We start from the raw sequence: 63,817 nt of genomic DNA, 5'->3' as shown, positions 1-63,817 counted from the left end.
TGCCATGTGTGTGTGTGTGTGTGTTAGTACACAGGTTCTGACACACACATGGCAGGTTCTGTTCATGGTCATGGTGTAACAAGTGTGTCTCTTTTATTGTTGCCAGTTTTGCTCCGGAGCTCTGCCCATCATGAGGGTGTTCAAAACCTCCCTGTACAAGAAGGAAGTGGTATGTCCTGGTCCACAGCCCGGCCAATCAGGAGCTCTTCTCAAGGTATCCTTTGCTCCCTGATGATGACCCGGACGCCGTCTGCACTTATAAAGACGGACACTTCATCTGGAGACCAGAGGCCATGTGTAACACATAAGAAAAAGAAGCAACTAAATCAGTTTCACTCTCTCCAATGATTGGCTCCTTTGCTTCACTGTGGCTGTGAGCATCAGTGTGATGGACCTGTCACACTGCAGCAGGCTGAAGTCCTCTGTCAGCTGATTGGTTAAAATGCTGTGTGTGTCTCTGACCTTCCTCTCAGCTATGAGTTGATCCAAAAACCTGATGAAAACCAGATGACCGCTCAGTCCTTGAGTAGGAGGCCTCCTTATTATGTCTGGGATAACGTCGCAATCGCCCTGCACGTGGAGCGCGGACAGGTACTGTCACCTCCTCACTCTGTACAGCAGGTGTCTTTGTGCGATAAAGTTTAGTGCGTATTTGTGAGCGTTTCATTCATAACAAAGTTTTGTAGTTTCTCCTCGTAAACGCTCGTCTTCTCTGCTCTCCGTCAGGTGCTGAAGTTTGACTGTGACCTTCTGAGAGACAACCTCACGTTCTGTGAGAAACACCCTGGGATATCCCTGTCTAACAGCCACTTTGATGCCTTCAAAGCTGCTGAAGCCTTGGTGGAAGATTTGTGGCCTGACTCAGGCTTCCAGCTGGAGGAGGAGCCTTCACTCGAGCATTTCAAAGGTAATAAATCAATACATCTCTTATTTGTGAGCCTGCGCTGGCCCGTCTGACCTCCTCTCTGTTTCTCTTCAACAGAAGAACCAAAGGAGGAACCAATGGAGCATGAGGACTCCCAGCAGTGAGACGACTCCTGTGGTTTACTTTCCTGAAAACCAAACACTTCATATTCGCGTGCTCTCAGCCTGCAGCTCTGAATCTGATGTGGCCCCATGCTGTTAGCGAGGGGGGCGGGGTTTAAATGCACGCTGTCTGTGTTCACGTGGAAGGTGGAGAATTAAGTTGTTTTGAATCTGAATGAATCTGTGCGTCTGTGTGTAACACCGGCTGCATCCACTGACCCTGTAATCGTGGTGTTATAGTGGTACACGTGGTTGTAGAGTCAGCAGCACAGCGTTGGACTCTCCTCTGAAACACACGTTCACCATCGATCAGCATCGTTGATTTAATCCTGAAAGTTACTGAAAGTTTGCAGAGCTGAAAAAGTTTGGACGAGTTTTTTAGTCTGAGACTAAAAGTCTCAGATTTTCAGTTTGTGAAGAAAAAGAAGAAAACAGAAACATTTGATTCGTATAGAGAAGCCTCAGTGTGACTGTGACGTGTGTGTCTGTCTGTGTGTGTGTCTGTGTGTGTGCACAGTGCCTCTCGGTCCTCGCCGTTGTGTAACGGGGTGATGCTTCCACTTTTTCATGTCCAGTTTTGCTCCGGAGCTCCGCCCATCATGAGGGTGTTCGAGACCAATCTGTTCAAACAGGAAGTGGAATACGCTGTGCTGGTCCACAGCCCGGCCAATCAGGAGCTCTTCTCAGAGTATCCTTTGTTTCTTTATGATGACCTGAACGCCGTCTGCACTTAGAGACGGACGCTTCGTCTGGAGGTCACAGGCCATGTGTGAGACACACAGGTAAAAATGTTAATGGACTCTCATGAAGTATGTTCACAGCTGTCCACCTCAGAATCAGCTGACTTTTATCAGTAATGGGGACAGACCACACATTTGATTTTTTGTTGTTATTGTTTTATTTTTCCAGCATTTTTGGTCTCAAACATCCAGCAGATCTCCACATGAAGGTTTCACAGCTGAAAAACACATTTAAATCTAACCAGCTGTGAGCATCCGTACGATGACACATCACAGTCTGAATAATCCTCAGACTCTGAAGAGCAGCAGAGCTCGGCGTCTGATGTGTGATGTCATGAAGTGCATTCTGGGTAAGCCTTGAGGCTCAACATGTGGAACAGCTGGCTGATCAGGTTGAAGCAGTGTGGGGGGGCCCCCTGGTGCCCCGCAGTAATAACAGAAAATAGTTTGAAATGACTCACAAGTTCAGTTTATTTATTTAAGTAAAAGCTGAAGGTGGTTCGTTTCTCATTATCTGGCCTAAATTTACTGCTTTTGTTTTGTGTATTGATTACAGCAAAGATTTAAAGTTGAGCGGGCAGTGTGGGATTGTCTGGATGGATATCTCTACGCGATAGTAGTATAGCCCCGCCTCTTGCCGTATGACAGCTGGGATAGGCTCCAGCGACCCTGATGAGGATAAGTGGACGGAGCACGGGTGGATCTGTAATGCAGTATTAAAAACCAATGATAAAACTAATAACCTCTTAAAACATTCATTTAAATACTTGTTTTGACAAATTAGAAAAATCTGATGAAAATGAACGACTTCATTAACAAACTGTTAATTTTCCGTGTCTGTAATAAACTGAATGACTGTCTCTCTCTGACCTTCCTCTCAGTTATGAGTTGATCCAAAGACCTGACGAAAACCAGATGACCCTCGGTCCTTGAGTAGGAGGCCTCCTTTTTATGTTTGGGATCATGTCGCACTCGCCCTGCATGTGGAAAACGGACAGGTACCCTCACTCCTCCTCTTCCTCACTCTTCACAGACACCTGAAACATTTTAGAAGAGGAACTGAGTTTTATTTTGCTTGTTTCATATCCTATCAGTGCTGTCAGCTCCCCACTGAGAGGCATTATCACCCCATCGAGAGAATCTGCAGCTTGTCTGCTTGATAACAGAAGTTCTTTGGGATTAAAATGATTTTAACAAATTTCACAAGTACAAACATGGTTCCCTTTAATACTTTAAGCAGATGCAGATAAATAAATGTAGTCCCAGGTGTAGAGTGCACTGGTTGCAGAAGAGACAAGGATGCGACACGGAGGATGTGGACAAGTGGGTGAAGACTTTGTCTGACAGACAGCTCACCCAAACAGAGAAAAACATCCTTGCTAAAGGGTTGAATTTTGCCGTCACACCGAGACAAATCCCGCTAGTGGAGCTGATCACAGCCACAGAAACAGCAATTCATAACAACAATATTGCAGAAGTGGAAGCAGAGCAACTACGGACAAAAGTTTCGGCCTGTCTCAGCAATGCAAAGCCCCCAGCATCCAACATCACCATGGAGGAGAGGAAGGCACTCACATCACTTAGTGATGACAACAACATTATCATCCTTCCGGCAGACAAGGGTAGGTGCACAGTATTGCTAAACCAGAAAGACTATCATGAGAAGATTTTGTCACTACTCAGTGATGAAAATACTTATGACCCCCTGAAACGAGACCCAGGAAGTGGCTACAGGAAGAGGGTGATAGACTGTCTGAAGCAGTTAGAACAAGACAAGGCTATTGACCGGACCTCATACCACAGGGTGTACCCAGGGGAGTCTACACCAAGTCTGTGTGGTTTACTGAAAATACATAAGCAGGGTGCACCTTTAAGACCGATTGTCTGCATGATCAACTCTGTCACCTATAACATCTCCAAGTTTCTGGCTTCGATCCTCAACCCGCTGGTGGGCAGCTCTGAACACCACATCCAGAACACCTTGGATTTTGTTGAGAAGGTGAGAGATGTCATTATGGAGGCAGATGAAACCATGGTCTCGTACAACGTTACATCTCTCTTCACTTGCATCCCAGTCACGGAAGCGTTGGAGGTAGTCCGTAAGAGATTACAGGATGACCCCAACCTCAGCAACAGGACCACTCTCAGCATCCACCAAGTGTGTTTGAACTGTGTCTTCATTCCACCTACTTCACATACAAGGGTCAGTTCTACAGGCAGAAACATGGGTGTGCCATGGGCTCCCCAGTTTCACCCATCGTGGCCAATTTGTACATGGAAGAAGTGGAAAAGAGGGCTTTGCTATCCTACCCTGGAACACCACCAAGTCATTGGTTCAGATATGTGGATGACACCTGGGTGAAAATCAAATCTCAGGACGTACTACATTTCACGGATCACATTAACTCGGTGGACCGACACATCAAATTCACCAGGGAGGATATGAAAAGTGGCAGGTTAGCCTTCTTAGACTGTGAGATTTCCATCAGTAATGGGGGACATCTAAAAGCTGACGTGTACCGTAAACCTACACATACGGATCAGTATCTAAGGTTTGACTCTCATCATCCACTGGAGCACAAACTGGGTGTCATCAGGACGCTACAACACAGAGCGAACACCATCCCCACTGACACAGCGGCCAGGGAGGCAGAAGAACATCAAGAAGGCCCTGAGTAAATGTGGTTATCCCAGCTGGACTTTTGTCAAAGTTGGAAAGGCACCTAAAGAAAGCTCCAGCCGATCCAGGAGAGAAGGACAACCGCTGCCCAAGCGAAAACCTGTAGTGATCCCATATGTGTCAGGAGTATTGGAGCAGTTGAGACGCATTTTTTTCTAAACACCGCGTCTCTGTGGCTTTTAAACCCCAAAACACGCTGCGCCAAAAACTGGTCCACCCCAAGGATCGGGTCCCCCGACACAAACAGAGTAACATAGTGTACGCTGTTAAGTGCAGGAGGATTGCCAGGATCTATACATCGGGGAAACCAAACAACCTCTGGATAAGAGGATGGCACAACACAGAAGAGCTACCTCGTCAGGCCAGGACTCTGCAGTCTATTTACACCTACAGGCCAGTGGACACTCTTTCAATGATGAGGATGTACACATCCTGGACAGGGAGGAACGCTGGTTTGAGGGCGGAGTCAAGGAGGTCATTTACGTGAAAAGGGAAAGACCATCTCTGAATGGAGGAGGGGGCCTAAGCGTACATCTGTCACCATCTTACAATGCTGTGATTGCAGCCATTCCCCAACTCTCTGTGAATGGGACTCATGGTTATTGATCAGTGGTTGTTGATCAATGGTCATGAGAATCTGCATATTAATGATCATAAACTGACCTCCCAGCACATTGTGAGTCACCTGATGATGACAAAACGTTTCTCCCACTGAAAATGTCCAGATGAACAGAATCAACTTTTTGAGAATCTGCTATTTAAAAAATAGCACAAACTGAAAACACAACGTCGCATCTTTGGATGAACATACATGATAATAAAAACTGTTTCTCTAAATGAAGTAATAGTTTATATATTTGCAACAACAGTTTACTTTACATGTCTTTCACGTTTTTGTCTTTTCCTGTTTAAGATGCTGAAGTTTGATGCTGATCGACTGAGAGCAAACCTCACACTCTGTGATCCGGACGATGTGAAAATCCCTCTTAAATTCAACTTTGATCATTTCGAGGATGCTAAAAATGTGGTGAGAAATTTGTGGCCCAAATCCAGCCCGCTGAAGGGGAGCCTTCGATCTGGGGTTTCACAGGTAATATAATCTGCAATTAAAACTCACATTTCTTCTGCCTGCTGGGTGGAGTCAGCTTTAAGTGGACATTAGGACAAGTGCAGGTTTTGATAAATGAGTGCTGGCTCCATATTTCAGCTCCAGAGATTGCTGCTTGCTTAAAACATTAACTTAAATGTAGTGATGAATTATCTGACCCTAACGTTAATAATGACTTTGTCCTTTCCACCTGTGATGACTTACACCTCAGAGGGCAACAACCCGAGATCATGGGGCAACTTTTGCTGTGCTTTCAGACAAACATAAAGATCCAAGCACAGAGCAAGACACAGGAAGAGTTCACAGCAGTTATCTGCAGTAGAGAGTTGTCTTGGTGCTCATCAGCAGCTTCGTTTCAGTTTGCCAGTCTTACTATAATAGAGACTCTGTCCTGGAAGGATCCTCCAGCTGGTCTTTACAAGGACCTACAGAAGACGTGACAGAGGTGGTGGACAGAAGAACAAGTGTTATTGGAGGCGAGTAGATTGAATTCGACAGATTGAATTCTAGTTTCATTCACAGGCTTCCACTTGAAGGTGTCTGCAAACCTATAAGCACGAGCTGATCAAAACTTGTAGAGTTGGGGCTCTGAGCATCTCTTCTGGCTCTTATCTTTCCTGCTTCGCTTCTATGTCCTCGTCTAGTCTCGTCTAACTCCAACCCTCAGAGAGCCTCTCTGTCTCGGTCTTGTTCCTAAAACCTAAAGAATTATGGATTTGATCAACTGGTAACGTAATGCAATTGACACTCTCTCCTGGGTTCGGGGGAGCCCGAGTGTCCTGGAGGGACGTTCCCTGCCTGACACATGATGGACGGGTGGCAGAAGTGGTGCATCCTGTCTATCGAGGACATCGATATATAACGGGGTTCCTGCTGATCAGAGCTGGCTCGGCCCTGGCTTATTGGAAAATGAAGAAAGCAGTTACAGCTGTTCAAAACCCCACAAGGCTAGCTGCTATGATCGAAGGGCTGGGACGAGCTGTGAGTAAGACTGTTAGAACGCAAGAAAGATCCTAGAGAAGCTCACGGCTCTTCAACGGGAAACTGATACACCTGCGGACCAGTGATGCACTGAGAACAACTCAATCAATCAATCAATCAATCAATCGATCACCTCTGGTCACCAAAAGCATTTTGCACTGCTCCTCAGGCTGAAGGATTCTTATGATTTCAGAAGCACAAACCTGCAACACAGGAACAATTCAAAGTGTTTATTTCCAGCAGCAGAGCTCAACAACTGCAGTATTTTCACCTGAGCAGGTTTCATGGAGGAGCTCACAGGCAGGACAGTAATGAGAAAGTTTAAGGTCCAAATGCCATCGTATCCAAACTGTGATGATCCCACGAGCAGCAGGAAACGCTGTGGGAATCGTAAAGAAGGAGACCAGAAGGGTCAGAGCCTAGATAGGTGACTCTCAGTCTTCTCCTCTCTGTTTCAGCTGAGCAACCAAGCAACGATCCACTGACAAAGGAAGAGGAGGATCCACTGGAGAAACTCCCAGCAGTGAAGCGGCAGCCTCAGTCTTCACCCCCCGGGTTCATCTGCGATCTTTAGATTAGAATATCTTTTATTGTCACTAACATCTCCTCCTCAGTGCAAACATGTGGGAAAAGAAAGGTGGGTGAGGTGCAGTTCTGCAGCACTACATACATATGAACACTAGTCAAAATTTAAAATGTACAAATATACAAATCCAGTAAAGAAAAATAAATAAATGAATAAATAAATAGTGTTTTGTATTTACAGATTGGGTTATTGCACAGTGGTGATGGGTCTTTGGATTGGGGGGTGTGACTGTGCCGTCAGTGCGTGAGATCAGAGTGGGTCTTTGTGCTGATGCAGCTGTAGCGCCTCCCTGAGGGGAGCAGGCTGAACAGGTCAAAACGGTCTTTACTTTCAAAGAAAGCAAACACTGAGCTTCACAGTGTGAAGACGTGCATATTTGTTTATTTATTGTATTTAGAAAGAGGGGCTATACATATTAATGAACATTTAACAAATGTAAATATGCCAGATTACAGCCTTGGGCTAATTTCCATCCGCAGACGCTCTGGCAGGTTGGTGTTAAACACACGTGAGTAAAAACATACAGAGACACTGTTTACAGGTCATGTGACAGTGATCACATGATACTAGAACAAACACAGAGGACAATAACAGAAACACATCAGTTATATTACACATGCCCTCACTGTCCTGACATTGCACTGACCCGTTACACTAATAGTTGTTTCCCTTTTTGTAACACACTAACTCTTTTTCACGTCCAATATGAAGCATGATTATTAAACATGATCACATGTTTGTGTCCCTCAGCCGCCCTTTTAAGTGGCTCTTACAGACAGGGAGACTTTCCCTCGCTGACAGTGGAAGAATATTCCAGAAGCTCACTCCCTGATATGACCGAGCATCTGTGAAAGCTGCTCCGTCTCAAAGCCAGCTCACAATCAGCTCTCACAGTGGCTCGAGTCAGTCGAGCAGCATTGCTGGACTGTTGTTTAATAAAGTCGCTCACTGGTGGAGACATGCATCCTGATTCAATCACATATTTGAGTTTTTCTTGCACTTTTATATATATTCAGAGAAACAAGCATCACTGTGCTGCACAGGAGAGGCCAGCAGTCTGTTAGTCATTTAATGGATTTGCTGTGGTAACCAGTGCACAGTAAGAGACATATGAGTATAAACATGGATGTGTTAGTGCAGCCTGTGCTGTGTTCATGTGAGAAATGTCTGCCTCTCACATCCACAAAAGTATTTAATAAAGTTGTTTTGAATGTGACTCATGTGGCTATATTATTGTTACAATAATTAATATCATATTATATATTTGTGACATTTGCAATATTCCTGCAGTTTGTGTTGGATATTTCAGAGACTACCACTTCCAGCTGTTTGTGTTATTGCACATCAGTATAAAACCTTCACCTCTCTGCGTGTTTAGGCTTTTTCTTCTTTTTGTTACATTTCAACTTTGTTTGAACCAAGTTCTTATTTTTTTTGGCTTATTTGAAACTAAAAGTTTCAGATTTTCAGTTTGTGGAGAAAAGAAACATTTGGATCGTATAAAGAAACCTCTGTGTGACGGCGACGTCTCCACCAGCTAGCAGAGTGTGTGTCTGTGTGTGTGTGCCTGTGTGTATCTGTGTGTGCCTGTGTGCGTCTGTGTGCGTCTGTGTGTGTGTGCCTGTGTGTATCTGTGTGCCTGTGTGTGCCTGTGTGCGTCTGTGTGTGTGCCTGTGTGCATCTGTGTGTGTGCCTGTGTGTGTGTGCCTGTGTGCATCTGTGTGTGTGCCTGTGTGTGTGTGCCTGTGTGCATCTGTGTGTGTGCCTGTGTGTGTGTGCCTGTGTGTATCTGTGTGTGTGTGTGTGTGTGTGTATCTGTGTGTGTGCCTGTGTGTATCTGTGTGTGTGCCTGTGTGTGTGTGCGCGTCTGTGTGTGTGTGTGTATATCTGTGTGTGTATGTCTGTGTGTGTGCCTGTGTGTGTGTGTGTGTGTCTGTGTGCCTGTGTGTGTGCGCCTGTGTGTGTGTCTGTGTGTGTGCCTGTGTGTGTGTGTGTGTGTGTGTGTGTGTGCCTGTGTGTGTGTGTGTGTATATCTGTGTGTGTATGTCTGTGTGTGTGCCTGTGTGTGTGTGTGTGTGTCTGTGTGCCTGTGTGTGTGCGCCTGTGTGTGTGTCTGTGTGTGTGCCTGTGTGTCTGTGTGTGTGTGTGTGTGCCTGTGTGTGTGTGTGTGTATATCTGTGTGTGTGCCTGTGTGTGTCTGTGTGTGTGTCTCACAGAGACAAAGTCTTTTTGTCCTCTGTGTTTTCTTCAGTTAAAGTCAGTTTTCAGCTTCGACTGTTCTTCGTCAGTCATGACGCCGCCGCCGTTTCTCCTCCATCAGCTCTGACATCACTGTCATGGTCACATGAACACTCTGACACGGCGAGGACAAAGGAAAGCTCACCGTGTGAAACTAACACAGCTTAAAACACTAAACAGAACGTGGAGACCAAATAAAGACAGACGGCTTATGGTGACCAACCCACGGACTACAAAACACACTGATGACATCATCATTCACCTGTGAGGTCATCACTGTGCAAGGAGGAAGAGCGAATCCTGTGCCGTGTGGACGGACGCCTCGCTGTTGCTTCTGAACTTTAATTTACTACAAGTATAAAACTTATTACAGTATAAGTGTACTCTATTACAACTGTACTCTATTACAACTGTACTCTATTACAACTGTACTGTGAACAGTACTGTAGTACATTTCCCAGACTGGTTTCTCTGCAGCGCTGACGATGCACACGTAAACACTGCAGCCATTCACGCTCGCAGACACACAAACACGCTGTGTGTGTAGCTCCGCCCCCGTGACCTCCCCCCAACCTCTATCACAGAGACACACTGTTCAGTGTGGCCGGACAGTCGTCCCTCACACACACTCACACACACTCACACACAGGATGGCTGCTGTCTCTCCTCCAACGCCCCGAACCTTCATCGCCCTCCTCTTCCTCCTGTCAGGTGAGAAGCACGCACTCTGACATCAGCGTGACATCACAGCACAGATCCTGACTCGTGGGCGTGACAGCGGCGCTCAGGTCTGTTTGTATGGCGTGAAAGACGCCTCGTGGCTTCCTGTCTCTTTGTCTGCGTGAGCTCGTCTGTTCTCGTGGTCGTCTCTGTGTCCTGCTGCTCGACTGTTTCTCTTCTATGAAGGATTCAAAGTTTACCCAGCACAGAGCGCCGGTCAGCTACAGGAAGTCAGTTTACTGCGTGTTTGGATTCGATCCTCATCGCTCTGCTTGGTCTTACGTCACATCACAGCATCTCGTGCTGTCACACATGAGGTGTGTTTACATGTGCAAACGTCATGTTTGTGTTTTTGTGCTGCAGGTGGACGGTTTTCGTCTGTTTCCTCTTTTAAAGTAATGGAAGGGGGCGTGGCCTCTCTGTCCTGTCAGTACTCCGTGCAGCGTTTCGGGCTCAGCCGGGTCTGCTGGGGTCGCGGCTGCGGGACCTTCTGGTGCAGCAACATCCTGGTGCAGACCGACGAGAACGGCGTCGTCACACAGGTGTGATTACGTCACAGAGGTCAGATTGCATCACAGAGGTCAGGCATAACGTTGAGACCCTGATTATCTGGGGTTACCTGGCGCTCCTGTAAGCTCCTCCCTGTTTCTTCTTTTGTTGAATTCATGCTCCTCCCCCTGGTTGTATAACCCTGGTCCTGGCTGCAGGTGGAGGACCGCTACCAGCTGACGGGGGACATCATGGACGGGCAGATGGACCTGGACATCCTGAATGTGAGGCGGACAGACAGTGGGCCGTACTGCTGCAGGGTGGACATCAACGGGCTCTTCAACGACCAGAAGATGATCATGAACCTGAGAGTGGTCAAAGGTGAGCGACTACTTCTATTTCTGAGGTTCTCCAAAGTTTGGTGATTAAATGTTTGTCCCTCTCAGCTCCAGTCTCAGTGCTCGTCCCCAGCTCTCCTCCTCCAACAACAACAGCGAGCACAACGACGGAGCTCACGACTGAACGAGTGACGGAGTCACCGACCTCCACAGGTGTGACGACAGGTGAGGTGAACTGTCTCTGTTAACTCTTCTCTGTGATGGACGTCCACTCCAGGTCTCTGGTCTCTGTCTCGTTTAGCCAACTGGAAAACTCTGCTGTCGTCTCAGCTGGACCTTCTGAGGAGAAACTCCACCCTGCTGCACGCTGACACCCTCACTGTGAGTAAGCACCACCCTCGCCATCACCTACCATCTTAGGCCACGACGTGTTCGGGATTGTACTAGCCACTAGCTCATTATCTTAGCTTAGCATGGAGGCTGGAAACAGGGCAAACAGGCGAGACCAAAGCGAAGCACAGAGCAGCACCATGAACTCGTCTGTACACCACAGTGTTCAGAGTCAGGTGAGGACGTCCGTCCCACAGCTACAGCTGGGACCAAACTGGGTCATCAGCAGATCCCAGCTCAGCAGCATGAATGGATGAAACCTCACCGACCTTCTGGTTAGTGGCTGCCCTGCTCTGCTACCTGCCACCCACTTTAAGAGTTCATGTCCTAAATTAATCATTTCAGCCTCGGACCTTTGTTAGCCAGCTCCAAGCTAAACTGTCCGTGCTGCAGTCTGATGAATCCTCTCCACCTGCAGGTGGAGGACGCTCTGCCCTCTCTCTCCCTTCAGATCAACGTTCCCGTCCTCTCTCTCTCCGTCAGCGTGTTGATGGTCCTCGCCGCAGCGTTCCTCTTCCTGGCCTTCAGACGTACGTCCTCCATGTCGCTGCAGCACGTTTGCACACAGAAACAAAGATGAGGTTCATTTTTTGTTTTCTGCTGCAGGTGGAATCTACAGACGAGCCTTAAAGCCCGGCTGGTGAGTTCAGCACAGGAAGCAAACAGCACGCTAACACGCTGATGTCACACAGCGACAGCCAATCGCAGCCAGCCAGCTTACTCTCACACCTGAAACAAAGCACGCAGAGAGAAACACAGACCACCTCCACAAAGTGAATCAGAGTTATTACTGCAGTGCTGAGGCTCGCTCTGACAGTAACTCGGCTGTTTGTAACTCTGCAGCTTCTCCTCTGAAGAACCTCCTCACATCATCTACGAGATCCGCATGAGGAGGCCGGTGCAGGAGAACATCTACACTCTGGACTAACAGAGGAACCAGAGCGGCATTCGTGCTGAGGGAAGAAGCTGGTGACATTTCTGATTACACTGTTATTAGAAATATACAGAAATCCTGTTTGTGATGAGCTCAACACTGAGAGCGTGTTTAATGATTTTTGGTTTCTGGGTAATCTCTGCTCATTGTTCATGTCTGTTCTACTTTCTCTTTACATTTGTCACACAATGTGACAAATGTAATGAATGTGAGATGTTGTGGTTAAATCTCAGTGGCCTCCATGTGTGATCTCAATAATAAAGCTGTATGTATGGAAGCCTGAGAGCCAAATGAAAGTTCTGTTTCAATTCTTAGCTGTTCTTTTTTTATTCATAAAGAGCCAATAAAAAACAATGATCAGGGTGTCCCTACCCTCTAACAAAAAAGAAAAGAAGGCAGCCTCCCCGTCGGGGAATCGAACCCCGGTCTCCCGCGTGACAGGCGGGGATACTCACCACTATACTAACGAGGATTGCTGCACTAAACTGTTGTGCAGTACCCTTTTTTGTCCATGATCAAACCCTTTAGGGCTGGTGGCGCTCTACACCATTGGCACGTATGTTTCTCCACCTTGTGGCCAAAGACGGTATTACACGGTTTTGCCATATCTTGTTGAAATTCCATCTCTTCTATATCTTCATCCTCACATGCTTCTTGCATTGCAGCGAGGTTGTAATCGTGGTCGGGAAGGCTACTTGTTAGCTTAGGGCTAGCCATTTTTATCACTCTAGATTCATCACTGTGTCCATCTGAAGGTCTTTCAAAGTAACTTCCAGGGGGGGTTTCACTTGCCTTCTGCTTCCTTCTGGAGTAACTGTACTCTTAAGGACATGTAAATCACGTTTCCTAATCAGCCCGCAGATTGTACAACCGCTTATTCCGCCATCTTGGATCCCCCACCCCTTTCATGTTGATAATAGACCTGTCGCTACCCGATCCGTAATCCGTATACAGACAAATTCACGCTTTTCTCCTAAACACAGAGCGTCCCCCGACTGAACAACAGCGACGTCAAATAAGAAGAATGGCGCCGAATTACAGAGTTAATAATACAGACTTAGTAATGTGTCACGTGAAGATTCATCAGCCAGATTAAGTGTTTACTGACAGTGATAGCGGACATCATCATCACTATTCCAACAATCCTCTCCACACAGACGAGCATAAACACACTCGGCTATCACTAAATCAAATTTAACGCACTACTTCAGTTTACAATAGGGTTCATTTGCTCGGTCAGCAGGTGGCGCTATCCTCGTACACTGGGGAGTAAACTGCCATTAAACGAACAGAAGAATAAGAAAACATCTGCACATGCGCGGTAAGGATCGGGGAGTCCTGATCTGCAGCTCTTTTTATTTTTCGTTTTTGTCTACATTATATTGAAATGTTTCATTACTGCAAACATTTTAAGAGATACTTATTATTCTTAACATCTTAACAGATACTCTGACCTGTAACTGCCGTAAAACGCTTCGAGTGGATTAGACACCTTTCGCACATGCGTGGTACTGATCAGGTTTCCGGTACGGCTCGGGTAGTGACAAGACACTGGTCATGTCCAAATTCATGGGCTGCATCCTCCTGAGGACCCGGCCTTCGCGGTCTACATGGGCCGGGTCCTCAGAAGGTCGGTAGGCCGGAAGTAAATGGCTGTGAAATTGGACGGTCCAGCCTTCTGATTAGCGTCACCACTGTCTGGGTGGAGTTTAATAAACTCAGCCGTCTGCTCCTTGCTATCTAAAATATAACAGGACACTGGAGTAAACTCTCGAGCGTCTCACACTTCTGTTTGTGAGGGCCCCACACTTTGCTAACCTCTGTCTAAAATGAAGATAACACTGTATATATTGTTTTTTTTTTACCTTTATGCTTTGTGTGAACAACTAAAGTGTGTTGCTTATGAAACCCATGAAGTGCTACAGAGAAAATTACATTTTATTTATGTAATTAACACATTTTGAACTCTTAAAGAAATATAACCAAAGGAAATGTAACACCCGTCCCACGTTCTATTGAGAGGGGCCCTGGGTTCCTGTTGTTACTTTCCTACTGATACTCCCTTTTTAATGCTTATGATATAAACTATGCAATAAAACTAGACTATATGGAAATAAACCACACACAAGCAGGTCAATTATAAAGTTAACTCCACTTTAGTGAATAATTGGTTAACAATAACACAAAAGAAAATAAGTAAAATTAATAAAGTTTGTTAAACAATGGTAAGGTATCTACCTCAACAGAAACAAAATAATCAAATAATATTGTGGGCCCACACACACTCTCACCGACGCACACACACCTCAAGTGCTACAGTCTTTCTGCTAGCAAACCCTTCGTTGCAGGCCTGAGTCGTGGCTCGGGTGCGTTGGGACCTAAAACAATGTGGTCGCTTCACTTATTGCCAAGCAGTAAAATAAAAAGCACGTGCAAACAATACTACTCACACCTGCAGGTAGTTCAAGGGGATAGCAGGGGAAACTGGGTCAAGGCCACCAGCAGGCCGCGGCAGCAGCACTCACAGTCGTCCTCGCCACGTGATCCCACGTGAACACATAACTTCAGCACACCAGCAGAAGGGACCTCTCTGACACGCCAGCAAGACGTCCGTCTCCTCCTACTGAATCACACAACCCAGCTAAATGCCAATTCACATGCGATAACATTCAATTTTAGCATTAGCTTAATAAATAAAAACAGAGCAGAACAAGAGCTTAACGAATATGCTAGGCTACGCTAGCGGCTATGTTAGCAGTTGTGCTAGCGGCTAATCGCGGTTAGCAGTTAGCCCGTTTTACACAATAACATATGGTACAAGGGTCAGACAAAATTCACATTTACCTCACAGTAGGGTACAACAGATCTCCACTCCACTTAACTATCCGTCAACCCGAAAATACGTCGCCCTTCTATAAACTCCGCGTCCACTCGACACTGTTCAGCTCTCGTCTCTCTCGCCTCCTGCAGAGTGCACACGGCTCCCCACTTACTCCCACCCCCTCTACCTGACACTACTTCAGGGTTCACAGGAGCTGTAGTACATATCAATAACATTTCAAAAATAATGACATAAACCTCAAAATACAAATAAAAAGGTTGTGCATTTAACTGACACACATCACATACCTTACAGGAATTTGTATACATTATTGAACACAGTGAACATTTGCATTTAACTATCAATATTAATGAACTATTTAAATAATGACCTACTTATATAGCCAGGGCTACAGAAAGACACCCAGCTGAACTAAAATGATCCATGTAGCAAACAAAAACTGTTGTGAGCCGACACCCTTATATCGCCTTTGGACTTTTGGAGCCTTGACCTGACTTTTAAAAAATAATTGGGAAAAAAAGCACTATACTGCTGAAAAATGAAAAATAGATCTTTGCAAAATTCTGCCTAAATTTTGCAGAATTTAGGCAGAATTCTCCGCTGCAGGGGAGGCGGACGCACCTGAGCGGCACCCGCAATCACGCCTCGCCGCATTAACGTCTGTACTATCTATGCTGTTGTGTTGGTGTGTGTCGGGCTGTGAGCTTTAACACCGGCTGTATGCGTACAGCAACCGTGTGAAAAGTGGTCAATAAAGAGATGCTGAAAAGCATGTTCATGGAAACATCGTCGGGTCTGCCGTGATATGTTTACAATGGGACTTCTGCTCCTGAACCTCTGCGCACAGTGTCTGCAAATCGGGTCTGTACGAAGTCACTTTCATCTTTACGCAGGACTGTAAGCTGTCATCTGTGGGGCGCGAGTGGTGTTTGTTTGTAACATAGTTCACGGTGGAGAATAGCTGCTGACATAATGTGGACCCGAAGATCCATAATTGGCCTACCTGGGGTTGAAAGTCTCGATAAATGCACGGCGTTTCGGCGGGTACACCGGCTTCCGCGAGTGTGACGCTTATTTTGAGCGATGAAAAACTAATACTTCTAATTTATTTTCCCAAACCACGCGGAGCCGCACTATAAGGACTAAAGAGCCTCATGCGGAGCCGCAGGTTGCCGACCCCTGCTGTAGACCATCCAGGAATGTTGCTAGAACTTCGTTGTTGTACGACCCAACAGTAACATGACTGTGGATAGTTACATTTCCACCACGCTGACCAGGCAGTTCAATAATGGCACGTTGACCTATGACATTGCGACCTTTTCTTCTCCTTTTTGCTAGATTCAACATGTAATGCTGTCTTCTATATTCCACTGCTGCATTTCATGCAGATTAAATTTCAATTCTTATAGTCTACCTTTTTACCCTTATCTACAAATAATTCAATAAGGAGAGATCATGAAGAGAAAGGTCGCTCAGACCAGGAGGAGGTGGTGACTGAAGGACAGAAGACCAATACGATGTAAAGTATGCAGAGTGAACGCTTGGAGAAGGAAAGGCAGAAAATTATTGGACCGTGGAAATGATGTCATTATCGACTATATCAGCGCGGAAAAATAAAGTAGTTGTTTCCGCCCGGTTTCGAACCGGGGACCTTTCGCGTGTGAGGCGAACGTGATAACCACTACACTACGGAAACTGTAATACGTACATATCACACAGAGACACCGATATGGCTGATATGGCAGCGATAGGCTGAGACGTAGAGCTGTGACCTGATCACGGCTGCAATAACATAAGCGTGTGCACACACTTTGGCGTTCAGGTTTCCGTAGTGTAGTGGTTATCACGTTCGCCTAACACGCGAAAGGTCCCCGGTTCGAAACCGGGCGGAAACACTAATGATGTGCTTTTTTTTCTTCTTTCTTGAACAAGAAGAAATGCTAGCTAACAGCAGAGCCGTTAGCCGTCTGTGTAGTTTAAACGAGGCCGTGCGATCAACGTGTGCACGCGTAATCATCCAGGTAAGCAAACCCAAAACGTTTCAGTGGGACAGACGTTTCGTCATTATCCAGGTAACCTATGGCCACTGGTGTTTTTACTGCTGCTTTCACTTCAGCCTACGTGAGTCAGTACACGTTAAACAACAACTCACGAGGCAGTGGCCCACGCGGACCAGTTAATGATGCGCAGCGTGTGTAAGGATAAAGCTAACTGCCTATTCCCGCCCGGTTTCGAACCGGGGACCTTCCGCGTGTGAGGCGAACGTGATAACCATGTTATATCCATGTTTTGCTGTAAGCTGATATTACAGTTCTCTCTTTTAATTACAGAAATATGTCAGTATTTGTGCTATAATATATGTTATGTTGCCACCATTATACATTTCTAACTTTCCCCTGCCTTATCCTGTATCAGTTTGTTACAAAATCTGTGCAAAGTGACATGAAAAATGCCACGTACTAGCTTACATTACAGCTAACAGCTAAATAATTAGCACTAAAGACATGCACATAAACATCCAAACAACATGATATAAGTTTGATGAGTTTAACTGTAAAGCATATCCTGCTATCTCTCTGTATGTATGTATATATACAGTATATGTTTATCTGGTTAAATTCAGTGTAGCCCAGTATGTTAATGTGCAATCCTTAATGTGTTTTATGTGTCTGTGTGTTTGGGGGGGGGGCAACAGAGGGAGTGTTCGCCCCTGATTTTACTCCTGTTCCTGTTTACTTTTACTCCTGCAGATGAAAGTGAAAGGAGGACTCTGAACTTCATGTGTCTGCAGTGCAGATACTTTTACACACACACACACTCCGGTCTGACCTGCTATCCCAGTCCTTCTTGCTGTTACATCACACACAGCAGGAAGCTCCTTATATGGGCACCAGGATGTCCGCTCCAGCAGCAGCAGGAAGCGCCATATTTGGCCTTCAGCAGCACCAGGCTTTTCCTGCAGGGAGCTGCGGTCACAGTCCGATCACACACACACACACACACACAGGATTTAATGGCAGCGTTCAGTGAAGCTGTCACTGTTTAAGCTGCTGATTCGACCTTTGAACTCTGACCTTTGTCGGATCCACAAACCTGAGTAGAATCCCTCGAACAGTGACTTCAGGTTTTACCTCCTCAGAAACGTTTACGCCACACGTGTAACTGAGGTCATGTGATCTGTGTCTGACTCTTTATTCAAACTCAGGTTTCTGACTTTTGTCTCGTGTCACCTGACCTCCATCAGCTGATGTGAAACACACACACACACACCACTCCTACAAATTAAAAGCACCAGCAGGGTTCAGACTTTTATTGTTGAAGCTCTTTGAGAGGAAACAGATGGAGTAGAAAATGTAAACATACAGGCCTACTCAGTAGGCGGAGCACGTGAACGCGTGTTCACCAACATACGTGTAAACAATAGTCGTGTCCAAATTCATGGGCTGCATCCTCCTGAGGACCCGGCCTTCGCGGTCTACGTGGGCCCGGTCCTCAGAAGGTCGGGTAGGCCGGAAGTAAACGGCTGTGAAACTGGACGGTCTGGCCTTCAGATCTGCGTCACCGCTGTCTCAGTGGAGTTTAATAAACTCGGCCGTCTGCTCCTTGCTATCTAAAATATAACAGGACACTGGAGTAAACTCTCGAGCGTCTCACACTTCTGTTTAATCAGTTTTCTGTTTGATGTTTATTCAGCTGTGTGAAAACCACCCGAGGGATTAATAAAGTTTTATTTGATCTAATCTAATAACTTTAATCTCAGCCAAACCGATTTACTCACGAACAAATAAAACACTGAAAAAGCCAAACAATAACATGTTTAGGTTGTCTAAGTGACTTATATATCATGTTTAACCTGAGCAGTGAAAGTCCGCGGTGATCTGAAAATGATGTGCCGGGAGTTGTGCCGTTCTCGGCGGCTTCAGTGACCCTCGAGCTCCCGGCTCGCTATCGAGCTGGTGGGTAACAGACGTCTCCGAAAACGTCGAAGCACTTTTGCAAATATGGGATATCTTGATAAACCGAGCAGATATTTGAAGTTTACATTCTCACCTGAAAATATGTTAAAAGTTTATTTTGTGACCCAGAAAGATTAATAAGAGTAATTTTAAAACTTAGTAGCGGCCGCCATTGTTGGAAACTGGAATTGGCTGGGCCGTGCTATGAATTCTGGGATATGGTGGGCCACGAAGGACACACCCGACCCATCCTTCAAATTCGGGGAAAAGGAGGAAGCATTTGTCGGCTGCATTCGGAGGAGTCTACGAATTGGGACAGCCTTCGACGCGTCGCTGTGACGTAATCGGTCTACAAATGCGGCCTCAGGAGGATGCAGCCTGTGAATTTGGACACGACCAATATGTACAAACTTCAGGATTCACATTTACATCATGAGGCGACCTTTGACCCCGCACAGTAAACATCTCTGCAGTCCGACGCTGTCAGTCTGAGGTCAAAGGTCAACACATGTTGGAGCTGTGGGGGGAGGGCAGCTCCGCCTGGGGGCTCGCCATCGGGGAGGAGCAGGAGGGGGAGTAGAGGTGGGGGGACGGCGAGGAGCTGTAGATGTGTGACAGCGAGGAGGAGGAGGAGGAGGTGAAGCAGGGGGAGGAGCTGTGTGCAGGGGAGGAGTATGTGGGGGGTGTGGTGATGGCGGCAGCGGTGGAGGCAGAGCTGCCGTTGTTTTTGCGCTCGCGCTGCCTCTGGTGGATCTTGGCGTGCCTCTTGCGCTCATCACTGCGGGCAAACTTGCGTCCGCACTCAGCGCAAGCGAACGGCTTCTCGCCGGTGTGCGTGCGGATGTGCGTGGTCAGGTGGTCGCTGCGGCTGAAGCTGCGCATGCAGATGCGGCACTGGAACGGCTTCTGACCCGTGTGCACGCGCACGTGGCGCGTCACCTCATCGGAGCGGGAGAAGCGGCGGTCGCAGCCTTCGGCGGGGCAGGCGTACGGCCGCTCGTGAGGCGGCGTCTTGCACTGGCGGCCAGCGGCGGACTTCCTGGGCCTGCCGGACTTGGTGAGCTGCGTGTTGTAGGTGGGGCCAGGAGGCTGTATCTGGATCTGCGAGGAGAAGGCCTTGATGGTGGAGAGCGGCGTGAGCGGTGGCGGCTTCTGATCCACGTTCACGCCCAGCTCGGCATCCGACTGCTGCGGCAGAAGGTAGTCCGGCAACATCGGCACCAGCGAGGACGGCTGCAGGCCGAGGCGGGACGCAGCAGTGGCGGGGTAGGCGGGAGGCGGACCCTGCTGCGGCGAGAAGGCCAGAGTGGCTGGCTGAGAGTCTGTGGTGGGGAGGAGTGGCTCGGCGCCGGCTGAGGTGTAGGTCGGCATCGCCGAGAAGACCGAGGCGATATCAGCGGAGCCGCAGGTCACCTGGACGGAACTGATGGATTGCTGGGATGGCGATGATGATGTCACTGACGGTGAAGAGACAGGAAGGCTGGAGGCAGGGGGCGGAGCCGCCACACCGACCAACAGGCTTAGGAGAGACTCCGCCCACAGATTGTTGCCGCCGCAGGTCGACACAGACGGCTCAAAGGAGAAGCGGCCGCTGTACGCCAGCGAGGGGAGGCGGGGCGTCAGCGGGAGGAGGCTCTGCAGGTCCGGGAGGTCCGAGAGGGAATCTGAGGGGAAGAAGGAGGCGCACAGGTGAGAACACATCACAGCACACCTGGGAGTCTGACTGGCTGCTTTTTTCCTTATTTATTGGTTTATTAGGAAGCACCGTTTGACCTCCGTACAGTGGCCTGATTGGTCCAGTTAGCGAGCTCTGCCATGGTGCAGGGAAAAGCTCACCTGTGGCTCTCACAGCTGCAGGTGTGAGCCACAGGTGAGCACCAGCTCAGCTTTACTGACAAACATTGAAATCAAATTAAAACACTCTCTCGCGTGCAACTTTGCAGTCTTTAATGCGAGCTGCAGCGTGTGCGCGCACACGCGCGACACAGATAAACGGGTGACCGGCTCCTCACCTCCGTACTCTCCGGATTCTCCGCTCAGCTGCCCGGCTCCCTCGGGACCGGAGGCGGCCAGCAGCAGCATCTGCAACTCCTCCAGCTTCGGGTATCCGTCCAATGGGGACAGCGGCGGCGGCAGACCGGGTAGCGGCTCCGGCAGCAGAGCCCTTGTGGCCGCCATGTCCCTGCGGGGGGAGCTCCGCGGCTCCCGGAGCTCCTTCGCTGCTGAGCCCCGCGGAGAGGCGCTCTGTCCGGGCGGAAGCTGCCGCTCGCGGGACGCCAACGCGGGAGGTGAGACTCTACTAGAGGGTCACCGGCGCAGGTGAGGCCGCTGCGTCATCAGAGGACGTAAACAACATCAGCTGTTTGTTTCTGGTTGTCGCGAGCGCACAGCCTGAACGCGGTGCTGTCAGGTCCTCGCGGAGGATTCCCGCCTTTATAAAGACTCCTGCGTGACGTAGATTCCCAAATATGGCGGGTCGGAAGCCCAAATTTGGTCCGAGCGGGGCGCGTGCTCCCGCGGCCGTCCGTGGTCCCGGCGCCCTTTGTCCCGCGCTTTCAGGAGCGCCCACGGTTCGGCCCGGTCCGGGGCTCGGCCTGGCCGCGTACCCGCCGGACCGAGCCCGAAACGCGGCGCACGGGCGCGCGGCCAGCCGCCATGGCCGGAAACCCCGGAGACACGTCACGGCTCCGCGCTGTGTTTGAGGGCTCGGCGTCACGGGGAGCGCTTCCAGCCGCGTCATTACTTCCTCCTGCCTTATTTGGGTGGTTTCCTGTGAGCGCGGCCCCGAGCCGCTCTCACTCGCGTGCACGGCCGGGAACAGCGTGAAAACAAACCGGCACGTGCGACAACAGCGCTCTGTGTACGAGGGGCGGACAGAACATTAGGAACAGCTCCGTACAGAGAAACGCAGCAGCTGCAGTTCCGCTGGCCGCCAGCAGGGCTCCAGCACACACCTGAGCTGTGTTCCGGTCTCCAAGCTTACATTTATTTTTGTACAAACACAATAAAACGTTCAGTAAAAACAACCACAGCCCTCACCTGCTGAGGCCCAAAGGCACACCGGCAGTCATTAGAGTCACATTAGAAAAAAAAACATCTCCACATCTGAGACTTCCAAGAGGAGCGTGGCAGGAGAACATGGCCTCCCCTCTCCAGCTGTTCCACTGAAGCTGGCACAGGTGAGGATGAACTCAGATGTCAAGGATGGGTGTTGATGATGTCACAGAGTGCTCACAGGGAGGCGTGGCTTCTCCAGGAGCAGGTCCGGTGTTGCTGCTGCAGGTTTAAACTCACTGAACCTGAAAGTAATGAAACGTTAGCGAGCGCCGCCGGGTCACCTGTGCATCCTTGTTCCAGTCTGAGAAAGATGTCCGGTCACATTCACAGCTCCACATTCAGGTGAGGTCTAAGGGATGTTACCTGTGCAGCAGCAGCCTCTGATTGGTCTGTAAGCTTTGCCTCACTGTTACATTTAAGCTTTAATGACAGCACACAGGCTGAGAGAGGAGGAGCATGAATAAACAGGTGGGTGCACAGCAATGTTCCCTCTAAGCTGCGCACGTGCGCAATTGCGCACTGCTGCCACGGTCTCTGCGCACAGAAAATCTGCGTTGCGCACAAAAAAAAATCTAACCTGAATTGAAATTAAAATTAATACTTTAACAATTCTGTTTTGCAGTGTTAGTCAGTAAGTGACTGGCTGCTCCTGTATGGGATTAGAACGATGCCACCTTATCCCATAGTCCAGCCAATGATGCGATTCACATTTGTATATACGCAGCCAATCAACGTCGTTGACAGGCTATGACAGCGTCCTTATGTGCCGACACCGGAGTTTTAGCGGCGTGGCTGATGTGGAGTGAAGCCACGTTAATGACAACGTGTACAACCATTGGATATGTGAGCAGGACAGACGAACAATTGATGGAAAAAGTGTGGACTTTATACCAGTTTTTAAATTGTGTTGATCGGCCACGTAAAACCAGAGTTATGATAAAAATATCTGCAATGTTTGGTTTTACTATCCTTGTTTATATTTACTGCGGGAAGAAACGGTAAAAACGGCGTTTGATAAGAAAAAAGGCTCGAAAGCGCTCTCCGCATGTGAGCAAAAACAACCCCCCACCCCCCCTCTCTCTTTCCTATTCGTCCAAAAAAGTACCATGTCGACCAATCAAAAAATGGTATGGCAACGTGGCATCTAGTTGTTAAGAAACGGGGGGAAGTTTTAGGAGTGACGGCGGGGTTTTGAGATGTGAGAGATTTGAGACGTTTAGCGCAAATCTTGTGTAGTTAGTGTGTAGTGTAGTCAATAGTTTTGTTGTGTGTGTCAGAACAATGAATGTTACAGGTGTTACAGGAGTGATACATCTGCTGTCAGGCCTGCAGGTATCAGGCTGTTGTTCTCCTTTATCTCATAGTGGACACAAATTATTTTTTGGAGTGGCACAAATAATTTGTGTGGCATCAGATTTGATGCAGAACAGCTGATTGTTCTGTAAATAGTTTGAAGTGTTTATTTAAAAACGCCTTGGCTGCATTTAAAAAAATAGCTGCAAAAAACTTTGTTGTTTGCCAAACTGAGTTACTTTTTTGAGGAGTAACTATATAATTAATTGCCCAGCATTGGTCATTATAAACTATATTTTGCAGACAGAGAGTTACAGACTCTCTCCCAGACCACAGACTCATAATACAAGTCAGAGCTTTATAAAAAGAAAAAAGAAAAAAAAAGAAAAAAGAAAGTTGTGTTTTCGAAATTGGAGTTCAAGTTATTTTTACTTTCAGTAGTGTTAACATACTACACAGGCCAATGGCTAGATTTTTTTTACATTTTCATTGTAAATGGGCTAAAGCAGTTTAAAAGTAGTCTAACATAAATGTAAATGCTGTAATTTGATTATTTTAATAAACCATGTAACTTGGATGGATTAGATGCTGGCGTGACCACAGTGCACACGTCTGATGTCGCTCACAGTGGTCCAAGGGATCGCTCGGGGAGTTTGTGTGTTCGCTCAGACACGTGAAAAATTAGAGGGAACATTGGTGCACAGGTAGAGTCACCACCTCAGTTCCACAGCCTATGTTAGCAGTTCTGTTAGCACTGCTCTCCCCAGGGCTGAGTGCTGAGTGACAAGCACACCTGTGCCCCCGCTCACCACAGTAGCACCATCAGGGGTGGGGATGAGTCTGCCGAACGGGACGAGGTGGAGCGGCTGAAGGCGTGGTGCAGGGACAGCAACCTGCTCCTGAACACAACCACGACCAAGGAGACTTCAGGAAAAAAAGTCATTGAACCACTTTACATCAGTGGGGATGGTGACGGACACGTCGTGGGGGTGAACACAGCAGAGACTTTATTTCCTGGTGTCCTTCTACAGAGAGCATCCTGTGCTGCTGGTTTTCCAGCTGAGACTGGTCAGGGGATCGTCAGCTGATCTTTACCCCTCTGGATGCACGGCAGCGCTGTGTGAGGAAGGCAGACTCGTCACAGCGCGCTCATAATCTGCTGCTGCTGTCAGACACCAGGACTGAGCAGCAGCTGTAATCCAGTGTAACAGCGTGGATGTGCAGGAAGGTTTGATTACTCTGAATCAGTGTTCTGCCTCTTTTTTATATTATTCTTGTAATTATATTTAAACTTTTCTCGTGACACAGCAGGGACGGGACTTAATCTGGTTGTGCTTGTTACCATGACAATAAAGATATTCTGATTACACTGCTGTCCAACATGGCTCCCGCTCTGCTCTTATAGAGATGGTTGTGAGGTTAAATAGTTGTTATGTCGAGGCTGATTGGAGCAGGTGTGGGTGAAGGAGGAGTGAGGACGGAGAGGTGAGCGGGTGGAGGCCGCCTCCGATGCTGCTCAGTGACAGGGCTGGAGCCTCTCACCTGTGCGAGTGTGCCAGGTGTGAACAGCAGGTGATTTTCTGCTGTGTTTGATTGGTTGGTGCACAGGAGCTGTGTGACATCATCGCTGCGGCCTGATCTGGAGTCCTCTGATACAACCTGAGTGATGACGTTTAAACTGAACAGCTGATCAGCCCAGAGGAAACAGAACGGAAACAGGAAGTTACGCAGCAGGTTGTCATGTCAACAGAAACGCAGTCATTCAGACGTCTTCGCAGACTCGGGTGTTTCAGCTGTTTCCGGTCGTTTGGTTTTAGAACAAGTTAAATTTAAATTCTTCTTCTCCTAAAATATCTGCAAACAGCTGACGGCTGCCACGTGACCCCGGCTGACGCTGTTGCTATGGTGACGGATCGCAAACACGGAGGTCACAGTCGCGGGTCTGCAGCGGCACTCCTGAAAGGTAAGACCTGAAGTGTCTGACCTTCACCTGCGCCCACGTTAACGGGAAACCGGGGCGACGTCACTGCGCGCGGAGCAGATCAAAGAGCCGCTCGGCTGACTTTGAGTTAAATATAATTACATTTGGAAACGAGGGTCCACGAGCTGTGATCCAGACACGGCCCGGCCTGCACGCGCTGCTGCTGTTGCCTAGCAACCGCGACACCGCAGACGCTCAGGACAGAAATTTACTGCAGAAGCCTGAGTGTGGGCGGGGTCACCTGTGATGGTTTACCTGAGACAGGAGGACCCGTCGATGACCAGCCGGTGGTGTTGTGGGCGGTGTTAATGACTAGGGCTGGGTATCGTCACTGATTTGAATCGCGGAAATTTTGCCTCAGACAGTCAGAAATATTATAATTCTCATCATTTATCAGTATTTTTATATCTATGAAACCAAAGCTGACACTGTGAGACTTGATCAGAGGTGTGAGCGTCACAGCAGAGGCCTTTGAGTCAAAGTCTCTGAGGATAAAACAGACAAACATGAAGCAGATGTTCCTGGCCTGGATTTTTATAGCAGATAACCTCAAATATTCTGCAGTAGAAGAAAAACTGAAGAAAACCATGAATGAACATGTGAACATGACCTGATGCTGCTGAAGCAGAGTTACAGACACAGCTGAGAGTTTGCAGCGTGGCATCATTTTAAAAAGTTTATATTTCTTCAGTATTGAACAGCAGAAATGAGACTTTCATGCTTCACCAGCGGCCGACAGCGCTGTGAACAGCGGCAGACTGGTGGGTCACAAGCAAGCGAACAATGCAGAAAACAGAGACTTGAGACGGGAAACTGAGAGAGAGAGAGAGAGAGAGAGAGCTGTGCAGGAAGTGTGATTTTTATCGTGCTGGAAGGAAAGCAGCAAAAGTCAGAGTGAGTTCATGACGATGTTTATGTGAAGCGTCGTTTGGATCTTCTTCTGCTGCTGGTTCGGTCAGTTTTGGTCTGAGAGAGACAAAACCTGCAGCTCAGACTCCAGCGCAAAAAAAGACGTGAACACAACGTGCGAACCCGACGCATCAGAATCTGCGAGCTGTCGGCTGACGTGCGCTTTGTGTTTACGTCTTTGTGCAGAATCTGCTCTGGTTTGCTGTTTTAGCTGTTTGGTGTTTGTTGAAATTTTGTGAGCTTTAACCTGAGATTCTGGCGTTTCTGGCAAAATAAATTTGTATTTAAAAATTGATTCAGGATTTTAATGAATCGATTTTAATTGGAAAATCAATAATCCAAACCCAGCCCCACCCCTGAGTACAAACAGCAGGCAGGAGGAGAGCACGCTCTCCACTGAGGAGGGGAGAAGGTCAGCAGCAGCTCCTGGTCCAGGTTCTTCTTCCTCAGGACACGGAGGAGGTGCAGCTGCTGGGCCTTCTTTACCAGGCCGATGGTGTCGTGGGTCAAGGTGAGGTTGGTGGAGATGTGGGTGCACAGACCTGAAGGTGGAGTAATAGTAAAGTAAAATTTTATTTATATAGCACCTTTCAAGATAAGATCACAAAGTGCTTCACAGAAGCAGAAACAGACATACAACCTCAAACAAACAAAATCAACCAAAGCAAGTTTAAACAATAAGTTTGAACTGCTTTTTAAAAGAGATGACTGAGTCCACAGATCTCAAACTCAAAGGGAGCGAGTTCCAGAGTCGCTCTGTCACCTTCTGTGTTTAACCTCGTCTGCTGGAGCCAGCAAGTCCTGGTCACAAGACCTGAGGGAGCTGCTGGGGCGATAAAGAAGAAGAAGATGGAGCTACACCGTGCAGGGCCCTGTAGTCATGATTAGGGAAGGAGATGAACCTGTAAACGAGTCTTTCTCCACAAACGCTCAGCTTTACGACAGACACGCTTTAAGCAGCGAATGCTGTCGTTTGTCCAGGGAGACGGTTTGCACACAGGGGCTAGTCTGGTTTTAACAGGGCAAATATGATCTAAAATAGAAAGACAATAATTATTAAAAAGATTTGTTAATGAATCAACATCATTAGAAGCAGGCAGAACCAAATGAAAAACGTCAGAAAATGTAGCAGCAGTAGAGGAATTTAAGGCGCGCGAGCTAAAAACGCAAATAAAAAGACGGTTAAATATAATACAATGATGGTGTGAAATAAAACGAGGTCCAGAGTGTGTCCTTTGGTGTGAGTGGGGCCGGACACATGCTGTGTGAAATGAAACGAATCCACAATGCTAAGAAAACCTCTGGCACAGAGGTCAGAGTCATCATCAGTGTGTATGTTAAACTCCCAGGTGGACCGCTTCAAGATGGGAGACAAAGGTCACTGAACTCCTTTAAAAATGGAGGACGATACACCACAGCACAGTAACACGGCTCTTTGATTCCAGTTTGAACCAGCTGTAGTTCAAACGCTGAAAAATTTTCAACCATTAATGAGCGACAGCCAGACCTCCTCCACGACCAAAAGTCTGCGGCCGACTGATGAAGGAGCCCAGCAGAGTTCGATCAGGGAAGAACAGTCACCATCACGCTGGTGACGTTCAACAAGAACATTTTATTTCTCATAGATCGGGCACTGAGAAGCGCCACGCTCAGCGAGGAATAAGTCAAACCATAACCGACACCGACCCGTGTTAGAGGACGTAGAAGCGGTTCGATCCGTGACGATCATAGATACCGCTCGCTGCTGAGGCAGCGGGCCACATGACCGGAGCGTCTGGATGAACTCTCCTAAGGAAACACGAGCTCATACGTCCAGGCCTCGCAAAACCCAGCAGGGACAGGGAAGACAAATACTCCTCCGAACAAGCAGTCTGAGCACAGGTGACCAGAAATGCTCGAGCCGCTAATCCTCGTCTGAAGAGCAGTCTGGGGGGGGGGGGGTCAAGATCTCTGTCTGAATGAATAAATAAATCTGAGTAAACTCCCAGATGATTAAACATGAAACTATTTAGCTGCACATTTAACTGAAATGAGTAAAGAAAATCAACAGCCTATTTATGCAAGATAATTCATAATTCTATTGGGGGGGTTATATTGGTTGGGTCTGATTATTGGCGGGGGGGTCATAACCCCCCTGGAAATTACGCCCCTGCCGGCTCTTTTACCTCTCCTCCTCTGTGATTTGCGTGGACCCGAAAGAGTCTGTCAAAAACCCAGACACCGACGGCGGAGGAAGAAGAGATATCCAGGTCGACCACAGAGGAGCGAATAGATGTCAGAGGATCACGGCCTCACGCCGCCGACGCAGGAAAAGGAGAGCAGGACAGAAACAGCAGAGCGAGGGAAACTGCAGCAGCAGAGGTGATACTGAGGTCAGCCTGTAGACAGGCGGAGACAGAATCCACCTGTTCTCCATAAGGTTAAAAATATTTATTACAAGAATCACCTCAGTGACACACACACACACACTTCTTTGTGTTATCATCACAGCACAGCCGGCCAATGAGCTTCCAGAACCTTCCCTGTAATGTCACAGTTTTGTGTCAGCCCACAGTCGAGCTCACACGTCTGCTTCACTTCCTGCGGCAGCGTTTCTGTCTCTTCTCTGATCTCACAGGTTAAATGTGTCGTTAATCTTCACACTGACGGGAAGGACAGCCTCACCTGTGCGGCACACCTGAGATCACTGCATGTGCACCCTCTCCTCCAAATACGCTCACTTCTGACTGAAACACCAAACGGGCAGCAGCCGGCGTGCTAACAGGGGGGAGGCTACTTCCATCTTTTATATACAGGCTGGTTTGGGGTCAGGTGGTAACTCTGAGAGGAGGAGCTTAAACCCGATGAGCTCATGTTTGCAGGTCTTATTTCTCACAAATACCCGTAGGAGCTAACATCCTTCTCCACCTGCTGTCCTCTCAGCGTGACGAGGAGACGAGGAGACGAGGAGGCATCATGCCAAAGAAGATGAAGAAGAGCGTGGGGAAGTCTGACGAGGAGAGACAGGTGCACCTGCAGCAGCGCGCTCAGGCTGAGGAGGAGCTGATGAAGAAGAAGGAGGAGACGCTCGGCCTGTTCCTGAAGGTGACACAGAGGGAACACCTGGATCACTGTAGGGGGCGTGGCCTCTTTGACTTTCTGCTGCTGACTCTTGTTGAACACCTCACACTGTGTGTGTGTGCGTGTGTGTGTGCGCGTGTGCGCGTGTGTGTGTGTGCGTGTGTGCGTGTGTGCGTGTGTGTGTGTGCGTGTGTGTGTGTGCGTGTGTGTGTGCGCGTGTGCGTGTGCGCGTGTGTGTGTGCGTGTGTGTGTGTGCGTGTGTGTGTGTGCGTGTGTGTGTGTGTGCGTGCGCGTGTGTGTGTGTGCGTGTGTGTGTGCGTGTGCGTGTGCGTGTGCGTGTGTGTGTGCGTGTGCGCATGTGTGCATGTGTGCGCGTGTGTGTGTGTGTGCGTGTGTGTGCGTGTGTGTGTGTGTGCGTGTGTCAGGACAAGCTGCAGAAGGAGCAGAGGAACACTGCTGTGAACCTGCTGAAGCTCCACGACGGTTGGAGGGCAGTCCTCCGCCAGACCAGGGACGCCGAGCTGCGCCATGACATCATCGTGCTCCAGCAGACATTTGAGAGGACGCTGGACGACCTGGACAGCATCGTCCAGGTGCTCCGCCCCTCGCCTGTGCTCACCCCTTCTCTCCCACTCTCGTCTTACCCCGCTGACCAGACTCCTGCCCGTTTGTGTTGCAGAAGCTGGTGGGCGACGTGCAGGAGACGGAGCGCCAGGAGGCGCACATGCAGCGCTGCCACCTGCACCACATGGAGGCGCTGTGGGCGCTGCAGGCCGCACGGCTGCAGGGTCTGCAGCAGCAGTGGGGGCGTGCCCTGGAGGACGTCAGCGCCAGCGTGAGCTCTCAGAGGTGAGTCGTATGATCTGCTCGCTCACCTGCCGTCAGCGCCTCCTCCAAGCCTGTGAGCTAATGTCAGAGTCACATGATCCTGTGGCCTGAAGCCGGTGGAGCTGTGCTGACCTCTGACCTCTGACCCTGTGTGGCGTTTCAGGCAGCAGATGTTGGAGCAGTGTCAGCAGCAGGAGTTCCAGCTGCAGGAGCTGACCCTGACGGCGGAGTTGCACAACACGGACGCCATGAATGACATCAGGATGCTGCTCGAGGACACGCTGGCAATGTACGCGTGCTCTCTGGAGGAGCAGGTATGGCGCCGGCCCGTGGTCTCCCTCTGCCTCTCAGGCCCGTCCGGCTGCGCTGACTCCTTCTCTGTGCACAGGTGGCTGCTCTGGAGGGCAGGGCGGAGGTGAGTGACGCCACCCAGACGAGCTTAGAGCATCTGCAGAAAAGCATCGTCAAGGTAACGCAGCTTGAGAAGCTGCTCGCAGACAACCAGAAGAAGATCAGCGAAGACTTGAAGACCACCAAGAAGCTGGAGGTCAGTGCGCTCACAACACCTCCACCTGTCTCTGAGCCCCGCTCAGACAGGCAGGTGTGTCACAGGTGTGTCACATCCACAGTCAGCTGACCCGGGTGAGCCAAACACAGTCCTGGAAGCGAAATATCAGTCGTTCAGGCCACGCCCCCTAATAAAAAAGTCCTAATATGATGCATGCCGCTGTTTGAAGGAGGAGTTTGTCTGTCGCCTGTAAATGTGTTTGTTTTACCACGGACTCGCTGTCCTCGCTCACTTCCTGTCAGGACGCCGTCCGCAGGCTGAGGGAGAAGATGATCTTCAGCAAGGCAGAAAACAGCTCGATGGAAGAGGACCTGACCGCCACCATAAACGAGCTCAACTGCAGGTCTCACGCGCTCCGGGACCACCTGACCCAGTCGCACACAGCGGCAAGGAAGAGGCTCACCGAGCTCACCGTCCAGGGCGATGCCGCCGCCAAGAACCTGCAGGCCGTCGTCACTAAGGTGAAGCCCGCCTCACCTGTCTGCATCACCTGTCGGAACTGCTTCTCACCCTCCGTGTGCTCCGCTGTTTCAGGGCGAGAGGGTTCTACGGGCCGTGGACATCTGCCACCGGCTGGAGACGCAACACGACATGTTACTGACATCATCATCATCATCATCACGCCGCACAGACGAGTGCAGACAGGACACGCCAGCAAAGGTAGGCTCCGCCCTCCCCAACCTGTGTCCTTTTATTTTCACTTTAGCGAGCTCCCAGGTGGGACTGCAGCTTCTAAAACACGTTAAAGCACAGCGCCAGGAAGTTCCTCCCCCACAGGTACAATATGGCCTGCAGACAGTCGTCAGCTCACCTGTCCATCTGTCTGCAGGACGTCTGTAGGTTCCCAGAGCTGCAGCAGCTGCGGCGGAGCCGCAGCGGCGCTGTGCTGCAGCGCGAAGCTCTGAGGAAGCACAGCGAGGAGCTGAGGAGCGAGAACGAACAGCTGCAGCTTTTGCTGCGTCAGCATGACCACCACGCCCACTCGTCCCCGCTCCACGTGGCCCAAGCTCCAACCACCACCAGCACCACGCCTGCTGCGATGGGTAGAAGCCGCGTCACGGTCATCGAAGCTGCCCACGCCGTCTTGAAGCGGTGACTAATTAAAATGTGTTCGCCATGACGACCAGCAGGACGACTCCTGATGTGCTTTGAGCTTTCTTGCTAAAGGGGCGTGTCCATATATGGAGGGGCCGGCCTGCAGTGTACTTGAGTACTTTTAGTAGAGTCTTGTATGAAAGTATTTGTATGTTCTCCAGTTTTCGAGTGTTTGCTGCTCTGATTGAACTTCTCGGTTCGGCGTTAGCTCGCTCTACAGACGTTTGTCTTTTATTTTGGGTGATGAACAGAAATCTGTGTTAAGCCTTTTTGTACACTCCCACCACCAGGGGGCAGAGTTTCAGCAGGAAGTAGCCGCTCACCTGTTAGCATCCAGGTACCAGCTTGGATAAACAGGAAGTATAAACAGTCTGATATAAGCTTTTCCTGACGAGGTTTTGGTCTCAGCCGCTCTCTTTGGGGGTCTTCGGGTCATGGCTGTTGGTCGGCCCCACAGGTGTGGCTCTGAATAACATCCAGCAGGTAGCGCCACATACGGCGAATTAAACACGCAGAAAAGAAGAGAGAAAACATGACAGTGAGCAAAAACAACTTTAAAAAGGTGAGCTTAGCAAAGGTGACTCACTGACCTGAGTGCCTGAAGTGACCCTCACCTGTGCTGCTGGTTATCGCTGCTATCGCCTGGCAGGTGAGGGAAACGTGATCTGCAGATCTTTTCATGGTTTGTGGTGTCGGGTTTATTTCGCATCAGATGTTCTGACTGTGATGGAGGGTGGAGAAGTCACAGGAACTGTTTCTGCTCTGAGCCAAGCAGTTCACCAGCTGATGTTTGCAGGTGAACAGCGCCCCCCAGTGGACAGCACAAAGAAGTGTTTGAGGCCCGCAAACCAAATGCAGGAAGATGGTTTGGACTTGTTTTTAATGAAAGTGTCTGACTGAGGAATAAATAAAATCTTCTTATTTGTTGTGTTTATAAAACATCTGAATAAATGTGCAGTGAAAGAAAACCGAAGGAGCCAGCGGGGGGATTTATTTATTAACTGTTTATTTTCAGTATTTATTAATGCATCGTCCATCTTTTATTTTCATATTCAAATAATACTTTATTTACTTTTTTTGGTTACTTTTCCCATATTTTTTTTAATTTAGCTTTATTTTATTTTACAACTTGTTATATTTAATTGTGTCATAGTAATATTTAATACTACAAATCTAAATAATATGAAATATAAATTCTTTATTTAAATAAATAATTTAAATTCCACCGTTTATTTACAGAGTGCTGAGTCACAGCAACAGCGGTGCTTCAGACTGTGAGCCCACAGTTACAATTATCCACGCAGTGAGTTATTTACCTCATTTCTTATGTACCCCACCTGAGTGTTTTTAATGTAAAGTGTACCTGAGCTTAAACGCAACCAAACCGAAATCCACGCGCGGGTCAGAGTCCAAAGGGCGGCACAGATCCACAGGGACTAAAACACGGAGGAGTATGAAAATGTGGAGGATGCGGGCATCGATCCCGCTACCTCTCGCATGCTAAGCGAGCGCTCTACCATTTGAGCTAATCCCCCGCTCACGGCAAGAGTCCCGGAAACGTCCTATTCAAAGAGCTCAACGCCACGTGTTAGCAGAAGAGCTGTCATGTGATTAGCTAGGAGACGGCTCATGTCGACGTCTGATTGGCCGGGAAACAGCAGGGTGGGAGGAGCGGAAAAATGATGGCGGTGACAGCTCAGTGCGATCTGCTCAGAGGATAAAGGCGGAGGCTGACGTCACTCAGCAGCGTTTTAAACTGTGAGCTTCAGCAGAGACGGTTTAAAAACATCCGTTTAACAGAAATACGAACAGAGGCGTCTGAAACACAGCAGCTGCTATTAACGCAGTACATCATCATTAAACGTTAGAACAGGTGAGCCCAGGTGAGCCCCAAACAGCTGGATGTACGTCACAGTAATGTTCACGCTGATGTCAGCAGAGCCGAGCTGAAGAACAAAGAGCGTGACCGCTGCCTGTCTCAGTGTTGGCCCTGAGTCCAGCTTCTCTGCACCCTTATTACAGTTTTACAAACACAGCGTGTCCTTGAGTTATGGGGACATACATGTGTTCACAAAGCAGCAAAGTGGGGACCCAGGTATGGTTACAGACAGAACAGGTCCCCACGAGGAAGATCAGGGTTATGCAGTGTACGTCTTCAGAACTGGTGGAAACTCGACTTCCTGTGTGTGTGTGTGTGTGTGTGTGTGTGTGTGTGTGTGTGTGTGTGTGTGTGTGTGTGTGTGTGTGTCATCTATCTGTGTCAGGTTTAAACTTTCTGAGGACATTTGGCCCCGTGACCCTACATGGACCGTTACTCAGTTCAAGCTTGATCATTTTTGCTTATGACATACAGCTCTGTGTACTTTACCTCATACAGTTGTGATTTTCTTTTTCACATTCTACATTTCCCCCCATAAAGTAACGTTTCCTGTCAAGTGAGGACCCTCTTCTCATAAAATACCAGCTTTAGTATCATGTCAGGACTAACCCATAAAACTGGGTCCCTATATTCATATGGGGACTGTTTTTGCTGTTATAAAAGCAGATGATTACATGTAGAAACTTCAGTCTGATGTTGGGACTGTTTCACACGACTAACACGACTTTTCTTATGTTTGGACGCTTTTCCTGGGCGACTTTGTTTTTGTACAAAGACTTATCACCATATCTAATTTTAGGTTTTCTTTATGTTTTTCATTAGAAATAATGAAAAGGATTATTTCCATGTTATTTCCCATGAAAATAAGCCTTTATTCATATGTCCTGTTTTTGTGGTGAGTCATGATTAATCCCCACAAAGACAGACATACAGGCGTGTGTGTGTGTGTGTGTGTGTGTGTGTGTGTTCAGCTGCCACATGCCAACACGTCTCAGCTTTGTTCTATTTCTGCTGCAGGACTCAGTCATGGTCTTTATACAGCAGGTGAACACACACACACACACACACACACACACACACACACACACACACACACACACACACAGGAATGTAGCTGGAACTTTCCGTGGGTGGGTGCATGTGGGCGGTGGTCAGTGTATATAAACAGCAGGGAGGACGGCCATCAGGCAGACAGACTTGAGACTGAAGCAGCTCGTCACAAACCAGCAGCAGCACCACCACCTCCACCTCCAGGATAACAGGATGTTGTGCCCCAGCGTCTTCCAGCCATCCCCCGCCGCCATGACGCCTTTCCTGGACCTGCACTGGCCCGTCCGCAGCCTGTGGCCCGAGACCCGGCCGCTTTTCTACCACATCGAGCGGGAGATGATCCATCACATGCAGGAGATGAAGCAGAGCATCGAGTTCATGGAGAGGCTGCACCAGAAGATCTTTGAGGAGATCGATCAGACATCCTCCTGCACGGGGGTCTTCAAGCCCATTGCCTTCCAGGAGCTGGGGAGGGACGGCACCACCTTTGCCCTCAGCCTGGACACGAAGGAGTTCTCCCCGGAGGAGCTGTCGGTGAAGCAGGTGGGCCGCAAGCTGAGGGTGAGCGGCAGGACGGAGAAGAAGCAGGAGGACGGGAAGGGCTCCTACACCTACAAGTGCCAGGAGTTCAGGCAGGAGTTCGACCTGCCGGACGGCGTCGACCCCGAGGCCGTCACCTGCTCGCTGGTGGGCGGCCAGCTGCAGATTCAGGCACCACGGGAGAACCCCGCCAACGACGGGAAGGAGAGGATCGTCCCCATCAGCTTCACCTCAGCCCCGGCCGTCACCGCCTCCTCCTCCAGCGCTGCAGCAGAGGGGAGCGGCACCCCCACCTCAGAGAGCACCGCCACAGAGAAAAACTGAAGCCTCCCAGCAGTCTTTGGTCTGTAGTTTTACGGGAACGTGGAGCTTTTACACTGTTTGTAATAAACTGTCAAGTTTAGCTTTCAGCGATGATTCATCACCTATACGTGAACAGAGTGAAGCGCCTCCGTCTCCCTGGTGTAGCTTTATCTGCCAGACGGAGGCGACATGGAGCTGATCCCCCCCCGCACTAATACTTGGTTAAATGGTCCTTAGATATTTGCACCTTGCCCAGATACTGGTTTCATCACCGTTCTCTGCAGAACTGGTTCTTTTAAACTGGTTGGTTTGTCTGGCACACGTTTTCTGTGTCAGGGCTGAACACACACCTGTGTCTGAGTTCCAAACATCTGGCTGCTGATTGAGGTGAAGTTAAAGAACCTTCAACATTTCCCTGACATTTGCTGTTAATCCATTTTTAATAAGAACTGAACCTGCATGTGCTTCCTGGACCGTCCATGAACTGGCGGCGTGCTCCTTTAACCTGTGACTGTGAGCGAATAAAGACACGAGACACCAGTTTTTCCCCTTTCTTTGTAAAATAATTCTCAATAAACTTAATTTATTCACAAACTGCTTTTCAAATTGCCATGTTGTCATTTTTTTAATCACATACAATAAAAAACATTTTCTAAAAGACAAGAGATGTCCGAGACTCTCGCTAACTCTGTACAGGGCTCCTCCTCCTCGTCACGGAGCTTTTCTCACTTTTTTTTCAAACACGATGCGTTCATGACGACAGTCTCGCCGCGCTCAGACATCAGATTAGAAATATTAAGAAAAACAGCAGAAAATGAACAGAAGGACTAAAAATGTAACAGCTACAGTACACGTTTCTTTTTCTTCTCTGTTAGTTTCATCTTTTTTTCTTTTTAATGTTTACAGAATAATAGAGTATGTTTACTTAAGGCTTATGCTGAGTGTTATGGACCAATCAACAGAAACAAACCAAACCAGGAGGCGGGTGGGCAGGGTGTGTGTGTGTGTGCTTTCCTATGTGTGTTACAGGCACACAGTATGAATTTAGGGTTTTTCCTTTCACAAGTTTGGGAAAATTAAGCTGTAGCCTTGTTTTTCTTACCTTCAGCACTGATCAGGACTTTCTAAGTGACACCTATCACAACTTTAATCTCATCTTAAATCAGCGGTTAAACATGTAGCACCACGGCGTACCTCTGCCAATTTATTATCGTGTCACAGGCGTTTTTCATGATCGTTAGGTGATTTAATCATCTTCAATGAATATATCCTAACATCTTTAATGAATAAACGCTATTTCGTAATGCAAATTCAAGTTCATAATGATTGTTTAAAATCAGTGACTCCCAAAATGCAGACTGGAGCCCCCTGGTGGGCTATGAAGATATTGTAGGCAGGCCGCATCATTAAAAGAAATTCAGTTTGAAAATTACAAGTGTGTACAGTAACATATTCATATAATAATAATAGAAGGCTGTTTGTGATATTAGTCATTAGTCTCGCCTAAATTTATGGCTCTTGTATTAAAGTTTGTGTCCCAGTGGCACACCTTAGCCATAAACTTTGATATGCCTGGGTAGCATTAACAATGTACAGCCAACAGCGTGTGCTATTTAAGTTTTTTGGATAAACATTTCAAGGTAATACATCACTCTTGTCACTTTATTAGGATGAGGATTTAACCTTTAGAGGCCCACGTGAGTTTCTGGTTTTGCAGTGGGCCGCAGCACTCTGGACTTTGGGAGTCGCTGGTTTAAAGAATTCAGTGAAACCCATCCAACATTTTCTAAGATTCTTGTGCTTCTATATTTTTATGCCAAGGTAACATGCTAAAGGCATAAACATGAAGCATCGGAGGAAGACGACTGTATTTCTGAATATGTTGAAAATTTGAAATACTGCCTTCATCAGTGCTAACGCAGAATCACCAGCGGATATTTCATGTGACATGAAAACGTACAAACTGTCACAAAAAGTGAAACTCTGCATTTCATCGTCGATGAGTTTGAAACCCACAAAAAAACCTATTTAATAATGAGATTGCAGCACTGCCCCCTAAAGGCAGACAGCAGTAACTACACAAGCTAAAGTGTTGCTAAAGTTTGAGCCAAACTAAACCTTAGTCTTACACTCTAACAAAACAAATAAATATTACACAGTGTTTTCAAATAAATAAAACATCTGCATCACTCTCTCAGTTTACTTCATTAAATTTACCCACATGACTTTATCAGATACTCCTCTGGCTACTGCTGCTCTGCTAAGCTTGGCTAGTTAGCGCTTAGCATTAACAGTTTGTTGTTTATGGTGGAGAGCAGCTGTTTAACTGAGATGTTGGAGCATCACAATGTTTTTTTTAATAATAGAAACAGTAAAGAGTGGACACACTAGCTTTAACTTGTTTTCTCCCCAACGTCACATATGTGTAACACATCATAACAACGTTAGAGTCAAGTCTCATATAGTTACTGCGTTGAGCTTTTGTGGGGCACACGACACAAAAATGTCACACATACAAAACTGTAAAGAATGAAGTGGACGCTCAGAGGACTGTTTTTCTTATGTTTTTGAGGGTTTCAAGTTAGAATGAGAGCAAAGTCACTTTTTCAGCCAGCGTTTCCATGTTCACAGCGCCCGATGTTTCTGAACATCCAGACTGAATCCAGACTCACAGAAATGTGTAATCGCTGTAACACAGAAAACCCTCACTGACCTATAACACTGCACCTGTAACCAAACCCTATTAGAGCACTTCGCTCTCACACTGCAGGCTTACTTGTTGTTCCTAGAGTATTTAAAAGTAGAATGGGAGGCAGAGCCTTCAGTTTTCAGGCCCCTCTTCTGTGGAACCAGCTTCCAGTTTGGATTCAGGAGACAGACACTATCTCTACTTTTAAGATTAGGCTTCAAACTTTCCTTTTTGCTAAAGCATATAGTTAGGGCTGGACCAGGTGACCCTGAATCCTCCCTTAGTTATGCTGCAATAGGTGTAGGCTGCCAGGGATTCCCATGATGCACTGGATGTTTCTTCTTCACTCACTATGTGTTAATAGACCTCTCTGCATTGAATCATATCTGTTATTAATCTCTGTCTCTCTTCCACAGCATGTCTTTATCCCGTCTTCCTTCTCTCACCCCAACCAATCACAGCAGATGGCCCCGCCCCTCCCTGAGCCTGGTTCTGCCGGAGGTTTCTTCCTGTTAAAAGGGAGTTTTTCCTTCCCACTATCACCAAAGTGCTTGCTCATAGGGGGTCATATGATTGTTGGGTTTTTCTCTGTATCTATTATTGTAGGGTCTACTGTACAATATAAAGCAGCTTGATGCGACTGTTGTTGTGATTTGGCGCTGTGTAAATAAAATTGAATTGAATTGAAAACCAACCGTGTGCGACTGGTACACCAACAGTTACACCTGCTGGGACAAACCTTCATAAAGTCCAGCAGTAACACAGAAGGAAAAGAGGCAACGTGCTCTCCAAATATTAGAGACTTGTACTTTGTCCTGATAACTTCCTCAAAATCATGGAGCTCAGGCTTCTTGGATGGTCTGTTAGTACAATTACCCACACAGCATGTCAGCACCTGTCGGTCAAAGAGGCCCCTAATAATATTAATAATTTACACAGGTGAGCTGGGAGTCTATGGCCCCGAGTAGGTTATAAGCCCCACCCCCTCCGCGTTAGCCTAGTGTGTCAAAGTGTTTGTCATTACGCCGACGTTTGTTCGCATCAGCTCGTGTCCACTCCTTCATGTGGATCGAGCTCGCTTTCTTCAACTCGTTCGCCCGAAACTTTAAACTGTATGGATACAAGTCACATGACCACCAGGACTGTGACGTCAGTGCCAGAACACACACACACACACACACACGGGTTTTCATATGCTTGTGGGGACATATAATTGACATAATGCTTACCCTAACCATAGCCGAACTGTAACCCTGACACTAAAACCACATTCTGAGTCTCAAACATGTCTCCAAAGTCGAGGGCACGGTCCCCACAAAGATATGGATACACACTCATACACACACACACACACGGGGAGTGGTTTTGGGGACAGGTGTGTGCAGCAGGAATCTGTGAACACTCAGGTGAACAACAGCATCAGTGGCTGCCGGCGCTCAGCACGGCCGCCGGGAGCCCGAACGCATCACCACGCCGAGGTCACGAGACGGGACAGGTGTGTGTATGACATCAGATTTCATGATGAAGCGATCACGCTCGATTGAATCAGTGACTCCATGAGTGTTTGGATCCATTTAAACCTTTTCTAAAGTAAACGGCGGCGCCTCAGGAACGAGCACAGAGTCGCTGAGCACCAGTCGCCTCTGTGAAACGGGACGGCGTTGTAAACGCCGACCTGCGTTTACAACGGACCTGAAGCAGAACAGATGAAATATCGCTCAGTCTACGTCCTGTTCTTCTCTAAGGTCAGAGGTCAGAGCAGGCTGAACTCCAGTCAGGTTTGTTTATTCTGACCTTGACGATGTTTTCATGCTAAGCCTCACCTGTGCGTGCTGCAGCAGAGCAGCGTTACCACAGCTCTCCTGGAGAGTCGCTGGAACTCTGAATATATTTACAAACGTATTCGGGTTTTATTCTGGTTCTTTGTCTTTTTCGTGTGATGGAAGTGATGACCCCTCCCTCTGTGGCGCTGAACACTACAGTGCGAAGTTTAACCTTTAACCCCGAGACCCCTCAGACTAAATGTTTCTCCTCGGTACCTGATCCATATTTTAGTTTCCTGAACGTCACCCGACACGTTTCGTACTCGAAAGTTTCAGGAAGACGAGCTCGGGGTTCTGTTCTGGTTTGGGTCGGCGAGGTCGGCGTGGTGATGCTGTTTCAGGACGCCGCTGCGGCGTGGCGCTCGAAGGCCTGAGGCAAGGAAACTCTGTGCCTCAGAGGCCTGACGGCGTCGGGCGACCGCGCCTCAGACTCCGGGTGAGCGTTTAACGGCGGCAGCCACATCATCACTGTCGTGTCAATCAGCTCGTCCAATGAGAGAAGGTGTTGTTCCTGAGAGCCTTGCTGATTGGTGGCAAGGAGGTGCCGAGTGTTGAGATGGTGGCGGTCCAGGAAGTGGGGATGGGGGGGTTTAGATAATTTCAAAATAAAACTAAAGAACACAGAACAGCCTTCATTTACAAATACGTCAGTTTTCTTCTATTAAGTTCAAGTCCAGCTCTGTACAGTCCCGCTCGAACACCGCCTGCTGCGCCGCCTCACGCTCGTCTGCTTCCTCCTCTCCTTCGTCGTCCTCGTCCTGGTCCTCGCGGCACTCCTCGTCGCTCTCGCTCAGCGGCCCGATGCTGGTCCTGCCCAGGCACTCGGCCGGCGAGCAGGAGCCCCGGAAGTCGCCCATGAAGGGCTCCATGCCCATGCAGAGGTCGCCGCCGCAGGCCAGCCTGCCGCCGCCGCGCTCCAGACACTGCGGGTCGATGCTGCGCGTCTGCGGGATGAAACATTCACAGCTGTAAACCTGCCGCTTGAAGTCTGAGCGTCACACAACCAACAGCCAATAACGCGACAGAGGCGGAGCTAACACTAGTTTCAGGAAACATGGACTCTCGTTTCACTGTCACGCTGACGACTGTCAGATCTACTTAAACAGAACTCGACAGACTCGATGGCGTTAAATGTTTTGAATGTAAATGATCGATCTGAGAGGTGTGGACCCTCCGACCCTCGTCCAGAACTCCCCCTGCAGGATATCTGGGAGTTTGGTGGCTTTTCTTTAGAGAAACAAATAAAGGCGGCCTGTCCAGCTCAGCGCCCTCGCTGTGTGCTTACAAATAACTTGATTGATTGGACGTTCGCCTGTCGATCTGTAAACCGTTCAATTCTTTAAAAACCAGCAGCGTGTTTTTATTACCTGTGTCATCTTGGTGAAGTCGAGGACGGGCCGGGCGCAGGGCCTGTCGGGGTCGCGGCGTCTCTTCAGACCCGGTTTGAGGAGCAGCAGGTCACATGGCTGCGAGTGGCAGCGCGGTAGCTGCGGCGGAAGGCTGCGGCGCACAGACGACGGTGTGCTGCAGGCCGACGAGGGCGAGGCGGGAACAGGGCCGCCCGCGGTCACGCCGCCTGCCAATGTGACGCAGCCAGGTGGAGGCGCCGCCGCCGCTTGGCTGGGCACTGGAGGCGGGGGCAGGAAGGTGGAGGCAGCCGAGTCTCTGATGAGCACCGGGGAGAGGGAGAAACGCCGCTGAGGAGGCGGGGGCGGGTGAAGCGGGGAGGGAGAGGAGGAGCAAGAGGAAGGGGAGGGGAAGAAGCAACAGCAGGCTCCTCCCCCTGCCGCCGCCTCACTGGGGTCCCAGGGGAAGCTCCACGGTAGCGGCGAGTCCGGCGACAGCGCGAGGCTAAAAAAGGTGGGGCTGGACGAGGAGTGCAGCGACGAGTTCAGGGAGGAGCTGGGGGCGCGGAGAGGACAGGCTCCGCCCCCCGCCGCTCCCACCCCTATACCCCCTCCCGTGACCCCTCCCCCCGCTCCCCCGTGGCACTGCTGACGGCTGACGGGCGTCCAGACCCGCGAGGCGCTGGGCCGCCACGTGTAGCGGCAGCGCGACAGGTCCTCGGGCACCGACAGCGAGCGGCAGTGTCGTTTGGGTGGTGGAGGAGGGGGTGGTGGGGGTCCAGGGCCTGGAGGGGGCACCGCCGCTCCGGGGAGGGACAGCTCGGACGCTGAGGTGCTGGGCGCCAGGGGGCGGTGCTGCGACGGCGGCTGAGAAGGGGCCCCGTCCAGGGGGTCGCCGCCCTCCTGCAGGTGAGCATCAGGCGGAACCAGCGCCGAGGGGCCGGGCGGGAAACTAGAGCTCAGCAACCCCCCCTGCAGGCCGGACTTGGAGGGAGGGCAGAGCTGCCAGTAGCTGCTCTCTGAGGACACACACACACACACACACACACGCACACACACACACACACACACACACACAGGTAAATGATTACACGCTGTAGGAACAGTACCTGAGGTAAACACACTCTTTCCTCTTACACACACATTTATGATGTTCAGGGTTCACTCACGGAAACAGGAAACACTCACCAGGCATCAAGCCATCTGGGGGCCAGCACTCTGCGAGGGTTTTTGGGTCCAGCAGGGACTGAAAGACCAGAATCAGAGTTTCAGCTCTGAGAACATAAAAATATTCCTGCTTTCCAGTTTTGATCCTGGATTTAAGCTGAAGTCAGCAACTGTCCTTCGTGGCTGCAGCTCGTTCAGTGGAGATGAGGCGACCTGCAGCACCACCTGGTGTCCACCTGCAGAACTGCTCAGAACTTCAGCTCAGCTTTAACTGAAGCTGTTTCCACACATGACTCAGGTCAGATTATCTTCAGGTGTGGTTCAGGTTTAAGGTTTGATTTAGAGTCACAGCTGCAGGGAGGAAGGTTCCTGTGAGGAGACACCGTGAGCTGTGTCAGCTGAAAAACTGAAATAATAAAATCAGAATGAATGAAAAATCACACATCAGCGGCCGCTGGTTTGTGGAAGCCGCCATGTTGCTCTGCTTTGGGCCGTTCAGCCTAATGGCGTTTTTGTACTTCATTACTCCCTGAGGACATGATGTGGTCAGTCTCTCCATGACAACAGGAACAGACTAATACAATAACACAACATGTTACAAATATAAGAAACAGCTCCAATATAACCTGTAAAACTTTATTTTAGCATAGACGACCTCGCTGTGTGTTAGATGCAGGAGTTGTACAGAGATGTCCACAGGAATGACGTCCTGTGTTGTTCAGTGGTGCATTGTGGGTAATCACAGTCTCTCACTGAGCGTGCTCCTGTGATTGGCCAGCATGTCATGGAGTGGGTGGGAGGTGTTGTGCAGCATTGTCCTTATCTTGGACAACATCCTTCTCCGACACCACCCTAACGGAGTCCAGCTCCATCCCCACATTACTGGCCTCGTGATCAGTTTATTGAGTCCGTTAACATCTGTGACCCTCAACCTGCTGTCCCAGCATGCAACAGCACAGAGGACAGCACTGACCACAACAGACTCACAGAACATCCTGAGCATTGTCCCACAGATGTTGAAGGACCTCAGAGACTCTGTGTAGCACCTTTACATGTGTGGCTACAGAAAGAGACGACCTGCTTCTGTCTGCACACAGCTGACAGCTAAACAATACCAACAGCTGCGCTAAATCTAACGTTACGCCCTGTTTAGTGTCCTAAAATCACACGTCTGTGATACACAGTCACACATCATATGAGTTTATTCACTAAGTGTCAGAGGCCACTTCAAGCAAAGTTTCACTAACAGCAGCTCTCAGTACAGATGAATGTCATCGGAGGTTTCGAGGTGACCTGGGACTAAGATTGATGACGCACGAGAGTTTCTTACTCCTGCTTTATTGCTAAGTGTTGATATCACTCAAACATGTTTAAATACAGTGTTCAGACAAGTGTGGACTTTCCACAAACAGCAGCAGAAGCAGCTGGCTGTGTCCTACAGCCACCGTAGCAGGATTATCCACGTGAATTAGGAGGAATCATCTGCAATCCACTGACATCCAGTGGTGAGATTTTACACCCTGACTTTAAAGCTTTGTATCAACGTATCCTGACTGTCAGTGAACACGTGGGCCGTGACGGCGTGCAGACTGTCGCTACCAAAAGTACACTTCCTGTCTCTGCTCTGCAGGTGTGACAGTGACCTCTCACAGGTGAGGCTACAGGTGTGCCACTCACCAGGTAGAAGTCCCCCGGCTGAGCAGGGTCGCCTTCCAGAGTCTGCTTCCTCAGGCTCTCCACCAGCAGCGTGACCACAGCATGGTGGCAGGGGACGAGGGGGGAGACAGGGGAGGGTGGCAGGGAGGAGGGGGAGGGGCCAGGTGGAGGGGAGAACGGGGGAGAGAGGGGGGAAGGAGGAGGAGGGAAGGGAGAGTTACGGCCGTCTGTGTGTCCGTCCGTTTGGTTCGTCTCGGGACGAGAGAGGGGAGGAGCTTAGGGCTGAGACTCCTCCTTAAGGCCTCAGGGCCACGTAGCCCCACCCACTCTCACAAGAGCATCATCTGTCAGCCGTTGCTGCAGCAACACACCTGGAAAAGGCACACACACACACACACAGGTGAGGTTAAGCTGAAAAACACTGATGACTCTATCAGGAACAAAACATCAGAAAGCTGATGTTGAGAAGAAACATGAAAAACACAAGAATGACCACAAACAGCACTGGGAACCAGTCCTCATGGTCAAATTCATTTTTGGAATTGTTAGTCTGTGTCTGTGTGTGTATTGATCCCGCTTATCAGTTCTGGTTGCACTACAATCAGCTGATTGCAGTTCACGTGTCAGAGGAGGAAAACAGCCACACGGTCTGCAGCGTGTAAACGGACGTTACTTTGACTTTTCTAGTTTAAAGTGGAAACACACACACCGTGCTAACGCTAAGCTAACGAAGAGCCCAGCACAGCAGCCAGAGCCTGACCTGAAGGTAGCAAACAGCCAGGCTGCAGCCTGCTGCTACCTGCTCGTGTTTCTACAGTAGAACACAATAGAAACTGAAATATCCTTTATTGTCCCTGGCTGGGGAAATAAAGTGTTTTTTCTTTGCTTTGTGCTCACACACGTGTCCTCATTAGGAGAGGAGTGTGTGTAGGTGTGCGGGGCTGCAGCCTCAGGTTTATATTCTTACATTAAATAATAATACATTCAATTATGAGACTACATATTTCAGCTACATATTACAGAATAATACAAAAGTAATGTAATGAGTAGTATAATAAATAACTTTCTCCTTGGAGTAATTGAGTAACGTACTGCATTACTTTTAAGAAAAGTGTTCTGTGTAATACTCCAGCTGGAGCCAATCCCAGCTACCACAGGGCGAGAGGCGGGGTACACCCTGGACAGGTCACCAGTCCAACCATTCACACCCATGACCAGTTAACCCAACTCCACTAACGGCAGGTCTTTGGTCTGTGGGAGGAACCCACACAGACACGAGGAGAACATGCTAACAGAATGACCCCGGCCAGGTGGTGGAGTCAAACTCAGGACCCTGGTGGTGCGAAGCAACAGCGCTGACCACTGCTGAGCTGACCGCAACAAAGAGGGGAAATAGCTCCAACATGCACAAATATTTGACCACACAGAGTGCAATTAGTGATGGTGGAGACAATAACATCAGAATGACAATCAATAAACTCTTAATTTTCACCCCTACAAGAGACCACGAAAAAACAGCCTCCTCAAAAGAAACAAAAATACGCCATCAAGAAGAAGAAGAAGACCCCTGTGGACAGAGACGAAGCACGAAAGAGACCCACGTAAACATCCACAGAGTGAAACGACTGACAGACTGAAGACTGCCTCAAAGATGCTACGGCCAAACAGCCTGAAACCACCACGAACGACTGGAGGAAACGCATCTGAGACCCGACAAAAACAACAACAAAAAACACTAAAGTGTGAAAAGGAGGAACTAACGGAGACTACAAACCACCTGCACAGCCGTCGAGGCGACATAAAACCACCCAGACCCCCAAAGCGAAGCAGGAAAACTGCAGAACAAACACACGAGGCATAACCACATAACAACCAGCAAGAGCCAGGACTGGAGATTCAATCAGAAAAGAAATGTCAAAAAGAGTGACAACAAAAACGTGACAACAGAAATACACAAAAATAACCTCAAAAGGAATACAAGGTCCCAGAGATTAGTCTGGGCCGCTCATCACATGAAATTAGACTTTAATTATTATGTCACACAGTTAACACTCATAATGATAACAATAACAGTTTCACTCCTTCATGTCGTTACTCTCCAGCTGTAGCCTTGCATCAGTGCTGTAACTGAGTCCCGTTACTCCTTTACTCCCGGCTCCTGTAAACCAGTTCAGGGGCCACAAACAGGGGACCATCACCCCGTCATCGGGGCGGAACCCCGGGGTCTGGTTAGCCCGGCTCTGCTGGGGGGATATCGGCTCCGGGTACATGCCGATGACCGTGAGCCGAGCCGAGCCGGGCTGACCGAGGCCGGCGGGCACCTCCGACAGCTTGTTAGCTTGTGGCTAAGTATACCATTGTTTTTAATGAGGGATGCTGTCCGCCCGTGTACCTGTCGGCCCGGTGGGCGGTGTGTTTGCGAAGGGTTACTCCATGAAAACCCCCCACAAACCCCGGTTTGTGTTATGACGGCAGCCCGTTACATCACCAGCAGTTCACCTGAGCCGTTAGCTCGCTGCTATAAATAACAAGTCATCCCGTTATTCCGCTCAAGGTCGGCACAATAAACTCAGCCATCTTGCTCGGAGGATGGGAGCCGCTGAGTGACGGCTCTGCCTCCGCCGCTGCGTCCCGGGCTCCGGGGGCCCGTGCCGGGCTGCTAGCAGCGAACAGGGCGGCAGGTAATAGCTAACGGCGGCTAACGGGTTAGCTGCTAGCTGACCCGTTAGCCGCCGTTAACGGTGTCACAAACAACCCACGAACATCACTGATGCTCCCGGTGTCTGTCCCGCCTCCGGCCATCACCCAGGCCAGGGCCGTCCGCACACACCGGACCCCTCACAGGCCCATTCTCAGCAGAACCACCGCAGGCCGTCAACAGCGATCGGAACAGCGGTGCTGACGGTGTGTGGCCGGCCTGAGAGCTCCCGGAGCGGCGAGAGGGGGGAGGCACACGGCGGGATGCTGCGGGACGGAGCCGGACACACGTCCCGCTCCCTCCGGCCCGGCGGAGTGCTTACCTTGTCGGTTGACGGGGTGAGGCGGCTCCGGTGGCTGCAGCGGGCCGGCGGACGGCTCTGTACTCGGTGTATCGACCCAGTATTATCGTCGACCACAGCGGACCGAAGCGGGAATCTAACCGCGCGGAGCGGGTATCGCAGGCTCCGGGACTGAGCCGCACATCGGCCTGGATCGGTGTCCGGTCTCCGTTATTAAAACATAATAATAACGAGGACTGCGCGCGCACACGCCCGTGAGCGGCGGGCATTCATAAATAACAACTACGGTGCCAGCGGAGGAGGGGCGGGGCTTCAGCGCATCACCGGCACCTGCCGTTTATTTACGTCTGATCCTTTGATCCGGTCCGCAGTGCCGCCGCTCAGCACAGCCGAACCTGCCGCACGAACCCGGGGCGAATCTCCGTAAACGCTGCCGCGCGGGGCATGACGGGAGCTGGAGTCCGCGGAGGCTTGTTTACCGCCGCAGCTCGCGTTAAAGGGCAGACCCGCAAAAACGGAGCGCGGACCGGGCCAGACCGGAGGAACCCCGGAGAACCGGGCAGACACCGGGACATTAAAAATAAGTAAATAAGTAATAAGTAAAAATTGTGAAAACATTCCATTTATTACTATTACATTTTAACATCTGAATATTTTATTTTATAAACAAAAAAATATGCAAAGGAGGTAAAAAAAAGAAAAAAAGAAAAAAAAAGACTTAAATAAACTGTACAGTGAAAATAAATTTGACAAACTAAAATAGAACTGTTGGTGTTAAAATGTAGTTTAGAAATAAGGAGTTGATCTTCAGGTTGTATTTTTTATTTTTGTATTAAAATATACACACACACACACACACACACACACACACACACACACGGAAAGTCAGACTGAGTAAAAACCATTTACAGATAACAAGAAATTTAATATTACTCAAAGCTGCATTTTAGAAGCAAGAACTAGATTTAAACGAGCCGTTTCTTCATCTTATTCTGCACATTTAAGGATTTTTCTTTGGGAAAAAAACAAAAAAAAAAAAAAACCAAACAGATATCCTGAGCAGACAGAAGACAAACTCGTGTTTGGAGTCCAGGCTCTTACAGCTGCACACCCTCAGTGAACACCTCTGCACGTAGAACACTTTTATGGAGAGTAGAAGAAGAACCAGTCAGCCTGTGGGTCGGTAACACTTTATTTACGCCTTTATTAATCACATGGTTCAGCTTTGCTCTCGACAGTCAAGCAGCAAAAAAGTAGGAAGAGTAAAAAGAAAACTCAAACACAAAGATGGCCGCTCCCCTCCACTCAGCAGGGGGTCGTTTTTGAGAAAAAACATGGCGGTGCAGGGGGGAGGAGCCTGAGCCAGACAGCACAGCACGAAGGTGAAGGTGGAGCAACGACAATAAAGTGACACCAAAGTGAGTCGGTACAGAAACGAGTGCAGAACAGGTGAGGAGTGCTTCATGAGGTCAAACGTTCAGGTGCATCAGAGTGTTCAGCTGTCCGCCCCGACGACGCGTTCACGAGCAGCCGGGAAACCTCAGCACCTGGGAGGGCGGGGTGGCGGCCAATCGGATCCCTGCTGTCGTTCAGTTAATCTTCAGACACATTTAAAAAGACACACGATGAGGAAACAATGGCGAGGACTGCGTCGGGTGGTCAGTACGGGTTCCACAGGAGCTGGTCGGAGAACACGGGGACCTGCTGGTCATCGGAGCCAGAGTCTGCACGGAGAAACAAGGTGGCGGTGAGCCGATAAACAGGAATAGAGCACATGTCACAGAACAAGACCCCGATCGCCTGCCGTCTCAGCACGTTTGATGTAACCACAGCGTCCGTCCTCATGTGACCTCATGTCCCCACACCTGACCAGAGGTGGCCAAAGCCCACAGTCTGTACTTCAGCACAGATACTAGTGTCACAAAGGACTGCCTCAACTTTTTTATTCAAGTAAAAAGTACTCAAAGTAAAAGCCGCTCCTACTCGTGTGCAAAGCTAACTGAACCGTGCAAGTAAACACACACCTGCAAATTCTACTTCAGTACAAATACTTAGTTACTTCCCACCTCTGGATCTGACCAAGCCCCGCCCCAAACCAGCCAGCAGGCTCGCCCTCAGGAGTCGCCCCCTGCTGGCAGAGTTACCTCACCTTGGCCGTGGTCCGTTTCCATCAGGAGGCGGAGCCAGTCGGTCATGTTGTCATCGGTGGTCAGCTGACTGCTGAGTGAGTAGGTCAGGCCTGGAGGAGAGCGAAGCGCCCGGCGGCTCGCCTCCGGCTGCAGAGAAACAAACACGGGAATAAATAAAGTCACCGATCAGCTGATGTTGTGTTTTACAGAGCAGACAGCTGCTTATGAGGACGTTAAATAAAGTTAACGCATCTTTAATGAGCCGATGAATTTGATTGGTGACTGATTACCGGCGACACGGGGACGGTCCAGGCTCCAGGCAGCGCTGAGGGCGTGGCGGCCAGCAGGGGAGACACAGAGGAGACTTTAGAGGATGCTGGAGTCTCCTTCTCTCTCTGCTCGTCTCCAACATTCTCAAAGAGGTCAGAGGTCATCTTCTCCAGCTGACTCTGCCTAAAGAGAGAAAACACTGATGATGTCACAGAAAGGCCTCAGCTGACGAGGATCATTTTCTGGATAAATCTCAACTGGCGCTGGGTTCCACCTACAGCTGCTCCACGGGGTCCGGCGTGTCGGCGGCGTCCGGCTGGGCGCCGGTCGGAGGGTCCCACAGGTGCAGCGCTCGCCTCCACAGACGCACCTGCATGTCCCAGGAGCGCCGGCTGTACTTCCTGTACTTGTTGGGAGTGGAGGGGTGGAGCTTAGGATCCCTCAGATGTCTGAGGAGGAGGAGAGAAACCAGAGAGGCGGGTCAGCGTTGACGTTTGAGGAATCGCCGTCCGATTCTCGGCGTCATGCTCCAGGTTCTTACTTGGGGACTTGCTGGATGTAGTTCTGGTATCCGCTGGTGTTCTTGCCGTACTGGATCTGTTTCTGCCGCCGTTTCAGAACTGCGGCGTTGGTCTCCGTGTTGGTCGGGTCCGGCAGGCGGGGGTAACAGCGGCTGATGTGGGGCCTTCACAGAGCCACAAATTAAAAACCGAACACAGACACAGAAACCCAGTGAAGACCGAAGAGACTCCAGCAGATTGCAGTGCTGCAGGCAACGCCACAGGCCAACACAGCTCAGGGGCGTGGCCTACTGCCACCTGATGCAGGTAATGCACAGAGCAGGCCAGAACCTCTGAACGTCCCTCGCACTCACCTCCTGCTGTCCACGTCGTCCGTCCCCACAGCCACGCTGCTCGTGGACACTTTGAGGATGCAGCGCTCCAGGATGGAGGACCTGAGGAAGAACACCTGCATGAACACCTGCTGTGGTGACCTTCAGGTCTCAGTCCACGTTTACTGGTCCGCACAGGAACTTTGATCCTGATAATGGCTCGTTAGTCTGGATTAAAGAAGCCAAATACCTGCGTGGTTTGCCGCTGATGACTCGCTCTTGTCCTCGCAGGCCGCCGCCGCCACGAGGAGACGGGATCGGAGAGACGTTACTGCAAAGAAGAGAAAGGCGTCAGGAGAAACCACAGCCTGCAGAGGGTGCCGTCTCTGCCGCGCTACACTGACCCCGCCTCTCAGCAGGAGAGTTTCTTACCTGACCAGGCTGTCGTACACGGAGCTGCAGCCGGGGAGCAGCCACGGCTCGGGGGCGGAGCATCCGGAGGCAGTGGTGGTCAGCACCGGGTCAGAAAGGCTGTTCCACATGGCCGCCGACCAGCCCTTCGCGCAGACACACGACCACGGGCTGAAGAGGAAGCTGCAAGCAGACACACACCCAGTTTAGAGAGTTCAAGTGAGACTGACGGGCTCACCTGAGGTCACTGAGCGGTTCCAGAGCCCTCAAAGGGTCGTTGACCCTCCCCCAAATCATTGTGTAACACAACGACTCTGACGATGGGGGAGGGGTTAAGCACTCCGGATTCACACCTGGACTCATCCAGGACAACGATTCTCAGGAGACCCCCTCCCCCCACCCCCCCTCCTCACCGCTTTCAGCCCAGGTTTCTGTTTGTGGACGAGCGCCATGTAGAAACTCTACATCATTTCCTGTTTCTGTCGCTACGCGAGCGGTCACACGTCTCTCAGTCTCATCCTGAGAGACGTCAGCACCCCAGCCTCAGCACGCAGATGTTACAGATGTTTTCAGTCGACTGATGGAACAGCTCATATCAAGAAACTATACAAAGCTCGACCGCACACGCACGCACACGCACGCACACACACACACGCACACGGTCTGGGGGCCCGAGTGTGTCCCTGCTCACTTGTAAGCACAGTCTCGTCATGAGTCTCACTTATTTCTGGACATCATGAGGTCACAGCTCAGGTCCTTCACTGACTCACAGGTTCGAGCTGCTGTTTCAGAGTTTAAGTGTTAAAGATAAGTGTGTGTTTAAAGTCAGTGCAGAGGTCCACAGTGTGTGAGGCTGTGTGTGCCAAACACTCACTGCTCGTATTTAAACTGACATAAATAAGTTGTTGGTCTATAATATGTGAGACAGATGTCACGTTTCCTCATGAATGAATCCAGTTATGTTGAGCCACAAACAGCATTCCTGTAACAAGGTGGAAGCACCAATCAGTGTTGGCAGCGACTTGTGTTCATCCTTTATCTGTCCAGTTAAAAAAAAAAAATTACAATCTCTTTAAAGAGTAACCTGGCCGCCAGGACCGTGTTCACCGACACACGTAAAGATATTACACATAACAACCAGACGGAAACAGTGGAAACCAGTTTTTGGCACAACACCGGGAGCCTGGCAGCAAAACCCGGGGCAGAGGAAGCCTCGGTTACCCGCTGCAGGTACAGAGAACACAGGTGAGTCCGCAAACTCATACCGAGAGCTGACGTCATGAAGCGCAGACCCAGCGCGTGTTTAAACAGAACAAACATCCGGAAACCACACGAGACGAAACCACACGAAACGAACCCGCGGTTCGGGTTTGTTCCGTCTCACAGACATCAGCTGCTTCGGCCTTCAACTTTACAAAGACGCCAAACAAACGGAACATGATTAAAGGTGCAGCCTGAGCTAAGAATCCCAGCTGTGATTGGCTGAGCTCAGCTGCAGGTGAGGACAGACTCGTACCTGGAGGACAGCGGCGGGCTCTGCTCTGCCGGTTCCACTCTGCTCGCGGACATCTTCGGACTCACAGAACACGTCGGTCCGCTCTCACAGCCTTTAATGAGCGGCACCTGGAGCGGAGGGGGCGGGGGCGCGAGGAGGGCGGGGCCTCACCTTAGCGCTTTAAAACGAACCTGGTTACGCTACAGCTGGTCCCTGATTTGTTTTATTTTGAAATTCTGTTGATAAACAGTTTTTTATTTCAGGAATTACATTAAATGTATTGCTCTAAACAATAAATAAAGTAAATAAAGTCAGAAACATATTTATGGCTGTTTCAAAGATCAGTGCTGCAGTCAGGCCTGTTTCTCCTGTTTCATTTTATTCAGAATATCATAGCGAGCCAGTTTCCTCATCCTATCACTGATACAGTCAAACAGTATTTAATCATCCATATTTATCACATTAGACATTTGTGTCTTCAGCACCGCACAGACAGAAGAGCTGCTCAGGTCCCCCACACCAGCAGGGGCCCCCCAGGAGCAGCTGAGTGCCACAGACAGGCTGATAAATGGATATTTGTTGTGTGTGTGTGGACAGTGAGATATGATAAATCTGTCATCACTCTGATATCACAACAGGTTTAATCAGTCACCAAATCTGTGCTAACGCTAATCTGACACAAGCCGCTAACATCGGTGCTGCTGCGGTGGGTAACGAGGGCTCTGTGGGCTTTTGTCTCAATCTGACTTTAATACTTACTCCAACCCATCAAAATCTCTTGAAAGAGCTCACTGGTGATCTGCAGAGGAACGGTGTATTTGACGATTCAGGCTTCAGAGCTCATCGCAGTACAGAAGCAGCTTTAGTGACGCTCATAAAGGATCTTCTTATGTTCTAACTTTCTGCTTCTTAATTCAGGTCAAACTGAGGTTATTGTACTCGGCCCTGAAAATCTTAGAAATATGGTATCTAACCAGATTCTTACTCTGGATGGCATTACCTTGGCCTCCAGTAACACTGTGAGGAACCTTGGAGTCATTTTTGACCAGGACATGTCCTTCAACGCACATATTAAACAAATATGTAAGACTGCTTTCTTCCATTTGTGCAACATCTCTAAAGTTAGAAATATCCTGTCTCAGAGTGACGCTGAAAAACTAGTTCATGCATTTATTACTTCCAGGCTGGACTACTGTAATTCATTATTATCAGGAAGTCCTAAAAACTCGCTGAAAAGCCTTCAGTTAATCCAAAATGCTGCAGCAAGAGTCCTGACAGGGAAACTTCCCACCCAGCGGCCCTGACAGTTCGCGTGTTAAAGATCCTGAAGCTGAGCTCAGAGCTCGCTGCCGTCAGTGCTGCAGGTTTCAGTCGTCGTGCAGATGTGAAGGTTGGTAAACCTGCTGAGACTGAAGCAGTGATTGGGTTTGATAGAGTGTGGTCTGTCCTCGCGGGTGTTGATGGGACTGATTGATGTCACTGAGAGTTTGGGAACGATCAAATCTGTTTCCTGTCCGCGCCGGGGCCTCATATCCTCACCTCCTGCAGGTGGCGCTCTTTCTATCTCTGTTGAAAACGTGACGCTACAGCGGCTGCCGTCATTTCCGGTCACAAAGTAAACAAGATGGCGTCAGGCAGCGGGGTGAGTTTCTGAGCGTTTCTTCTTTAGAGTAAAAACATGAAAGCTCAGCGGTGTGAGCAGGGCGTGTTTCACTCTCGGGGCGTGTGGTAGTCGGGGTTGTTACCGGGTCAGGTTCAAGTCGGTTCTCCGTCTTTAGACAGCTGTTTGCAGCGCGCTTAGCTAGCAGCAATTAGCATGCTAACCGTGACCATGTTCAGCGTTTCCGGTTTCATTTCAGACGTTTTCTAAACGTTATTTCAGTGCTCGTTAACCCACTCTCTGCTGCTGGGCACTTCGTGTTTGTTCTTGTCCCTCCTGCAGCTCTGAAACAGATCAGCTGATCAGTGTTAGCCTGTTAGCGCAAGCTGTGTGACTTCCGGCCTGTCAAAATAAAAGCTTCACCTCAAAACAAGGAACTCAGCTCAGGCTTGTATTAAAATGTTTTTATTTCAGATATAAAGACTTGCTGCTTTTCTGACTTTAAGATGACCTGTATTTTAGTGACAAGCCATTGTTTGATTTGTAGACAGAGGAGGCAGCAGGTGGAGGTGAAAGTTAGACGTCTTTATTTTCAGAATCAGAATCACGTTTATTGGCCATGTATATGCGCAAACACATTTGAGGAGTTTGGTTCCGGTTGATCGTGACCCTCAAGCACAGCAATGTAAATCACAACAATATGTAAACGACCCAATACGCACACACACGTGTATATATCTATCTTTATCTATCTATCTATGTATGTATGTATGTATGTGTGTACATATACATATATATGTACACACATCGGTAAATAACCAATCTAAATCTTCTATACATAAAATACAGGATGACAGAAGTTTAGCAGTTAAAAATAAAAGCTGTGTTTTATCCTCTGAATGGGGACTAATCAATAATCCCAGCAATGATTAATGATTTCATGTCACTGAATCAATGTTTCTGTGGATTGTGATTTACACTCTGTGATCAGCTCTGACAGGAAGTGCATGCGGTAACGGCAGCGTCTCTCTTTTCTCTTCCAGTCGAGTAAAAACGACTTCCGGCGGAAATGGGACAAAGACGAGTACGAGAACCTCGCCCAGAAACGTCTGGTGGAGGAGAGGGAGCGCGAGCGGCGAGATGGTAAGAACATCAGCCACTCAGAGGGAGGAGCTTAAGCTTTCACTTTCTGTATTAACCTGTCACATGTTGGCACCTTCAGGAAAAGCGGCGCCGCCGGTCAAGCGGGACCTCCTGCGTCACCGGGACTACAAGGTGGACCTGGAGTCCAAGCTGGGGAAGACCATCGTCATCACCAAGACCACGCCGCAGGCCGAGATGGGCGGGTAAGACCAGATTCACACGCCATCGTCTCTTCAAGTTGTCGTGCAGGCTGAGAACAAAACAAAAGCTGAACGAAAGCAACCGCTGACGTGACATGTGATGTCACAAGTCAGCTGCAGCTGCTTTACAGGTGAAAATATGGCGTGATGAAGGCTCACTCACTGACAAGTGGAGGTCAGTGTCAGGACGAGCTCCGCCCACACTGTCAGCTGAAATCAGTATAGCTCTGTTCTGTCACACAAACGTATCTGATGACCTCGCTCAAAGTTTGGGCTGCTCAGCTGCTGCCGCCGTCCTCCTTATATAGGCGGAGCAAGGACATACAGGTAACCTTTTTTCTTCCTTTGGGGTTTCAGGTATTACTGTAACGTGTGCGACTGTGTGGTCAAAGACTCCATCAACTTCCTAGATCACATCAACGGCAAAAAACGTGAGTTCACAGCCAAAAACACCTGATCAGAGAGGAGGCTTTTATTTTGAAAATCATGTCAGATCACATCATGGCTGATGTTCTTCAGTGTGAACAGCAGGTGGTGCTGTTTCCTTCATCTTTGCTGAAACACACACAGAGCTCGCCATCAGAGGGTTTATTACTGTGTGTGTGTGTGTGTGTGTGTGTGTGTGAGCAGATCAGAGGAACCTGGGCATGTCGATGCGGGTGGAGCGCTCGTCTCTGGATCAGGTGAAGAAGAGATTCGAGGTGAACAAGAAGAAGTTGGAGGAGAAGCAGAAGGAGTACGACTTCGAGGAGCGCATGAAGGAGCTGCGGGAGGAGGTGAGGAGGAGTTTTATGGATCTTGTGAGGTTTTCGGGACGAGCGCGTTCCTCACGGGTGTCTGTGCTGCGTCTCTTTAGGAGGAGAAGGCGAAGGCGTACAAGAAGGAGAAGCAGAAGGAGAGGAAGCGACGGGCGGAGGAGGACGTGGACTTCGAGGAGGACGAAGAGATGGCGGCAGTGATGGGCTTCTCCGGCTTCGGCTCGTCCAAGAAGAGCCACTGAAGCTCCGCCTCTTGGAGGCAGGAAGCAGCTTTCTGCCCCGCCCTCTCTACATCAGGCGGAGGTTCGGACTTAGGCGGAGCGGCATTGGCGCTCGTCTTGGACTCTTATTTTGTTATTCACAGCCAGACTCTTATTTTGTTAGTCCATTCAAATGTAATCAGCTGCTTCCTGTTGCTCACTGGATGCTGATTAAGTGTTTCTTAAATCCTGCAGGCAGTAAACACAACAGGTCAGAGGTCAGACAGGAAGTAGCTGTCAGCAGTGAGAAGGCGTTCAAGGCTGCACAGAAAAAATCTGAAATTTTAACTTTTGATTTCCTCGGGTTTGTGTTTGAGCTTCTTCACATAAAGTTTTGATTCAAACACACAAAACTTAAAACTTTATTTAAAGCACAGCTCAGACAGTTTGATCCCCGTCTGTATCAGCCCCTAGGCATGCTGGGAAATTCAAATTGTAATAAACAGTTTTGTTTTTTTTAAATTTCTGATTGTTGTTTGTGTCAGTGAACGCACCACAGAACCCAGGCTGTTTGTTCCAGACATCAGTGTGACGTTTGCCTTTCAAGAGTGACACTCGTTCAAGGTCAGAGGTCACCTGAAGCTGGTCATCAGTTTACTGTGTTCACGTGAAAGGGGGCGGAGCTGACAGCAGCAGCCAACCACAAACAGGCTCCCGGTGTTTCTCCTCCTCTGAGACATCGGTCTTTCTGCTGTCGCTTAGTGTGATTGGTCTAATGCTGTTGGCTCCGCCCCTTTCATGTGAACGTGCAGGTTAAACTCGGTGAGCTGAGCGCACCTCGCCTTCATCAGCAACGACTCCTCATCGTACAGGAAGTGCTGCAACCATCCCAACATCCAATCACAGGACAGAGATTAACCTTTCACCTCTGTGTGTGTGTGTGTTTGTGTCAGCAAAAATCACTTGTTTAAAACAGTCGACCACGATCAGATTCAGCAGACATGAAGATCATTCAGAGCTGAAATGAAGGTGAAACATTTGAGAAAACCAGCTGCATCCCTGCTGCTCTCTCAGGTGTGCAAACATTTTTCACACCTGTGGGGTCGGGTCACTCTGACCCAACAGGTGCAGTTACAGGGCCGACACACTAGAGGGCGCCACGCAGAGCTGTGGGTCCGTCAGCCTCCTGCAGATTCGAGCTCCTCTATGATGTTTGTGGAAGTGTGTGAAGAAGATGCAGCAGGAAGTGAGTTTCTCACTTCATCATAAAGAGAGAGTGACCAGGGTGGCTGTAGGTGGAGCAGGTCACCTACTAATCAGAGGGCTGGTGGTCTGATCCCCATCTGCTCCGCCCGCATGCATCCTTCCTCTCTGATGCCTCCATCGGAGTGTGAATGTTAGAAGCAGTGGTGCGTTTACCAAACATCGCCTGCTGCGGTCCGACGCAGCGACACCTGAGCGACCCTCTCTATTCCCACCAACCTGAGCAGCTTTTATTTGACTCGTGTTTCTGACATGAATCCACAAAACAAACAGATTCCAGATTCCCTCGTACGTCTGCCTCTCTCACCTGAGTCTGCAGCAGAGTGAGTGTGAGGTCAGGTGACCCACGGAGACGACTTCAGGTTACTGAGGAAGCCTTCAGCTCCGCGCTGAGGCCCGTGTCAGCAGCTCGGATCGAGAAGTCGCAGCAGAAACGTACATTTTTGCTTCCACGTCATCAAATTAGAGAATGAGTCAGCGAGAGCGCTGAAACATTTCTGCAGCGCCATCAAAACAGGAACGCCGAGGCCGCTGATCACACGGAATACCGGCCCTCAGTGTAAACTGAAACAGCTCAGCCACGTCTCCTGTCAAACAGCCATGAGGTCAAAGGTTAAGTTAGTGGGACTGAAGGATCCACGCATTGGGCAGAGAAAGAGAGGCTCCACTGTGAGTCGGCCGCATGGACTCAGGTGACCTCATGGTGGCCATGTCCACCTCTTGCATACAGTATGTGGTTCAGACAGCGGCTAAAGATGCTAACTACGTGTCCACATACCTTTGGTACATTTTCCTTTTTTGTTTTCATCACTCGCTCCGACTGATCGTGGCCTCATTACTGATTATTATTTATTAACCGATCACTCATTGGTTTAAAATTAAAACCTGAGCTCATTTTCTGGAATGTGGTTTTTCTCAGGTCGCCTGTGTCAGACCTCATGCACTGTTTTCTTTTCTTGGCACCGCGGTTGAAACTGAGTTTGATCAACAGGAAGTAGAACAGGAAGTGTGGTTTGTTTCCTCTCAGCACTGCTGATTAATGACCAGAACAAACAGCAGCTGCAGCAGCTGGTTCACGCTCGCTGCAGGCGCCACATCGCATGTACAGACACCGAACGACCGATTTAAGGGAAATATGATACTATCAACTAACATGAAGGCAACAGATCGTTGTGCAACTGAGATGAGGAAATCAGAAATGTGACGATCTGATGACAATTATTGACTGAAACAAAAGTCCTCATGCAAGGAAGAAACACGTCAACATTTGCAACCAAACACAACATCTGCAATTAAACACAACATCTGCAACCAAACACGACATCTGCAACCAAACACGACATCTGCAACCAAACACGACATCTGCAACCAAACACGATATCTGCAACCAAACACAACATCTGCAAACAAACACGACATCTGCAACCAAACACGACATCTGCAACCAAACACAGCAACATCTGCAACCAAACACGACATCTGCAACCAAACACGATATCTGCAACCAAACACAGCAACATCTGCAACCAAACATGACATCTGCAACTAAACACAACATCTGCAACCAAACACAACATCTGCAACCAAACACGACATGTGCAACTAAACACGACATCTGCAACTACACAGCAACATCTGCAACCAAACACAGCAACATCTGCAACCAAACACGACATCTGCAACCAAACACGATATCTGCAACCAAACACAGCAACATCTGCAACCAAACACGACATCTGCAACCAAACACGACATCTGCAACCAAACACGATATCTGCAACCAAACACAACATCTGCAAACAAACACGACATCTGCAACCAAACACGACATCTGCAACCAAACACAGCAACATCTGCAACCAAACACGACATCTGCAACCAAACACGATATCTGCAACCAAACACAGCAACATCTGCAACCAAACATGACATCTGCAACTAAACACAACATCTGCAACCAAACACAACATCTGCAACCAAACACGACATGTGCAACTAAACACGACATCTGCAACTACACAGCAACATCTGCAACCAAACACAACATCTGCAACCAAACACGACATGTGCAACTAAACACGACATCTGCAACTACACAGCAACATCTGCAACCAAACACAGCGACATCTGCAACCAAACACAATATCTGCAACCAAACATGACAATATCTGCAACCAAACACGACATCTGCAACCAAATGTTTGTCATGTTTGGTTGCAGATGTTGCTGTGTTTGGTTGCAGATATTGTGTTTGGTTGCAGATGTCGCTGTGTTTGGTTGCAGATGTTGCTGTGTTTGGTTGCAGATGTTGTGTTTGATTTTAGAAGTTGTGTTTAGTTGCAGATGTCATGTTTGGTTGCAGATGTTGCTGTGTTTGGTTGCAGATATTGTGTTTGGTTGCAGATGTTGTGTTTGGTTGCAGATGTTGCTGTGTTTGGTTGCAGATGTTGTGTTTGGTTGCAGATGTTGCTGTGTTTGGTTGCAGATGTTGTTTGGTTGCAGATGTTTTGTTTAATTGCAGATGTTGCTGTGTTTGGTTGCAGATGTCGTGTTTGGTTGCAGATGTCGTGTTTGGTTGGAGATATTGTGTTTGGTTGCAGATGTTGTGTTTGGTTGCAGATGTTGCTGTGTTTGGTTGCAGATGTTTTGTTTAATTGCAGATGTTGCTGTGTTTGGTTGCAGATGTCGTGTTTGGTTGCAGATATCGTGTTTGGTTGCAGATGTCGTGTTTGGTTGCAGATATTGTGTTATGTTGCAGATGTTGCTGTGTTTGGTTGCAGATGTTGTGTTTGGTTGCAGATGTTGCTGTGTTTGGTTGCAGATATCGTGTTTGGTTGCAGATGTTGTGTTTGGTTGCAGATGTTGCTGTGTTTGGTTGCAGATGTTGCTGTGTGTGGTTGCAGATATTGTGTTTAGTTGCACATGTTGCTGTGTTTGGTTGCAGATGTCGTGTTTGGATGCAGATGTTGTGTTTAGTTGCAGATGTCGTGTTTGGTTGCAGATGTTGTGTTTAGTTGCATATGTTGTGTTTAGTTGCAGATGTTTTGTTTAATTGCAGATGTTTTGTTTAATTGCAGATGTTGCTGTGTTTGGTTGCAGATATTGTGTTTGGTTGCAGATGTTGCTGTGTTTGGTTGCAGATGTCATGTTTAGTTGCAGATGTTGTGTTTGATTTTAGAAGTTGTGTTTAGTTGCATATGTCATGTTTGGTTGCAGATGTTGCTGTGTTTGGTTGCAGATATTGTGTTTGGTTGCAGATGTTGTGTTTGGTTGCAGATGTTGCTGTGTTTGGTTGCAGACAATGTTCCCTCTAATTTTTCATGTGTCTGAGCGAACACACAAACTCCCTGAGTGGTCCCTTGGACCCCTGTGAGCGACATCAGACGTGTGCACTGTGGTCACGCCAGCATCCAATCCATCCAAGTTACATGGTTTATTAAAGTAATCAAATTACAGCATTTACATTTATGTTAGACTACTTTTAAACTGCTTTAGCCCATTTACAATGAAAATGTAAAAAAAAAATCTAGCCATTGGCCTGTGTAGTATGTTAACACTATTGGAAGTAAAAATAACTTGAACTCCAATTTCGAAAACACAACTTTCTTTTTTCTTTTTTTTTCTTTTTTCTTTTTATAAAGCTCTGACTTGTATTATGAGTCTGTGGTCTGGGAGAGAGTCTGTAACTGTCTGTCTGCAAAATATAGTTTATAATGACCAATGCTGGGCAATTAATTATATAGTTACTCCTCAAAAAAGTAACTCAGTTTGGCAAACAACAAAGTTTTTTGCAGCTATTTTTTTAAATGCAGCCAATGCATTTTTAAATAAACATTTCAAACTATTTACAGAACAATCAGCTGTTCTGCATCAAATTTGATGCCACACAAATTATTTGTCCCACTCCAAAATATAATTTCTGTCCACTATGAGATAAAGGAGAAGATCACCTGCAGGCCTGACAACAGGAGATGTATCACTCCTGTAACACCTGTAACATTCAGCAGTCACCTCATTGTTCTGACACACACAGCAAAACTATTGACTACACTACACACTAACTGAGGAGGATTAATGGCAAGAAGGCAGCGGGTCCAGATGGCATCAGCTCGAGGGTCGTCAGGTCCTGCGCGGACCAACTGTGTGGTGTGATGGAGCACCTCTTCAACCTGAGCCTGAGGCTGGGAAGAGTCCCACAGCTCTGGAAAACCTCCTGTGTTGTACCAGTGCCAAAGACTTCACGCCCCAAGGACCTCAACAGCTACAGGCCGGTGGCTCTGACATCCCACCTGATGAAGACCCTGGAGCGGCTGGTCCTGGCTCAGCTTCGGCGCCTTGTGAGCTCATCACTGGATCCACTTCAGTTTGCCTACCAGCCTGGCATTGGAGCGGATGATGCCGTCATTCACCTCCTACATCGCTCCCTCGCTCACCTGGAGACCGCTGGGAGCACTGTGAGAATCATGTTCTTTGATTTCTCCAGTGCCTTCAACACTATTCTTCCCTCGGTTCTGAAGGACAAGCTGGAGAACTCAGGAGTGGACCATCACCTCACTACCTGGATTTTGGACTACCTCACCGACCGACCACAGTATGTGAGGACTCAGGGCTGTGTGTCGGACAGGGTCGTCTGCAGTACGGGGGCCCCACAGGGAACGGTTCTGGCTCCGTTCCTCTTCACCATCTACACTGCAGACTTCTCCCACAACTCCACCCAGTGCTTCCTGCAGAAGTTCTCTGATGACTCTGCTATAGTCGGCCTCATCACTGATGGGGACGACAAGGAGTACAGAGGACTTACTCAGGACTTTGTGGACTGGTGCCAGCTGAACTACCTCCAGATCAATGCCAGTAAAACAAAGGAGCTGGTGGTAGACTTCCGCAGGCACAAACATCCTCCACTGCAACCACTGAACATCCAAGGTATGGACATTGAGGCTGTGGACAGCTACAGGTACCTTGGTGTTCATCTGAACAACAAACTGGACTGGACTCATAACTCAGACGCCCTCTACAGGAAAGGGCAGAGCAGGCTGTACCTGCTGCGGAGACTCAGGTCGTTTGGAGTGGAGGGCCCACTCCTGAAGACCTTCTATGACTCTGTGGTGGCCTCAGCCATCTTTTATGGTGTGGTCTGCTGGGGCGGCAGCATCTCTGCTGGGGACAGGAAGAGACTGAACAGGCTGATCCGAAGGGCCAGCTCTGTTCTAGGATGCCCTCTGGACCCAGTGGAGGTGGTGAGTGACAGGAGAATGGTGGCTAAGCTGTCATCCCTGCAGGACAACATCTCCCACCCCATGCATGAGACTGTGACAGCACTGAGCAGCTCCTTCAGTGGGAGACTGCGGCACCCACGGTGTGGGACGGAGAGATTTTGCAGGTCTTTCCTCCCCACTGCTGTCAGACTGCACAACAAAGACTCCAACTGATCAACACACACATTCACACATGTGCAATAATCTTTTCTGGCATTGTTGTATTTTTACTGAGTTGTATATAGCATTTGTATTCTATTTTTATCTTATTGCATATTTTATTCTATTTTATTTTACTGTATATAGTATTCTATTTTTATTCTATTCTGTACAGTTGTGTACTGTATTTATTCTTATTTTATTTTATTCTAATTTTTGCTTCATAACTTTTGCACTGTCCACTTCCTGCTGTGACAAAACAAATTTCCCACGTGTGGGACTAATAAAGGTTATCTTATCTTATCTTATCTTATCTTATCTTATCTTAACTACACAAGATTTGCGCTAAACGTCTCAAATCTCTCACATCTCAAAACACCGCCATCACTCCTAAAACTTCCCCCCGTTTCTTAACAACTAGCAACAGCAACATCTGCAATTAAACAAAACATCTGCAACCAAACACAACATCTGCAACTAAACACAACATATGCAACTAAACACATCTGCAACCAAACACGACATCTGCAACTAAACACAACATCTGCATCCAAACACAACATCTGCATCCAAACACGACATCTGCAACCAAATACGATATCTGCAACCAAACACAACATCTGCAACCAAACACAACATCTGCAACCAAACACAGCAACATCTGCAATTAAACAAAACATCTGCAACCAAACACAACATCTGCAACCAAACACAACATCTGCAAACAAACACGACATCTGCAACTAAACACAACATCTGCATCCAAACACAACATCTGCAACTAAACACAACATCTGCAACCAAACACGACATCTGCAACCAAACACGACA

At 48.8% G+C, this 63,817-nt stretch overlaps 7 protein-coding genes, 1 long non-coding RNA gene and 4 other non-coding genes across 14 annotated transcripts; 5 read left to right on the top strand and 7 right to left on the bottom strand.

Moving 5' to 3' along the window:
• The first annotated feature begins 9,971 nt into the window (after nucleotides 1-9,971).
• Nucleotides 9,972-12,527, top strand: timd4 (T cell immunoglobulin and mucin domain containing 4). 3 transcript variants are annotated; one of them, XM_063485392.1, is made up of 8 exons: nucleotides 9,972-10,070; nucleotides 10,443-10,621; nucleotides 10,787-10,949; nucleotides 11,015-11,119; nucleotides 11,208-11,287; nucleotides 11,715-11,826; nucleotides 11,903-11,936; nucleotides 12,140-12,527. In XM_063485392.1, the coding sequence occupies exons 1-8, from the start codon at nucleotides 10,010-10,012 to the stop codon at nucleotides 12,222-12,224; spliced, it is 819 nt and encodes a 272-aa protein (XP_063341462.1). In that variant the 5' UTR covers nucleotides 9,972-10,009; the 3' UTR covers nucleotides 12,225-12,527. The 3 variants fall into 3 exon arrangements, with proteins under 3 accessions (XP_063341462.1, XP_063341461.1, XP_063341463.1); XM_063485391.1 differs by having other exon boundaries at nucleotides 11,015-11,131; nucleotides 12,140-12,525; XM_063485393.1 differs by lacking the exon at nucleotides 9,972-10,070 and adding an exon at nucleotides 10,120-10,309 and having other exon boundaries at nucleotides 11,015-11,131; nucleotides 12,140-12,525.
• A 103-nt stretch (nucleotides 12,528-12,630) lies between these two features.
• Nucleotides 12,631-12,702, bottom strand: trnad-guc (transfer RNA aspartic acid (anticodon GUC)). The gene has a single exon. It is a non-coding gene; the product is annotated as a tRNA-Asp (tRNA).
• Nucleotides 12,703-16,695: 3,993 nt separating this feature from the next.
• On the bottom strand, nucleotides 16,696-16,768 carry trnav-cac (transfer RNA valine (anticodon CAC)). Its single transcript has one exon. It is a non-coding gene; the product is annotated as a tRNA-Val (tRNA).
• A 126-nt stretch (nucleotides 16,769-16,894) lies between these two features.
• trnav-aac (transfer RNA valine (anticodon AAC)) lies at nucleotides 16,895-16,967 on the top strand. The gene has a single exon. It is a non-coding gene; the product is annotated as a tRNA-Val (tRNA).
• A 1,403-nt stretch (nucleotides 16,968-18,370) lies between these two features.
• LOC134635810 (early growth response protein 1-like) lies at nucleotides 18,371-21,687 on the bottom strand. The gene is made up of 2 exons (XM_063485387.1): nucleotides 21,041-21,687; nucleotides 18,371-20,692 (listed from the first exon to the last, which is right to left on the bottom strand). Exons 1-2 carry the CDS (start codon nucleotides 21,204-21,206, stop codon nucleotides 19,530-19,532), a joined length of 1,329 nt encoding a protein of 442 aa, XP_063341457.1. The 5' UTR covers nucleotides 21,207-21,687; the 3' UTR covers nucleotides 18,371-19,529.
• Nucleotides 21,688-25,121: 3,434 nt separating this feature from the next.
• ccdc65 (coiled-coil domain containing 65) lies at nucleotides 25,122-31,978 on the top strand. Its single transcript, XM_063485386.2, has 9 exons — nucleotides 25,122-25,341; nucleotides 29,191-29,352; nucleotides 29,754-29,921; nucleotides 30,008-30,177; nucleotides 30,320-30,470; nucleotides 30,545-30,703; nucleotides 30,967-31,185; nucleotides 31,259-31,384; nucleotides 31,554-31,978. The coding sequence occupies exons 2-9, from the start codon at nucleotides 29,224-29,226 to the stop codon at nucleotides 31,818-31,820; spliced, it is 1,389 nt and encodes a 462-aa protein (XP_063341456.1). The 5' UTR covers nucleotides 25,122-25,341; nucleotides 29,191-29,223; the 3' UTR covers nucleotides 31,821-31,978.
• A 107-nt stretch (nucleotides 31,979-32,085) lies between these two features.
• Nucleotides 32,086-32,771, bottom strand: LOC135933621 (uncharacterized). The gene is made up of 2 exons (XR_010573853.1): nucleotides 32,434-32,771; nucleotides 32,086-32,284 (listed from the first exon to the last, which is right to left on the bottom strand). It is a non-coding gene; the product is annotated as an uncharacterized LOC135933621 (long non-coding RNA).
• Nucleotides 32,772-33,281: 510 nt separating this feature from the next.
• Nucleotides 33,282-33,354, bottom strand: trnaa-agc (transfer RNA alanine (anticodon AGC)). The gene has a single exon. It is a non-coding gene; the product is annotated as a tRNA-Ala (tRNA).
• A 1,553-nt stretch (nucleotides 33,355-34,907) lies between these two features.
• LOC134635823 (heat shock protein beta-11-like) lies at nucleotides 34,908-36,011 on the top strand. The gene has a single exon (XM_063485403.1). The coding sequence runs from the start codon at nucleotides 34,962-34,964 to the stop codon at nucleotides 35,610-35,612; it is 651 nt and encodes a 216-aa protein (XP_063341473.1). The 5' UTR covers nucleotides 34,908-34,961; the 3' UTR covers nucleotides 35,613-36,011.
• Nucleotides 36,012-38,469: 2,458 nt separating this feature from the next.
• Nucleotides 38,470-44,340, bottom strand: fam53c (family with sequence similarity 53 member C). The gene is made up of 4 exons (XM_063487944.2): nucleotides 44,294-44,340; nucleotides 42,638-42,695; nucleotides 41,471-42,468; nucleotides 38,470-41,047 (listed from the first exon to the last, which is right to left on the bottom strand). The coding sequence occupies exons 2-4, from the start codon at nucleotides 42,642-42,644 to the stop codon at nucleotides 40,751-40,753; spliced, it is 1,302 nt and encodes a 433-aa protein (XP_063344014.2). The 5' UTR covers nucleotides 42,645-42,695; nucleotides 44,294-44,340; the 3' UTR covers nucleotides 38,470-40,750.
• Nucleotides 44,341-48,333: 3,993 nt separating this feature from the next.
• On the bottom strand, nucleotides 48,334-52,506 carry slbp2 (stem-loop binding protein 2). Its single transcript, XM_063485388.1, has 9 exons — nucleotides 52,430-52,506; nucleotides 50,935-51,096; nucleotides 50,753-50,833; nucleotides 50,545-50,625; nucleotides 50,212-50,355; nucleotides 49,949-50,119; nucleotides 49,691-49,853; nucleotides 49,421-49,547; nucleotides 48,334-48,995 (listed from the first exon to the last, which is right to left on the bottom strand). The coding sequence occupies exons 1-9, from the start codon at nucleotides 52,480-52,482 to the stop codon at nucleotides 48,931-48,933; spliced, it is 1,047 nt and encodes a 348-aa protein (XP_063341458.1). The 5' UTR covers nucleotides 52,483-52,506; the 3' UTR covers nucleotides 48,334-48,930.
• A 1,488-nt stretch (nucleotides 52,507-53,994) lies between these two features.
• Nucleotides 53,995-56,831, top strand: zmat2 (zinc finger, matrin-type 2). Its single transcript, XM_063485404.1, has 6 exons — nucleotides 53,995-54,050; nucleotides 55,052-55,151; nucleotides 55,231-55,354; nucleotides 55,709-55,782; nucleotides 55,982-56,127; nucleotides 56,208-56,831. Exons 1-6 carry the CDS (start codon nucleotides 54,033-54,035, stop codon nucleotides 56,349-56,351), a joined length of 606 nt encoding a protein of 201 aa, XP_063341474.1. The 5' UTR covers nucleotides 53,995-54,032; the 3' UTR covers nucleotides 56,352-56,831.
• Nucleotides 56,832-63,817: the final 6,986 nt, after the last annotated feature.

Source organism: Pelmatolapia mariae, linkage group LG10_11, assembly GCF_036321145.2.
Source record: "Pelmatolapia mariae isolate MD_Pm_ZW linkage group LG10_11, Pm_UMD_F_2, whole genome shotgun sequence".
Classification (NCBI taxonomy): domain Eukaryota; kingdom Metazoa; phylum Chordata; class Actinopteri; order Cichliformes; family Cichlidae; genus Pelmatolapia; species Pelmatolapia mariae.
This window is presented reverse-complemented; position numbering and strand designations above follow the sequence as displayed.

Excerpts from the sequence above, each read along its gene's own strand:
- timd4 (XM_063485391.1), top strand. The coding sequence starts at position 10,010 with ATGGCTGCTGTCTCTCCTCCAACGCCCCGAACCTTCATCGCCCTCCTC. Across the intron at positions 10,622-10,786 it reads AGAACGGCGTCGTCACACAG|GTGGAGGACCGCTACCAGCT; the intron begins GTGTGATTACGT and ends TCCTGGCTGCAG. Across the intron at positions 11,132-11,207 it reads CTCCACAGGTGTGACGACAG|CCAACTGGAAAACTCTGCTG; the intron begins GTGAGGTGAACT and ends TGTCTCGTTTAG.
- LOC134635810 (XM_063485387.1), bottom strand. The coding sequence starts at position 21,206 with ATGGCGGCCACAAGGGCTCTGCTGCCGGAGCCGCTACCCGGTCTGCCG. Across the intron at positions 20,693-21,040 it reads AGAATCCGGAGAGTACGGAG|ATTCCCTCTCGGACCTCCCG; the intron begins GTGAGGAGCCGG and ends TCTTCCCCTCAG.
- ccdc65 (XM_063485386.2), top strand. The coding sequence starts at position 29,224 with ATGCCAAAGAAGATGAAGAAGAGCGTGGGGAAGTCTGACGAGGAGAGA. Across the intron at positions 29,922-30,007 it reads ACCTGGACAGCATCGTCCAG|AAGCTGGTGGGCGACGTGCA; the intron begins GTGCTCCGCCCC and ends TTTGTGTTGCAG. Across the intron at positions 30,178-30,319 it reads GCCAGCGTGAGCTCTCAGAG|GCAGCAGATGTTGGAGCAGT; the intron begins GTGAGTCGTATG and ends GTGGCGTTTCAG.
- LOC134635823 (XM_063485403.1), top strand. The coding sequence starts at position 34,962 with ATGTTGTGCCCCAGCGTCTTCCAGCCATCCCCCGCCGCCATGACGCCT.
- fam53c (XM_063487944.2), bottom strand. Across the intron at positions 41,048-41,470 it reads ACTTCACCAAGATGACACAG|ACGCGCAGCATCGACCCGCA; the intron begins GTAATAAAAACA and ends TTCATCCCGCAG.
- slbp2 (XM_063485388.1), bottom strand. The coding sequence starts at position 52,482 with ATGTCCGCGAGCAGAGTGGAACCGGCAGAGCAGAGCCCGCCGCTGTCC. Across the intron at positions 51,097-52,429 it reads AGCCCGCCGCTGTCCTCCAG|CTTCCTCTTCAGCCCGTGGT; the intron begins GTACGAGTCTGT and ends GTCTGCTTGCAG. Across the intron at positions 50,834-50,934 it reads GTGTACGACAGCCTGGTCAG|TAACGTCTCTCCGATCCCGT; the intron begins GTAAGAAACTCT and ends TCTTCTTTGCAG.
- zmat2 (XM_063485404.1), top strand. Across the intron at positions 55,355-55,708 it reads CCGCAGGCCGAGATGGGCGG|GTATTACTGTAACGTGTGCG; the intron begins GTAAGACCAGAT and ends TTGGGGTTTCAG. Across the intron at positions 55,783-55,981 it reads TCACATCAACGGCAAAAAAC|ATCAGAGGAACCTGGGCATG; the intron begins GTGAGTTCACAG and ends GTGTGTGAGCAG.